Source organism: Periophthalmus magnuspinnatus, chromosome 9 (assembly GCF_009829125.3).
Source record: "Periophthalmus magnuspinnatus isolate fPerMag1 chromosome 9, fPerMag1.2.pri, whole genome shotgun sequence".
NCBI classification, from domain to species: Eukaryota; Metazoa; Chordata; class Actinopteri; order Gobiiformes; family Gobiidae; genus Periophthalmus; species Periophthalmus magnuspinnatus.
This window is the reverse complement of record NC_047134.1, coordinates 4,272,040-4,341,913: the sequence shown is the minus strand read 5'-3', so window position 1 is coordinate 4,341,913 and position 69,874 is coordinate 4,272,040. Positions and strand designations below refer to the sequence as shown.

General features: G+C 41.1%; 3 protein-coding genes and 1 long non-coding RNA gene across 4 annotated transcripts in view; 2 read left to right on the top strand and 2 right to left on the bottom strand.

The window, feature by feature from the left end:
• ppiaa (peptidylprolyl isomerase Aa (cyclophilin A)) overlaps window positions 1-5,799 on the top strand; it is a 5,912-nt gene extending 113 nt beyond the window's left edge. The window contains exons 1-4 of the mRNA XM_033972879.2: window positions 1-78; window positions 3,221-3,340; window positions 3,852-4,024; window positions 5,483-5,799. The exon at window positions 1-78 is cut by the window's left edge and continues 113 nt beyond it. Coding sequence (XP_033828770.1) covers window positions 10-78; window positions 3,221-3,340; window positions 3,852-4,024; window positions 5,483-5,615 — 495 coding nt within the window. The 5' untranslated portion in view covers window positions 1-9 and the 3' untranslated portion in view covers window positions 5,616-5,799. The remainder of the gene's footprint in view (window positions 79-3,220; window positions 3,341-3,851; window positions 4,025-5,482) is intronic.
• A 3,905-nt stretch (window positions 5,800-9,704) lies between these two features.
• lrrc2 (leucine rich repeat containing 2) lies at window positions 9,705-22,581 on the bottom strand. The gene is made up of 10 exons (XM_055224132.1): window positions 22,496-22,581; window positions 21,042-21,183; window positions 18,781-18,914; window positions 18,570-18,658; window positions 17,551-17,707; window positions 16,931-17,064; window positions 15,389-15,534; window positions 14,138-14,290; window positions 12,363-12,529; window positions 9,705-12,157 (listed from the first exon to the last, which is right to left on the bottom strand). The coding sequence occupies exons 2-10, from the start codon at window positions 21,176-21,178 to the stop codon at window positions 12,108-12,110; spliced, it is 1,167 nt and encodes a 388-aa protein (XP_055080107.1). The 5' UTR covers window positions 21,179-21,183; window positions 22,496-22,581; the 3' UTR covers window positions 9,705-12,107.
• Window positions 22,582-23,880: 1,299 nt separating this feature from the next.
• Window positions 23,881-35,641, bottom strand: LOC117376747 (class I histocompatibility antigen, F10 alpha chain-like). The gene is made up of 11 exons (XM_033973280.2): window positions 35,325-35,641; window positions 32,464-32,727; window positions 32,061-32,336; window positions 31,128-31,427; window positions 30,100-30,207; window positions 29,249-29,302; window positions 28,690-28,743; window positions 27,222-27,275; window positions 26,578-26,631; window positions 25,984-26,037; window positions 23,881-24,820 (listed from the first exon to the last, which is right to left on the bottom strand). The coding sequence occupies exons 1-11, from the start codon at window positions 35,383-35,385 to the stop codon at window positions 24,741-24,743; spliced, it is 1,359 nt and encodes a 452-aa protein (XP_033829171.1). The 5' UTR covers window positions 35,386-35,641; the 3' UTR covers window positions 23,881-24,740.
• A 22,160-nt stretch (window positions 35,642-57,801) lies between these two features.
• LOC117376640 (uncharacterized) lies at window positions 57,802-61,884 on the top strand. The gene is made up of 5 exons (XR_004541781.2): window positions 57,802-57,870; window positions 58,905-58,932; window positions 60,336-60,383; window positions 60,971-61,006; window positions 61,747-61,884. It is a non-coding gene; the product is annotated as an uncharacterized LOC117376640 (long non-coding RNA).
• The last annotated feature ends 7,990 nt before the right edge of the window (window positions 61,885-69,874 follow it).

Genomic DNA, 69,874 nt, shown 5'->3' with positions numbered 1-69,874 from the left:
CCAGCAGAAATGAGCCTCCCGAGAGTTTTCTTCGACGTGTCCGCCGATGGCGCGCCAATCGGCCGCGTGGTGATGGAGGTAAGCCCGGCTCTTTCATTCAAACGCGCTGCTTCTCCGTGCGCTGCGCGGACAATGCGGTAAACCCGTCCAAACGCGGGCTAATCCCGCGGCTCGTGCTCGCACCGGGGCGCTGGGTCTGCGGCGCGGTTGTAGAGGGCTCCAGACACGGGGGAGAGTCTTTAAAGTCGGCCTGGATGTGAGTTTTGTGCCGCTGCTTGACCGAATAGCGGCACGTGCTCACCCCTCCACGCCACACTGTTAAATAACGAGCCATTACATCATCGACTTGAACCAGAGCAAACCCCAGGCCTTCCCATTCAATCTGTGACTATTCTGGTTTATTTCTACACTGGGACAGGCCTGTTGCTCCCATCTCCAGCCTCACGCCTCCTGTGGTGTCCTCTGCGGTATCATCACGCATTCGCCCCGGGTTATCAACTCTTGGCCTGTTTCTATTTATTAATGTAAAATGTGCGTTATTTGTGCCTCTCGTGCCCTTTTAAACTGTCCTCCTGTGACAGTGTTGGCACAGCCCAGATTTGGCAGCTCGAGGCCTGGTCCATTGATTTGTAAAGTTAATAATTAAATCATGACTTAGTATAATCCGACTGCCTCCATTTTAAACAAAAGTATTTCAGGATTATTGGGGTAACGTGTACTTGAATGTGGCCTGGATTAGTCGCTCCTTGTTCTAGATTTGAAGGCTTAGTTTTAAGTCTCTGCTGGTGCAAATCTCATTCATTCTCAAGTATTAAAACTTTTGTGTTTTCAATGTCTGGAAAAGGCTTTGAACATGATGTGCTGTGCCTCTTGTTCGCGTATTCGTTGCATTTCCTTGTATTTTTTTAAATTTCCTTATGCGCTATTGAAATGCACTTATCTTGCAGTTTATCCAGCTTTAGATGCAGTTTTTTTTTTTTTTGTAGTTTTGCACTATAGTCGCTAACTTTCCGCCCTACTGTCTGCGGCTCTTTGTTCTCGCTTAAACTCGATCTGCGCTGTCTTTTGCCCCTTTTCCCGGTGAAATCTGCGCAAACCCGGTGTTTTATAGCCTCGTTTTGCGCTCTGGAGCGGGTTAAAACGCCCCCCGCGCCCCCGTGTGTCATTTCTGGAAGGTTCCCCGCGTCCAGAGCTGCGGTTCGGGCAGAGGGACCGGGGGAGGAGGCGGAGGATGGAGGAGGGGCGGGGGTCTCCGTGAGGCATGCGGATGTAGAGTGTCATTCCCCGGCCGCCATTTGAGGCACCACCGGAGCATGAGAACTACCGTTATTCCGCACCCAAAACTCATCATTACACACTTTAAACTCTTATTAAAGCTGGGTCTTCACTCTGTACACGCTGTGGTTGGGTAAAATGACACAATTATGCTAAAAGTGTGAGCGGAATTTCCCCAGACGAACACTGCGGTATCGGACACGGCGCGATCACGTGACTCGCGCTAACGGCTAAACTGCTAGCTTGTTTTAACGTGTCAAAAGCCGGTCTTCTGGATTTAAAATGTCGGTTATTTCGACGCAGACGCTGTAAACTGTTGAAAATTTAATACCTCTAGTTTAATTTTCGTGTTTTAAAGTAAGTTTAAGAGGGAGGGGTCCTGCCATTTTGTGCCGTTGGTCTGACGCGCTGCAGCCACAACACGGAGCAGGTGGAAACGACAATAAAACCACAAATGCTGATAAGAGACATTTTGCGAACAGAATTTTTCTTCCCCCATTTGCACAGCCACTGCAAATATTACTCAATTTTAAGAAGTACAGATATCGGAGTAAATATTCAAAAGTATTATTTTACCACATGAATAAGTCTAATGGAGCAAAAGTACCTGTTTAAAATATACTTTATCTGTGCGAAATACTTTGCATCTTGGGAAAAAAACACCAAAATTTTTACTCTGAGATCTAATGATTCTTAAAATGTAGACTTGTTGAAGAGAATTTTTTTTTTTTTTGGCTGGCTATTTTTAGTTGTACATTTTTGTCAGGTTTCAGTAGGTCTCAATCAATAATTCCTTGCTTTTTAGGCCTGTTCACTACATTTGGGAAGGAATCTACATTCTACTACACTTTTGAAGTAAACTGGATATAGTACCAGTTTGGGGTGTCATTTTAAAAGTACAGTACTTTTTACTTGCATTCCACCACTGAATATTTGTTTTGGTGCACTGTGAAACGTCTAGAGGGACTGCCGCTTGTCTCATTGGAGAAGTTTCTGCTCATCCTGGAATTTTTAGGGGGAGATTTCTACCATGTTACAATGTTCCCTCATAAAAATCACATATCATTCATGTTTGAGTATTTGGCAATCTTTCTTAGTGCGCCACTCAAACCCTCCTTACGGTTAGGCTTGTGGGTGGAGCATTACACAGAACCTTACAACTATGTTCCCCCGTGCTCCAAGCCACAATACTCCATAAATGTACAAAACTGTACACAACAGCTTTACAAACCTGATGAGTTGTGCAGTAGTTTTGTTGGTGTGATGCATGCAAATCTTTGAAGAGTTGAGCAAAATGCATTTTGCTCAACTCTTCAAAAAGATTTGATTTTTACTTCACTGGGTCCTTTTTTAATTTTTTAAGACTAGCTTCATTTCTCACCCATTGTCAGCAGTTGTGTCTGCACATCATCTGCTCCTTTTTACTTTGTTGTAACTAACCCTTGGTAAACCAGACACTGGACAAATGAATAATTGAACTGCAGGGAATCGCCATCGTATAAAATGTACATGTTTAAAGTTTCATGTCTCCCATCACATTAATGCACTTTAGCTTTGACATGTTTTATACAGTAGCTCTAGCCTTAAGGCAAAGACGTCACTGAAATGCTTCTTCTGAATAGTTGTCTGCTGTGCCCTGAGGGTGGAGTAATTGCAGTTTGTTCTTGGCACAGGTTTGGCCAAGAACAAACCCCTTTGTTGCCTGCCACATGTGGTTTGGCCTCAGTTCAGTTTCTCGCGGTGCACCTGCCAAGCTAACATCAGTGAGCTCACAAGTTCAAACTTGACTTTCTAACAGACTGAACAGTCATGTGAAGTTCAGAGTTCTATTGTGGCTTCAAGTATAAAGTTCTAGTTATTTTAAAATGTTCCGTAGGGCATTTATTTTGGCAGTACCTCCATTGGTTGTAAAATTGTAATTCACTGAGTTTTCTTCATGTTCCAGCTCCGCACTGATGTGGTTCCGAAGACAGCTGAGAACTTCCGGGCTCTGTGCACTGGAGAGAAGGGCTTCGGATACAAGGGCTGCATCTTCCACCGCGTCATCTCTGACTTCATGTGCCAGGTACCACCACCAGGGAGCGCACTCACTGAAACAGGCTGTATGGGTTTTCTGACATGCTGTGACTGATTAGATTTCCAGTACATGTGTAAGGACTGTTTAATTTCACTTGGAACAATCTTCTGATCACACCTCTATAAACATGGTATCAATGGTGTACAAGGTTTTTCTGTAAAAATTTGTGTAGAATGACAAAAGCAGCAAGTTGAATTAAATGTCATCTGCAATTGCGTGTCAACACGAATGGTAGTGTTGTGTGGCCTTTTTGGCTTCCAAATCATCGCTTTGGGGTTCAGAGGGTCGGAGTTTGAGAGTAAACCTTTTTATTAAAGATTGTCTTAGATCAGAACTAGGTAACTTTCAGGGATCTCTCCCTGCAGCTCTGTTATGAGAATCATGAGGGAGCAACACTCATTTAGAAATGAGGCAGTACAACTTGTCTTGCATTTTTACATGAGCCAGGCTTGATGATAAATGTTATTTCTGCTTTAATGTGTTAACTTTTTGTTTTTAGGGTGGAGACTTCACAAACCACAACGGAACCGGAGGAAAGTCCATCTATGGAAACAAGTTTCAGGACGAGAACTTCCAGCTGAAGCACACAGGCCCCGGAATCCTGTCCATGGCCAACGCTGGCCCCAACACCAACGGCTCCCAGTTCTTCATCTGCACCGTCAAGACCGCCTGGTACGAGCACACCTGCTGCACAAAGTTGATATCCTTATTCTGACAAACTAAAGGAATGACTAAATCATGAGGAAGGTTTTTTTTTTTTTTTACTTTTGCAGCATGAAAACAAGTGGAGACTAGAGCAAAGTTCCAGAGGTTTATGGTGTAGTTTAAGCCTTGGATTGAAGAGTCAGATTAGGTCGTGCAGTGATACGAATGTGCTGATAACTCTACAGCAGGGCTGTCCAAACTATGGCTTAGGGGCCAAATGTGGCCCTCAGACCAATTTTTGTTGGCCCTCAGGAGCCCTGCTGAATTGGCCCAAATGCTGATGGGCAGTACTTTTTTTTTTTTTTTTTTTTTTTTCAGCAGTTCTACCTCTATAAATCAATACCGTCTTACTGCGTTGTGCTGCAGAACTCAAGACTTGCCATAGTGACCACTGATGTGTGGCCCTTTGCTTAACATTTTAACGTTTTAATACGTGACCTTTGGAAAGTTTGGACTCCCTAGCTCTACTGTGTTTTCAGATGCTATACCTCATTATAGTAGTTGGCTTAACTGTTAAAAAGTCAGCCATGTTCTGTTTGCATCCAATTATAATTCCAATTATATTTTAAAGTACTAGTTTTATAAGGCAAACGGCAGGTAAATTCGATTAGGCTCTGAAGACATTGTTTATACAGTCCAAGCAGTTTGACTTGTGATTTTAGTCCAGCTGCTCTATAGTTTATTTCTAAAGGATAAAATCAGTTGCCTTTTGTAAACCAGTTTGGGTCAATGTCCTTCAAGCCTCTTTTAAACCTTAAATACCAAGATTTTAAAATCAGCACTCATTTGTAAGGGGCTATAATGAAAAGTATTTTTATACCTGTAGTGTCTGGTTTTAGCCTAGAGCTGGGAAGATCAGAATGCTTAACGTCTGAAGTTCTGGACACTCAAACGTCACCTGTCCATCAACCAGTGGAGCCCTGAGTTTAGCTTTAGTCCCATTGATACTCAACAGTGACATCATGCTGGGGGTGTTCCACATTTATCTGCATTGTGATTTCATTGTAACAGCTGAGCATTCCACACATTGGCAAACTTTGTCATATGTTTAAGATCAACTGAAACCTTGAAGAGTTTTAAAATGTATTTTGCAATTTTCAGGAGCCTGAGATCAGAGCGTTCATGATCCTGTTTAAGAGTTTGATTTTCAACGTAAATGACTACCTGAAAGCTGTTGGCTAATGCTAGCTTGTGACTAATGTTATTTGAGAGGGACTTGTTCAACAGCACAAAACAACTCACCTGTTGGAGTTAAGTCAGTTCTTTTTAAGGTCAGATTGTTACTCAAGTTTAAGTAGACTTTAATCTGAGTGTTTAGTTTCAGAGCAGGGCCTACAGCTAGCATCACAACCCAGGGAATGTTGATGTCAGCTGCAAAGTATCAATTGAGCATTCATGTTTCATAATCTGCTGTGCCCTCTGCAGGCTGGACGGGAAGCACGTGGTGTTCGGCTCGGTGGTGGAAGGCATGGATGTGGTGAAGACAATGGAATCATATGGCTCTTCGTCCGGAAAAACCTCAAAGAAGCTGGTGATCGCAGACTGCGGTCAGCTCTGAACAAGCACTTAGCCGCCTGTCCGTCACCCTGACCCTGCATTCCTATTGGACGCCCCTGCCCTGAGCCTGCCCCTTTTTATATTCTACGACCATGATACATTCGTGACGCCTCGTTCGGTTCGTTCTGTTGAGTCCAACGGTTTTTGTTTGAGTCAAATTAAATAAAGAAGCGTTGCCTTGACCCCGTGTGTGGACAGTCACTTTTCTGTTTTAGTTTAAGATATTTTAAATGGGATGGTGCCAGAAGTAAAACTAGCCTCAGATTTCATGTTGAACTGTTATGTGACAAAAGTACAATGACCGTTTCTGGGTTTTTACAGTTCCCTGATAAGTATTATACAGGCCATTAGAACTGAAAGTCTCACTTGAGTATTTTCATGAACCTAAGACTGGAGCTCTTGCATGGCATGCTTTAATTTCTTTGGTATTTGGGCTGATTGGGACCTGATGAGTGTAAATCTTTTTACATTGAGAAATTATATCCATATGAGGACATTCATTCCAGTTTTTAATGATTTTGACATGACAAAATAAAATCATTTGAATAATTTGCAAAAACTAAAGTGCCTGAGCACAGCAACATTTTTTGAGTGTAAAAACAAAATGAGAAACAATTGTGCCTCTTGGAACAATGTGTCATTTGAAATACTGAAGGGTGCAGGAAGACATGGCTTTAACAAAGTCCATCTTGAATCTCAACTAATGTAACAGTATACTCCTGTCACCTTTAAGTGACAGTTTGACCTCATGTGGACACCAGGAGGAGAGGAAGAAAATTCTATTGTGGCCTGGACAGCCCAAAATATGTTGTCCACATATGTAGACGTCAGGTCCTAAGAGGCTAAGTTACTTTCTGAACACAAAAGGGTACTTTTACAAAACAAATGGCAGAGCTCCTTTGGGAGTTGCACAACATTGAGCTGATAAGGGCAGCAACTACAGCTTTAGGGTGTGTTCGGGGTGTATCTGGATGCCAATGAGTGCATAAAATTACATTTACTATAACAGGACATGATGGATCAGATTTGAATCGCTAGAGGCGATGTAACTCCTAAATGGTTTGGGGGTGGAGAGCTGCAGGTTGGAGCCCCCTGTTCTGTAATGTCCCATGTGTCTTGTTTTCGTCTGTCTGTCTCATTCTCATTCATTTGAACAGTTCAGGCACTCGCACTCATAAGGTACTTTCTGTGCGTCAGTCACGTGCCCCATGTGGACATCTCTCTACAGTTCACTGGACCCGACACCAGGAGGCGCTGTTTCATCTACGTCGGTAAAGGGTCACCCAAATGAGTCTTGGATGTAAAGTTTAACATTTTATCCTCTCGAGACCGGAGCTTTTGTCTGGTGTGCATTTTACATTTGTTATTGCTATTTGTGATAAGTAGGACCTAATAAGTATAATATCTAAACTGATTTTGTACAGGAAGTAGTTCATGCAGAAAAAAACAAAAACAAAACATGTCCTTGTATGAGGACAGTGGGTCTATCAAAACCTTTAAAAACATTCTTTGCTCTTTGAGGCCAGAAGGTCCTAATTCATTTAAATTCAAAATTTCAGCTTTATACAATAAGTAGTTCTCTCAAAAATCAATGTCCTCATACGAATACAGTGGGTCGACCTTATTATATGACACAAATAGACTCCATTGGTCAAAAAAAGTATATAACAGTTTATTTGAAAATGTAAACACCAATACATGGGTTTTTTCAAGGCTACCATCTCCAGGAGATGAGCATTGCTTGTTTGAATCTGTCCTTTATCACTGCACCAGAAAGACATATATCATTCAGCATATGGTCAACAGCAGATATGGTGGTAAAGTGATCACAGTACACTTCTGTGCCAGTAGTGAGGGTTTCAGACAGACGTTTGATGACCAGTGTTCCTAGACCCAATCCATTTGAGTCCTGAACCTTCGAAACCAGTGTCCTTGAACCTTGATAGACTTTGAAGTCTGGCACGAGTCCATCCACAGATGCCAGCACAAAGTTCTTCATTCCCACTGGATTTGGCTTTAGTGTTACGTATTGTCAGAATGGACAGGACCCAGTAAACGGGATTATCTGCTCATTCTGGATGAGCTGGAAGGCGGCAGTCGGTAAGTATGTGGTCCATATAAGGCTTCACCTTCCAGAATTTGTCGATTTTCGTCTTGTCTTCTGAAACATCATCATCGATGACTACTTTCAGATGCCTTACCTGTTTGAAGAAGCAATCACGTGACATTGTGTCACTAATGGCAGGGATCCATAGGCCATTGGCCCAATACATCCTTGTTTGTGGATAAGGCACGCAAGACATCAAGATTTCTGCTCGAAAAAAGTGATACATCTCATCAAATGTTTTTTGTTTGTGTTTTGAGAGATCTCCCACTGTTAGCCAGGGACATGGCATTTGTGCAGTCAGCAATGAGTTTTATCAGCTCTGAGTCAATGCATTGCTCCATATAATCCGATGGCTGCCAACGTGTTTGCTCATCGTTCAAGTCATCATCATTTCCAACCTGAAATTGGACTAAGTTTGGGCTAAATGGAGCAGACCTCCAGTACGCTCCATGTCCAGCATTCCTGAATTCTGATCTGGGCTCTATGTCCATGCTCATCCTCATCCAGTTCTAAAAATGAAAACATAATAGATTTTATTATAATGCACTCAACATTTTGAAACCAACAAAGCTAGAGTAAAAAAACAGACTATCCCAGAGTTTGTGTGTGTGTTTGTTTGTGAATGTACATGCTTATGTGTGAGGGCCCGTATGCTGGTGAGACAGGGACAGTGTGGGAGCAGAAGCTGACTAACAGGTATGAGATGGTGATACACTTTTATAAAACCAGAGTAATACATATTTTTATTTCTGATGAGAAACACTAGTACTGGCTCACCATCATTCTCAACATGCTGTTGTTTATGGCCACGTCTGTGCAATTGTGGATGATGTGGCTGACTCTCATTCACAGAGTCGCTATCTTCAGCTGCATCAGGTGGTGTGTATTCTTCATCTGAATCATCTCCTGATGAATCAGGTGGTGAAGAATCAGGTTGCTCATTCATAAGATCAACATCTTGTGAAATGACTTCATCCAAAGCAGGATCATAATCTTCCCATCTTAAAATAACTATTTACAACTGTAAACTCATCTAAATCTTCCAAAGTTTAATTAACTACACGATAGAATCAATAGCTGTACATAGTCCCGTGTCTTCACTTTTACTGATGTCCTAGCCTGCTACTGCTACTCAAATGTGTCAAATTTTAAACCTCATATAAAGCTAGACATTATTGTACATAAATACATTGGTTCCATTCATACAATTTGGATAGAATATTTACCTGGGTCATTTTTATTTTGCTGATATTGCCACATTTTTTTTCCTACTGACATTGGTGTAATTCTGTGATATGACCACAGGATGACGTGGGCAGTGTCTCTAAATGTGGCCAACAGGTCAAAGATTTAAAATATTGAGTATCAGTGTGCCAAGAGGCAAAAATATAATGTCCTCCTGTGAGGTCGCAGGGTCTCAGGAGGTTAATTAAACTTTTATCAAATGTATATATTTAACCTCCTGAGACCTGGTGTCCTCATCTGTGGACAACACATTTTGGGTTGTTTAGGCCACAGTGCAAATGTTTAGAAGAACAGCAACAAGAACATGTTCAATTTTGAATATTTCTAAGAGTTTAGAATATTTATTTTTTTATTTAATTATTTTTATTTAATTATTTTATTTTTATTTGTTTTTATTATTATTTTTATTTTATTTTGATTTATTTATTTATTTATTTTTATTATTTTATTTGATTAAAGCTCGGGTCTCAGGAGGTTAAAGTGCAAATCTTAAAGAGGTTTGTGAAGTTGCTGTGTACAGTTTTGTATCATGTTGTGTATTTATGGAGAATTAGGCGCATGGGTGATGTAGGGTTGCAGGAGGAGCCTTGTCCAGAATCTTACTGCTAACTGTAAGGAGGGTTTGAATAGGTCATTTAGTCAGTTCCACCTTTTATATAGAACTATATCAAATGTAGGCTGTTGCAGTAAAACGGGCTTGGTTCATTCAAAAGTAGATGCAATTCATCAAGCTTGAGATTTGCATCAGTAGTTTTATTTCCAAACATTAGAGAAACATTTAAATCTGACTAAAAATATCACAAAAGCTTTGGTCTTACACAGCGCTTCAAACTTCCACAAAACACACACACTCCCAAAGCCTTCAGTCACTTTCACTTTCACTTTCAAACAGCTCATTTTACAATCAACAAAAACCTTCTAAAACATTCAGTACATAAAGGGAACTGTAGAACAAGAAAAAAGTTATTGCCAATGGAACACGAATATGAAAAGTGATTTTTGCTTTAGTTGTAAAGGATTTTAATGGTGTTTGGTCATATTTAAGATTCACAAGACTTTTTTTTTTTTTTTTTTTAAAGTCTGAGTTGAGCCAGGGCCAAGTCACCAATTTGTGTTCGGCATGTTTTGGAAGAGGAGGAATTCCCAACACTGCTCTAGAGCATAGACTCCTTATATAAATGGTCATAGCTAACCTGCTAGCCGCTGTGTTCCAAGCAGGAAGTGAACGTGACCATCAACTCTGACTCCAAATCACTTTACATTGAAAAACTATGGCCCATCTCTCTGTAAATGCTGCTGTCAGGCTCGTCATTTTGGTCTTAAAATGTTTGTATTATCCCGCTTTACATCCTGAGGTTTTTATTTCACTATTGTGTCTGTAAATCAAGATATGAACATTAATAACAGACAAATTAGGCGCCTTCTTTGCCCGAGGTTGCTCCTGCTAGCATTAGCAACAGGTTTGATTGACAGTGTTAAGCGCCCGCTCCCTGCTAAACCAACGGTACAGGAAGGGGCGTTACCTTCAACAGCCTCACCTCTGATTCGCTCTTTGGTTGCTATAATACTCGTGTTCGGAATTCCAAATGTGGAACTAGGCTCCAAATTGGCCCCTATAACCGCTAGCCTCGATGAGCTTCATTTGACTGGAGCCGTACGCTGTGGGTGACGTCACACTCACTTCATCCACTTCTTTATACACTCTGTTTAGAGTCACATTTTACAATTCCTATGAAAAAAAAAACTAATTTTCAATTATTCTCGATTACTGAGCCCAGGACCACCAGTGGAATCTGTCTTTCACTTTCATTCTCTTTGTTTCATTGTTTCATCGTTTCATGTTCCTGTGTGTGAGCAGCTTTATCCAATCACATTTTATTAATGAGAAAGTTCAGTTCATGCGACCGGAACAGATTAAAGGGGCCATATTACTCTGTTTTCTGAGCTGTGTTATAATGTAGGTTCCTCATCACAAACAGACCCGGAGTTGTGTTTTGTTTCATTCACACATGTTTAACACACAAACCCTGCAGATTTAGGCTGAGTTCTTCTCTCAAACAGAAAACACTAATTTTCAGTCATCCCTAAAAAACACCTCAAAATCCAACCAGATATTCGCCACCGTTCGAGTCTAGTTCTACCAGAGTTCTGGTTCATCAAAACATACACACACATTCATTCTAAAACTGGAATGAAAATAAAAGCTCAAACTACAGAATCTGCTCAGACGCTCAGTTCAAACCAAAAAAATATGAACCATATATACATAATATTTAACCTTCTGAGTACAAGACCAGGACTATAACAGGACTAAAGCAGGTCTATAACAGGACCAAACCAGGTCTATAACTGATCTAAACCAGGTCTAAACCAGGTCTAAACCAGGTCTAAACCAGGTCTAAACCAGGTCTAAACCAGGTCTAAACCAGGTCTAAAATAGGACTTAACCGCTGCTAGAGAAGTTCTGGACAAAGGCTAACCCAAAGGAGAAAAATGTTGGAACTCTAAATTAAAGCCACAGTATTTAACACGTTTCCATGGAAATAGAAAGATAAAATCATCCTGCTGAAAATTAACCATGGAGACAGATGCGTTTTATGCCACACTGTGGGATATTACAGCCAAAGGAACAACATTTCCATGGAAATGAGCAGGAGGAGGCCATCCTTCAGGCCAGGTCAGGTTTGTGGAGATGCAAGCCCGCCCACAGTCAGGACACATGTTTTTCATGCAATAAACATTAAACAACCAAATTAAAAAAATTAAAAAAAAAGAAACGCTTTAGTTTTTTTGTCTAAAAAGTTCCATACTGTGGCTTTAAGATAACACTAGAGCTGAAGGGGAGTCTGCGTATCAGTCATGCGCCTACCACAGTCTGAGAAATGCTGGTCTAATCTAGGGTTCAAATGCAGGAGCAAACAACAACGAAAACTCCAAAAACCCTTCTCCATTCACTCCCCCTCTCCTCTTCTCTTCCTCTCTTCTGTCTCTCCTCCTCTTCCTCCTCTCTTTGTCTCTTCTGTTGCTCTTCCTTCTCTCCTCCTCCTCCTTTCCTCTCTCCATGCTCTTTCTACTCCTATCGTCTTCTTCTCCTCATCCTCCTCTCCTATCTCCGTGCTCCTCTTCTTCCTCTTCTCTTCCTCAGAGCTGACAGGAGATGGAGATCTTGGTGGTGGAGTACGGTACAGATTCTGTAGAGGACCAAAAAGGATTAAGTCACTCCTCAGAGCCACCCTGGGACAGCCTGACACAGGTGTGGTTGTAGTAAGTATTTGTAGTATTTACAGTGTAGAATTCGTAGTACCTCTGGGTGCGAGCGTGCTGACGTAGGCTTGTCTGCAGTAGTACTTGCAGTAGTATTTGTAATATTTGTAGTATTTGTAAAATTCATAGTACCTCTGTGTGCGAGCGTGCTGACATAGGCCTGGAGGAACTCTTTCTCTGAGCTGTCTCTCTGATCCTCTGCACCTCTCCAGGTCCTCCTCTGCTCCTCTCTCCTCCTCTGCTCCTCCTCCCTCTTCTGTCTCTGCTGCAGCGTCGGAGACTCGTACAAACGAATGAATCTGAAAAGAAAAAAACAGGGTCTAAACTGAGTCTAAACCAGGACTGAAACAGGACTGAACTAGATCTAAACCAGGTCTAAACCAGAACTAAACCTAAATGATACCAAACATATACCGTAAATTTCGGATTATAAGCCGCTACTTTTTTTCCACGCTTTGAACCCTGCGGCTTGTACAGCAGTGCGGCTTATTTATGGATTTTTTCCTGGATAACGGCCCCTGGGTTTTATTTTCACGGACAAGCCTTCTACACGTGGCAGATAAATATGGCAAAAACAACTTAAGTGCATTAAAAAAATACAACTCACCAAACCGCTGCATCAGAGGGAGCCCTGCGCTGATTATGTGATTATGTCTACTCTGCTCCGCAGTTTCTTTCAAAAACTCTAAAGGCGTATTGTTTAATCCCAGGTGCTTATTCTCCATGTGCCAAAGCAGTTTTGAAGGTTTCATTGCCTTATTTGCTTTTCCCGTATGTTACGTAGAGCGGACTGTGCGCGTGAGTCACCTGCAGCGACAAACCCAGATTTTAAGTAGGCATTGTCTGTTAAATTTATCTTTCTTTTTCTTGGAGGTGTAGTCTCCTCTTCTGGCTCCTCAGTTGTCCTTTCCCCCTTTGTTAAAAGCTCTCCAAAGACTTTTGTTTTGGCTCATTTTCACTCGCTTGTGGCTCTACTTTTGTGCGTCGTGTCTGATGTGTTATACGTGATACGTCACCGCGGAGACAAGAGCAGATAATATACTTGCTACTACATCAAATAGATTTCTGTGGCGATTTCCAGCAGGATTTTCATGATACATCTATGGACGAGCTTATTAGTGTGTCATTAGGGACGGGCGAAAGTTGCTCCTGACCCCTGTGCGCACAGCGTCTGAAAATCAGGGCTTTTTACGCAGGACTGTGAGCTGTGTCAGTGTCTGTGAGACGTGAGCGGTGTTTGTTTTGAACATTGTTCCGCGAGTGTGACGCTTATTTTGAGCAACGAAAAATAAGAAAATATAATTTTATTTTAAGATCATAATAATCTTCCAATTTAAACTACAACAAAAAAGAGCTAACACAAATAAAATACACTTCAGCCACGCAGAGCCGCAGTATGAGGCTGAAAGAGGCGCATACGGCTCCGGAGCAGCGGGTTGCCGACTCCTGAAATAGAGCCACTGCACGTGAGCTCGACATCAATGAATCCAACTTGGTCAATGTAAAAGACGACAAAAGTTTTCAGAGGAAATAAAAGCAGATTTTCCGTTTTGGTGCAGTTTTATTTTGTAAACCTGCAGATGTGTTCATCCCGTGTTGATGTCGTGTTGGTTCCAATTTTCAGGCAAAGTTAAAAAAAAGCGTGTCAGTGCAGCGTCTTTCTGTGTAAATATCTCATGTTACAATATGAAAACCTGCGGCTTTTATTCAGGTGCGGCTTATATATGTACAAAATTGATTTTCTCTTCAAATTTAGCTGGTGCGGCTTTTAATCAGGTGCGCTCTGTAGTCCGAAATTTACGGTATGTAGAAAATATTAAGATAAATCCGCATCTCATGGGTACTGCAGAGACTCATAGGGATGCAGTAGTAGTAGTATTAGTAAGTAGTAGTAATATTTGCAGTACTTGATCTCGGGGCTACTGCAGAGCCTCGTGGGGATGCAGTTGAGCTCGTCTCCACTCACGATGACCATTTTCAAGGCGCTGATCAGGGCCAGGCTCTGGGGCAGGTACGACAGGTGGTTCTTATGGAGGAACAGAGACTCCAGGTTCTGTAGGCTGCAAAAACAAGTACAACAGCAGAACAGTCAGACAGGAGCAGAGAGACAGGAGTAAAAACAAGCACAACAGCAGAACAGTCAGACAGGAGCAGAGAGACAGGAGCAAAACAAGCACAACACCAGAACAATTAGACAGGAGCAGAGAGGCAGAAGCAAAAACAAGGACAACACCAGAACAGTCAGACAGGAGCAGAGAGGCAGAAGCAGAAACAAGCAGAACAGTCAAACAGGAGCAGAGAGACAAAAGCAGTGAGACAGGAGTAGAGAGACAGGAGCAAAAACAAGCACAACATCAGAACAGTCAGACAGGAGCAGAGAGACAGCCCCAGAGAGACAGGGGCAAAAACAAGCACAACACCAGAACAGTCAGACAGGACCCGGTCAAAACACAGCATTGGTCTAAACCCAGTCTAATCCGGTCTAAACCCAGTCTTAGTATGAACGTGGTCTTGGTCTAAACCAGACATGCGCAAACTATGGCCCGGGGGCCACACATGGCCCTTTGGGCTTATTAATCCGGACCACTGAATTTGACCAAATTATATTAAAATAGGTAAGGGTAAACCTTGTTCAATTTACCTTTCCCCTGTAATGCCAACGTTTCCCCAAAAGATAGCACACTTCAGCTAAATCAACCTTCTTCACATGTATTACTCTCTTATTCTCTTATGAGCCCTTTTGCAAAAATGAGCTTATCAAAGAAAAGGAAAGTAGATAGTGAGTGCCAAGTGTTTAATACGGAGTGGACAAGAAAATCACTGAAGTCCGATCAAAGACTGTATGGCTAATATGCCAAAAAACTGTTGTGGTTTTCAAAGAGTACAATATCAGCTGTCACTTTGGTACGAAGCATGCCAACTACGCTAGCAAGCAGTCAACACAGGAACGAGCAGCTACGTCTCAGAGGTTCGCAGCCAATTTACAGATTCAATTAATGCATTTGGAAAACAATTTGTGCAATGATCCTTGCATATTCATGTTTTGCTACATGTTACAGGCCATGTTTTATATATATATATATATATATCCTGGCCCATTGTGGCCCATGTGTCAAAAAGTTTGCCCACCCCTGGTCTAAACCCAGTCTTGCTCTCACCGGTCCATGTCCTGGGGCAGATCTTTGAGCTGGTTGTTGCTCAGATCCAGAGTCTTGAGTGAGTCCATCCTTAGGACACAGATGGGGAGAGACACCAAGCAGTTCTCAGAGATGTCCAGCAGGTGGAGCTGCTTCAGGGAGCTCAGCTGGAACCATAGACTGTATATATAATGAACATAGCTAACCTGCTAGCCGCCATGTTCTACATAGGGAGTGATCATGGGGTGCACTTCCGTCTCCATCAAGAAATTTTGCTATTGTGTCCGTAAATTAAGATATGAACATTAATAACAGACAAATCAGCTGCCTTCTTTCCACGAGGTTGCTCCCGCTAGCTTTATAACTGGTTTGATTGACAGTGTTGCTAAACACCTGCCCCCGGTTAGTGGTGATGGTGGGAAGGGGTGTTACCTTCCACAGCTCCACTCCAGATTCCACTCCAAATTCACCCCTATAACTACTAGCCTCGATAAGCTTCTTTTGACTGGAGCTTAATGCTGTGGGCGACACACTCACTTAGTCCACTTCTTTATACAGACTATGTCTTGAACACACACAACCCATGTGACAATGACAATGTTATGTTACTTAGCAACCATATGATTAGACAAATACAAATACATGACAACAGCTTTATTTAGTTAAATCATAGCCTTATAAAGAAGTGGACTAAGTGAGTGTGACATCACCCATAGCGTTTGGCTCCAGTCAAATGACTGCAAGCAGTTTTAGGGGCCAATTTGGAGCCCAGTTCCATATTTGTAATTCCGACTCTGAGTATCATAGCAACCAAAGAGCCAGTCCGGGGCAAGGTTGTTGAAAGTAAAGCCACTTCTTGCCCACACCTCTGGTTTAGCAGGGAACTGCCACTTAGCGACGCTGTAAATCAAACCTGTTGCTAATGCTAGAAGGAGCAACCTCGGGGAAAGAAGGTGCCTGATTTGTCTGTTATTGATGTTCATATCTTGATTTATGGACGCAATAGTGAAATAAAAACACCAGGATCATGTAGAGAGGGTTAATACGAACATTTAGAACCAAAATAATGAGTCTGACAGCAGCAGTTACAGAGAAAGGGGACACAGTTTTTCAATAGAAAGCAACTTGGAGCCAGAGTTAATGGTGTTGGAAGCACAGCCCATGCTCACTTCCTATTTGGAACGCGGTGGCTAGCAGGTTTAGCTATGTCTATTTATATATACAGTCTTTTAGATGGAGGTTTTAAATGTCATAAAATGCCTTCCTTGTGTGTAAACTGTGTCTGCCTTTTGGCTGGAATTTCTGTGTTGATGACAGAGGCAGAGGGATTCTGTTTTACATCAGCGCTCCTTCCTGTATTTTTGAACTTTTTTTTCCCCACTTGACTGATGTAAATTATGATAAATATTTAGCACAGGGACTATCCACCAAACAAAGTCACAATTAGAAAAACATGAAACCTCTCACTTATTTGTATATTGGCCTTTAAACTTTGCCTGATCCTAATCTTTCTGTGTCTGTAATACACAAGGGACAGGATGGATGGGAGGGCATCTGACTCACTTCGAAGGGCAGCTCGCACAGTCGGTTCCCGGCCAACTCGAGTTTCAGCAGCTCCTCACAGTCTCCCAGCTCCAGAGGCACCTTCATCAGACGATTGTAGCTCAAGTTCAGCTCCTTCAGTGACGTCAGCTTTCCTTCAGAGAGAGAGAGAGAGTCACCATGAGGACCGCTGACCCGCTACCAACCTGCCACTGACCATGTGGAACAGCACAGAGCTGCACAGACCCACAACCGACCCTGTGGAACACCACTGACTCCAGGGAACAGCACTGACCCACCACCGACCCACCGCCGACCCACAACCCACCACCAACTCACCACTGACCCCACGGAACAGCACTGACCCACCACCTATCCAGCACTGACCCTGCGAAACAGCACCAACCCACCTCCTACCCACCACCTACACACCTCCTACCCACCACCTACCCACCACTGACTCCGAGGAATAGCATCTGGAGGTTCTTTGACATGAGGCCTGTCCTTGTATGCGTATGCTCTATCTGCAAGTTTAGGCTGTGAGATTGTAGTACCTTTTTTAAACTATAAGAGGCAGGATATACAGTCTATATATGAGTTAAAATAGAAAAATAAATGTTGATCTGTGTGTTTTCACTCACCAATCTCGGGCGGGACTTCGCAGACCTGGTTCTTGGACAGGTCCAGGACGGTAAGTCTGGAAAACTGATCCAAGAACTCAGGAAGTCTCTGGATCCGAGTGTGGGTCACATACCATTCTGTCAGATAGGTCATCCACTGCAGCTCCTTAGGGAAAGACTGAAGAGAAAAACCAGGTCAGGACCAGGACGGAACCAGGACTGAACCAGGACTAAACCAGGACAGAACCCGGACTAAACCAGGACTGAACCAGGTCTGAACCCAGACTAAACCAGGACTAAACCAGGACAGAACCAGGACTAAACCAGGACTAAACCAGGACTGAACCAGGACTAAACCAGGACTGAACCAGGTCTGAACCCGGACTAAACCAGGACTGAACCAGGACTAAACCAGGAGTGAACCAGGTCTGAACCAGGACTGAACCAGGATTGAACCAGGTCTGAACCCGGACTGTGAATAAAATTATGCTTATCATTAATAAACTGTATGCTTATATTTTGAGTACGAAACCAACCACTGGTGCGATGAAAAAAAAAAAAAGTGCTGTTGTTGTTTAAAATGCTGAGTTAAGTCATGTGTTGAAATCATGTGTCTTAATGATGTGTTAAATAAGTGTCATGTGTTAAAGAAATGTATGTCACGTGTATAGAGAATGTGTTATTAGTCCAAATAAAAGACCGCTGTGAAAAGGGGAAAGTCGAAGAAAGGCACTGAGGAGGCAAAGATTTGAAGCTCTTCATCTGTGCGCTCTCTCTCCTCTGATCAGAGCAGAAAAAGTCTAACACTTGTCTTGGCTCTTTTTGGTAAACAGTGCATTGAGAAAAGAGTTTTCTTGACACGGACTAAACCAGGACTGAACAAGGACTGGACCAGGACTGAACCAGGACTAAAACAGGTACTGAACCAGGACTGAATCAGGACTAAACCAGGACCAGGACTAAACCAGGACTGGGCCAGAACTGAACCAGGACTGAACCAGAGTTAAACCAGAACTAAATAAAGGTCTAAAGTCCCTCACCATCCACTTGTCTCCTTCCAATCTGAAGACCAGGTTTTCAGGATCTGCTTTAGTCTGAGGAAAGTTCTGACCTTCTGGACCTCCTCCATCTGAAACAACACAACAACTTTTACTCTGATGAGACATGGTCACCATCACATCCAAACCAGGAGTAAACCTAAACTACAATGTGCTGATGTGCTGTGAATGGGATAGGTTGCGGGGGCAGTACCTGTATGGGGCAGGTTGTGGGGTAGGTTGCTGAGCTGGTTGCCGTTGGATCTCTCCAGATACTGGTGTAGCGCGTTCTTTTCATCTCTCTTCAGAGTTTTACAGTAGATCCTGTACTGCCATTGCTGATCAATCCTGGACAGAAGCAGCACGAGCAGAACATTAGCCTCCTCAAACTCTCCATCTCCTCCTCCTCTTTCCTCCTAATCCCACTCCTCTTCTCTTCCTCTTCTCTTTTCCTCCTCTCATCTGCCTCCCCTCTTCTCACCATTCTTCCTCCTCTTCTCTCCTCCTCTTCCTCCTTGAAATTTTGCTGTATTTTGTACAATGACAAGTCCAATTTAAATATCTCCTCCTCTTTTTCTCTCCCTTCTCCATTTTTCTGTCCTGAGAATATTGATGTCCAAAGTTCTTCTGCGATTTGCATGAGGTGACTAAACCTGGACTAAACCAGAACTAAACCAGGACTAAAACAGAACTAAACCAGGACTAAAACAGAGCTAAACCAGGACTAAAATGGGATTAAAACTGGACTAAAACAGAACTAAACTAGGGCCATACCAGAACTAAAGCAAAACGGGACTAAATCAGGACTAAAACAGGACTAAACCAGCACCAAACCAGGACTAAACCAGGTCTAAACCAGGTCTAAACCAGGTCTAAACCAGGTCTAAACCAGGTCTAAACCAGGTCGAATCCAAAACTAAATCACAACTAATCCAGGTCAAACCCAGGACTAAACCAGTACTAAACCAGGTCTAATCCAAAACTAAATCACAACTAATCCAGGTCAAATCCAGGACTAAACCAGGTCTAAACCAGGTCTAAACCAGGTCTAAACCAGGTCGAATCCAAAACTAAATCACAACTAATCCAGGTCAAACCCAGGACTAAACCAGTACTAAACCAGGTCTAATCCAAAACTAAATCACAACTAATCCAGGTCAAATCCAGGACTAAACCAGGACTAAACTAGGTCTAAACCAGGTCTAATCCAAAACTAAATCACAACTAATCCAGGTCAAACCCAGGACTAAGCCAGGTTTAAACCAGGTCTAATCCAAAACTAAATCACAACTAATCCAGGTCAAACCCAGGACTAAACCAGGTCTAAACCGGGTCTAATCCAAAACTAAATCACAACTAATCCAGGACTAAACTAGGTCTAAACCAGGTCTAGTCCAAAACTAAATCACAACTAATCCAGGTCAAACCCAGGACTAAACCAGGTCTAAACCAGGTTTTAGGGCTGGTTTCAGGTCTGTCTGAATGCGTGACTCTGTGGTGGCAGGAGCACATGGGGTAGTAAACATTACTCATATCTCCATAAATACTTGATGAGTGCAGTACTGAGCGCAGTACTCTGAGCAGACGCAGTATTTTTAGAACAGATCGAGTTTCTCACAGGTTGTACTGTGTCTGAGTGCCACTGTGGACAGAAACATGTCTCGAAATGTGTGACTACAGCTGAAGTACGCCTGCATGTTTTTATTGTATTTTTAACATACTGTAATAGTTTATTAACTATTACTCTCCACATTTGACCCATCATTCAGTGTCTCTGGGTTAAACCTGTCAGGAGCATCGGGACCAGATCTCGGTCTAGTCTTGGTCAGGACTACCTTAGCTGAAGGAAACCCACACAGACAGAGAGAACATGCAAACTTCACACAGACACAGGCAGAACATGCAAACTCCAGAGAGAAAAGGCTTGAGGGTCAAACCAGGGACTTTTTTGCTGTGAGGCGAAAGTGCAAACTACTCAGCTTCAATGAAGAGAGCAGAGCGCCCCCACCAGGCCTGACATATATCCCTCACTGACCCGGATTTTGGCTCAGACCTGGTCCACTGCTCCTGATGGTTTAACCCAGAAACACTGAAGGATGAGTTAAATGCACAGGACACATATTCCTACCTTAACCTTCTCTTCCCCTCTCTCTTCTCTTTCCATCCATCTCGTTTCTCTCTCTCCTCTTCCTTTCTCTCTCTCTTTTAATGTGCAGTAATGTATCCTACCTGGAGAGGGCGCTCTGCTCTCTCTCCTCTCGCGATCTCTTCTCTATCTCCTTTCTCTCCCTCTCTTCACCCTCTTTCTCTTGCCCTCCTCTCTCTTTTTAGCTGCAGTAGTGCATCCTACCTGGAGAGGGCGCTCTGCTCTCTCTCCTCTCGCGATCTCTTCTCTTTCCATCTCCTTTCTCTCCCTCTCTTCACCCTCTTTCTCTTGCTCTCCTCTCTCTTTTTAGCTGCAGTAGTGCGTCCTACCTGGCGAGGGCGCTCTGCTCTCTCCTCTCCCTCTCTTTCTTCTCCCTCAGTTTCTGTTTCTTCGCTCGCCGCTCCCACAGGCCTCTGATGGCGGACAGGTCGTACACCGGGACATCCAGACGCCGCTCCACGCCCATGGCTCCTGCAACATGAGACTAAAGCTGCACTGTGGGACTTTTCCAGTTTTGGTCGAGCACCTGCCTCCATGGAGATGATACTGCTGGAATGCTCCACAGTAGGGCATTAAAGAGGGAGTGTGCAGCAAAATCGATTTTTGGAGCTTTCTCCCTTTTTTTTTTTTAAACTCTGTTTGCTCATCAAAAACACGCTTGAATTTAAATGTCGTCCATGCATGTTTGAGTAATCTAGTGATCTCTCCTGGGCCCTATTCAAATCCTCCTTATGGTTAGCAGTATGAGCCGCCCACAAGCCTATGTCATTCATGCTCTCACACGACAATTCTCCATAAATATACTCCATAAATATACAAAAACATGATACAAACCTGTACACAGTGAAGTGCTCTGAAGGGGCAGTGACTTAGCACAGAAAGCAAAGGGAGGGGGACTCAGAGCATCAACAATGAAAGTGAAACTTATTAATGTTAATATGTTGTTTTGAGCAAGTATAACATTTTCAAAACAATAAAAGGAAACATGGTGATCTACATATGTTATATGTTACAGTTAATGCCACATAGAAATAAAATACTCCCTCTTTAAACTAGTCTAACATCATGGAGAGCAGCTGGTGATGCTGCCTTGGCCAAGTTACTGGTCAGATCTGTGGAGACGACCCCGCTCACAGTAAGAATACATGTTTTCAAGTCATTTTCTAGCAATAAAAACACCTGACTTTGAAATAATGCCAGATAGATATGTCTAAAGTCTTAAAATTGTGAAAAACACCACATATTCACTGTCTTAAATACTTCAGTACTTACAGTAGTATCTATAAATAGTTATGTGACCATCAGCAGCTCCACAAACATTAAACAAAATTTTTCGACTGATCCAAAAATATACAACTAAACACTGACCTTGTTTAATGAACAAAAATGTTGGTTTTCAGATTGTACAATGTGATGATGTCATACTGCCAGATGTGGGCAGGACAAAGGTTTTCATATAGATTACATTGAACGCTACCATGAAATATCCAAAAGGTAAATTCAAAAATGTCAAACCTGATTTGTGACTAGTCTCAAGAACTCACAAATCTGTAGTTTAACTAAATATAGTTTATCTGTCCCCATGTGTTTTAAATATTACTGGTCTGTAGAATGTAGTGATGTCATCTGAAACACAGCCATATTGTCATTAGTGTGATGAGGCTAGATTATAGCAGTAATTGCACTGTTAGGCTAGTAGTGGTAATAGTAGTACTAACAGTAGCTAGCAGTCCTTGTGGTAGTAGTATTTCGTAGAATTTCGCAGTATTAGTACTTGTCTTACCTGGGTCATTCCTGTTGTTGACGACTGTGACTCTGGTCTATTTAAATCTGCTCCATGTGTCCTGATCACATGACCTCCTCCCTCACTTTACTCCCCCCACAGAGGCAAGGTTTAGTCCTGGTTTAGATCTGGTGTAGACCTAGTTTAGACCTGGCTTTGTCTTAGTTCAAATCCTGGTTTAATCCTGGTTTAGGGTAAGGTCCACTTTGTTATCCCCGTCCTTCAGTGAGTTAAACCTGTCAGGAGCAGTGGGACCCATCTCCAGATCTTGGTCTAGTCTTGGTCAGGACTATCTTAGGTGGAGCATTTGACCCATTGTTCATGTTTTGGGTTGATGGGGGAAACCGGAGGAAGCCCACCCAGACACAAGGAGAACATGTAAACTCCACACAGAAAGGCTGGGAGTTGAACCCAGAACGTTTTAGCTGTGATGTGAAAGTGCTAGTCTCTCATCCACTCTCCCTCCTCTGTACCATATATTCACTGTCCTCCTCTGTACCATAATCTCTTTGCATGAATCTGTTTCCATAAATAAACTTGTGATTATGACTCAGACCCAAATATAAAGTACACATTTCTCTTTGTATATTGATACTCTGCAGTGACATCATGCTGGGGGGGTTCTACATGTATCTCTATGGTGGACTGTTCAGTAGTTACCATGGAGATAAAAAAAGCACACATTAGCAAACACTGCCAAAAAGTTTTAAAATTATCAAGAAAAAATCCAATTGATTTAAAGGGCACATTTTCAGTAGCCTGTGATTAATGAGTTCATGGTCCTGTTTAGGAATTTGATTTTACACAAAAAGGTGAAAGTAACTGAAAAACTGTTGGCTAATGCTAGCTAGCTAGCTAGCTTGTGACTAATGCCATTTGTGAGGGACTTGTTTAACAGCATAAATCAGATCACCTGTTGCAGTTCACATAAGTCAGTTCTTTAAGGTCAGACTGTGTTAAAATAAAGCTCAGAACGTTAGACAGAGAGATGCCTCCAGCTAGCATCATCACACACTGAGGGAATGTTAATGACATCAGCTGCAAAGTATCAATGAAAAAATAAAAATAAAAAATGACCATAATTAATTCAGACAGCTTTGGTGTGATGTTAATAGCAACGTCAGCTCCCATGAGACACCACAGTTTTCTAACGCAGAAGTCAGTGAACTTGCTTTTCTTTAATTATAACATAATGATCCATGAGTGTCAGATTATAACTATAGAGACACCGGCACAATAGGACTGATTTAACACATTCTTTCGTCTAGAACCAACAGTTTATTATATTATTATTATTATTATTATTATTATTATTATTATTGACTATAACTGCAATGTACAGCCAAAAGTTTGGACACTTTTTCATTTTTATTTCTTCTTTATTTCCATGATTATTTACACTGTGGATTCTCACTGAACGACATATGTATGTAGTGAACAGAAATAAACTGAATAAATCACAACTTGTTTTAGATTAAAAATTAAATAAACAATAAATGTCCTTCACCCTTTGACCCTGGTTTACTCTTTTGTCATTTTTTGACCCTGAGGCTCAGCTGTGAAGTGAAAACCACTTCAGGGACTTCATCATGAAGTTCACTGAGAGAAGGACAAGAGTTTGAGCTCCACAAAGCAAAGGGAGGACACTCTGAACACACTCAGGAACAAGATAAAATATAAAACATATTTAGTAAAGTTATTTTACTTTTTTCTTCATATATTTGATGTGTTCTGTATGAGTTTAAAATGTGTAAAATAGTAAACATAAAGAAACAAAACACAGAATGAGAGGTGAGTCCGAACCTCTGACTGCTCGTGTTTAATACATCAGTCTGACTGATTCTATCTACTCCAAATCCAGTCTCCAGAGACACAAACTCTACTCAAAGTGTATATGCAGAACTCACACCACAAGATGGCACTTTTGCACAATTTTAAAAACAGGTTTAGGATTTCTCTGTGTCTGATGTAAAATGTAGAAACCCTTTAAACTTTACCAACGATTTATTTCACAGTTGCTCAATTAAACAGAAAAACATGGAACCGTAATGAAGCAGTTAACAAATATCACCCTCATAAAAAGTCTGTACACATCAGAGAATAAACCATATAAAAATAACACATTTGTGGAGCAGTTCTGAGTCAGGATCCAGATACAAGCAGAAAGTTCATGTTCCACACAGATAAAATGTCAGGCTGTTCAGGAATCAAACCCTCAACACAAAATATTTACAAGGTTTGAAAGTTAATTTGTGTTACTCATCCTCATACCGCTCTGTTCATTAGAAGATGAAGTCTGGGTAGCCTCTGATCTCACCAAACGCTCTGTGAACGAGACAAAAGTGTTGTATATGTCAGAACAAGAAATGACGTAGGCACAGGAAGCAGAGGAGGAACAGGACGCAGAGGAGGAACAGGACGCAGAGGAGGCACAGGATGCAGAGGAGGCGCAGGACGTAGAGGAGGAACAGGACGCAGAGGAGGCACAGGACGCAGAGGAGGCACAGGACGCAGAGGAGGCACAGGACGCAGAGATGGCACAGGACGCAGAGGAGGCGCAGGATGCTGAGGAGGAGCACGCATAGCAGACAAAAAGGAGGAGCAGGACACAAAAGAGTGAGAGGATGAAGAGGATTCAGAAGAGTCAGAGGAGGCGCCAGAGGCAGAGGAAACAGAAAGCGGAAGAGTCAGACGAGGAGCAGGGGGCAGAGGAGGCACAGGACGCAGAGGAGTCAGAGGAGGCGCAGGACACAGAGGTGGCACAGGATGCAGATGAGGAGAAGACACACAGCAGACAAAAAGCAGAAGAGTCAGAAGAGGAACAGGGCGCATAGGAGGAACAGGACGCAGAGGAGGAGGATTCAAAGGAGGCACAGGATGGAGAGGAGGAACAGGACAGAGAGGGGGCGCAGGACACAGAGGAGAAGCAGGATGCAGAGGAGTCAGGACACACAGGATGCAAAAGAGTCAGAGGAGGCACCGGAGGCAGAGGAGGAAAAAACGCAAAGGAGATAGAAAGCAGAGGAGACAGAGGAGGAGCAGAGGAGGCACAGGATGGAGAAGAGGAACAGGACGCAGAGGAGGAACAGGACGCAAAGTTGGCACAGGAGGGGGGGGGGCGCAGGACACAGAAGAGAAGTAGGATGCAGAGGAGTCAGGACACATAATAGTCTTAGGACGCACAGGATGCAGAAGAGTCAGAGGAGGCACCGGAGGCACCAGAGGCACCGGAGGCAGAGGAGGAAAAGACGCAAAGGAGACAGAAAGCAGAGGAGACAGAGGAGGAGCAGGACACAGGAGAAACAGGATGAAGAGGAGGCACATAAACCATAAAAAATGTTTTGTGGAGCAGTTCTGAGCCAGGATTCAGATACAAGCAGAAAGTGCAAGTTTCACAAAGATAAAACCTCAGGCTGTTCAGGAATCAAACCCTTAACACAAAATATTTACAGGATTTGAAAGTTAATTTGTGTTACTCGTCCTCATACCTCTCTGTTCATTAGAAGATGAAGTCTGGGTAGACTCTGATCTCACCAAACGCTCTGTGAACGAGACAAAAGTGTTGTATATGTCATATGTATATGTCAACAAGAAATGACGTAGGCACAGGACGCAGAGGAGGAACAAGATGCAGAGGAGGAACAGGATGCAGAGGAGGTGCAGGATGAGGAGGCGCAGGACGTAGAGGAGGAACAGAGGATGCACAGGATGGAAAGGGGGCGCAGGACGCAGAGGAGGCACAGGACGCAGAGGAGGCACAGGATGGAGAGGGGGCGCAGGACACAGAGGAGAAGCAGGATGCAGAGGAGTCAGGACACATAAGAGTCTTAGGACGCACAGGATGCAGAAGAGTCAGAGGAGGCACCGGAGGCAGAGGAGGAAAAGATGCTGAGGAGACAGAAAGCAGAGGAGACAGAGGAGGAGCAGGACACAGGAGAAACAGGATGAAGAGGAGGCACATAAACCATAAAAAAATTGTGCAAGTTTCACACAGATAAAACCTCAGGCTGTTCAGGAATCAAACCCTTAACACAAAATATTTACAAGATTTGAAAGTTAATTTGTGTTAGTCATCCTCATACCTCTCTGTTCATTAGAAGATGAAGTCTGGGTAGACTCTGATCTCACCAAACGCTCTGTGAATGAGGCAAAAGTGTTGTATATGTCAGAACAAGAAATGACGTAGGCACAGGAAGCAGAGGAGGAACAGGATGCAGAGGAGGCGCAGGACATAGAGGAGGAACAGAGGATGCACAGGATGGAAAGGGGGCACAGGACGCAGAGGGGCAGCAGGACACAGAGGAGAAGCAGGACGTGGAAGAGGAGCAGGATACAGAGTAGTCCGAATGATGAAGAGTCAGAAGATGCAGAGGATTCAGAGAACACAGGAGTTAGAGGACGCACAGGAGGCAGAAGTCAGATGATGCGCCAGATGCAGAGGAGAAAAAGATGCAAAGCAGACAGAAAGCAGAGGAGACAGAGGAGGAGCAGGACACAGAGGAAAAACAGGATGAAGAGGAGGCACATAAACCATAAAAAAATGTTTTGTGGAGCAGTTCTGAACCATATAAAAATATTGTTTTTGTAGAGGCCTGAGCCAGGATCCAAATACAAGCTGAAAGTGCAAGTTCCACACAGATAAAACCTCAGGCTGTTCAAGAATCAAACCCTCAACACAAAATATTTACAAGATTTGAAAGTTAATTTGTGTTACTCGTCCTCATACCTCTCTGTTCATTAGAAGACGAAGTCTGGGTAGCCTCTGATCTCACCAAACACTCTGAACGAGACAAAAGTGTTGTATATGTCAGAACAAGAAATGACGTAAGCAAAGGACGAAGAGCAGGCTGGAAAGGGGGCAGGACACAGAGGAGAAGCAGGACACACAAGAGGAGCAGGACACAGAGTAGTCAGGATGCTGAAGAGTTAGAGGATGCAGAGGATTCAGAGAACACAGGAGTTAGAGGACGCACAGGAAGCAGAAGACTCAAAGGAGTCGCCAAAGTCAGTGGAGGCACTGGAGGCAGAGATAGATAGATAGATAATACTTTATTGTCAGATCAGAGATCTGAAATTTGTCTTGCACATAAAAACAGTGGCTCCGTTGCTACACATTAACATCACAACACATGCGACACAGACACTAAACAAACATTAATTCAAGTGACATACATTTACTCACTTTCTAGCACTTTGATAGCTATGGATTAAGCTCCTTGTTTATTTTAAGGATTGACTGATAAACAAAAGAATGCTTCAGCCTAACCTTATTAAATCATGGAACACTGAACCGTCGCCCAGATGGAAGCATTGCATATTCACAGTTCAAAACATGGTTAGAGTCAGAAATGATGTTTCTTTCCAGCCGTATTGTGTTATTGTGATAGGCAGCCTCATACTGACCTTCTAATGGCTGACCCACAGTCTTGGAGCAGATCTTGATCAGGTGTTTAAGTCCAGACTTTACTGATGTGGACAAGCATCTGTACCACACAGCATTACAGTACTGCAGCACACTGAGGATAACAGCAGTATAGAACAGTAGGAGGATCTGACAAGTGGCTCCAAAAGATCGTAGGCGACGGAGAAAATACAGTCTTTGTTTAGTTTTTTTTTACAGATGTAGTCTATATGATGTTTTCATGATAAGGTGGCATCAATCATAACACCAAGATATTTGTACGATTCTACCTGTTTGATAATTTCGTTGTTGATAATGGTGGGATTTGCAACTGTCAGTTTTGGGCTAAACACAGGAGGAGGCGCAAGACGCAGAGGAGGAAAGGACGTAAAGGAGACAGAAAGCAGAAGAGTCAGAAGAGGAGCAGGACGCAGAGGAGGCAAAGGACACAGAAGAGTCAGAGGATGCAGAGGATTCAGAAAACACAGGAGACAAAGGACGCACAGGAGGCAGAAGTCAAATGAGGTGCCAGATGCAGAGGAGAAAAAGATGCAAAGCAGACAGAAAGCAGAGGAGACAGAGGAGGAGCAGGACACAGAGGAGAAACAGGATGAAGAGGAGGCACATAAACCATAAAAAAAATGTTTTGTGGAGCAGATCTGAGCCAGGATTCAGATACAAGCAGAAAGTGCAAGTTCCACACAGATAAAACCTCAGGCTGTTCAAGAATCAAAACCTCAACACAAAATATTTACAAGATTTCAAAGTGAATTTGTGTTACTCGTCCTCATACCTCTCTGTTCATTAGAAGACGAAGTCTGGGTAGCCTCTGATCTCACCAAACGCTCTGTGAACGAGACAAAAGTGTTGCATATTTCAGAACAAGAAATGATGTAGGCACAGGACGCAGAGGAGGCACAGGATGCAGAAGAGTCAGAGGAGGCACCAAAGTCAATGGAGGCGCTGGAGGCAGAGGAGGAAAGGATGTAAAGGAGACAGTAGGCAGAAGAGTCAGAAGAGGAGCAGGATGCAGAGGAGTCAGAGGATGCAGAGGAGTCAGAGAACACAGGAGTCAAAGGATGCACAGGAGGCAGAAGTCAGATGAGGCACCAGATGCAGAGGAGGAAAAGACGCAAAGCAGACTGAGGAGGAGCAGGACACAGAGGAGACAGAGGAGGCACATAAACTATATAAAAATATTGTTCTTGTGGAGCAGGTCTGATCCAGGATCCAGATACAAGCAGAAAGTGCATGTTTCACACAGATAAATCCTCAGGCTGTTCAAGAATCAAACCCTCAACAGAAAATATTTACAAAATTTCAAAGTTAATTTGTGTTACTCGTCCTCATACCTCTCTGTTCATTAGAAGACAAAGTCTGGGTAGCCTCTGATCTCACCAAACACTCTGTGAACAAGACAAAAGTGACGTATATGTCAGAACAAGAAATGACGTAGGCACAGGATGCAGAGGAGTCACAGGACGCAGAGGAGTCACAGGACGCAGAGGAGTCACAGGACGCAGAGGAGTCACAGGACGCAGAGGAGTCACAGGACGCAGAGGAGTCGCAGGACGCAGAGGAGTCGCAGGACGCAGAGGAGGAACATAATGCCGAAGAGGCAGAGGAGGCGCTGGATTAAACGGCTCTTTCGTGGATATAAATGTTTAAAAATGCTTTTTCTAGGCTGTAAACTGTAGCATGTTCTTTTATGTTTCTGCCTGTAAACATTTTCTTATATCACACTTTTATTGGAGCCAAACTGTTTGACTTCATTTCAGTCGTTCAAAGGATTTTAAAAACACACAAACACAAAGGGAGAAATGGTGGGCCTGGACTTTCTGAAAAGGTGAATTCAAAATGAGATTTGGTGGAATAAAGAGACTGTTGTGATCAGACCAAAAGCCACACAGACTTTAGGTCATGAAACTTTCAGATGGAGACATTTTGTCATCGCACATTGAAATGTTACAGCTCAGGAGGGTTTCATCCACAAACATGGACTTTATGATGAAAAGGGACATGTTTTATTTGACTTGTAGCAGCTGAGCTGGAGCAGAATGTGAAGTTTTCCCCACATTTGTAAAGTGTTTAACGTCATATGAACAGAACAGCAACGGAAATGTGTTCACTGACCCTCATCTGACCAGAAGGAACCATGTGTCATTGTGCACAGAGCAAAGGAATCAAGCAAGAAATGTGTTACCTTTAGATCTCCTGCGCGAGATGAAGACGACCAGGACAATCACAGCGAAGGAAGAAACAGTGAGCAGCACCATAAGGACGGTGATAATGAGAGCTGTGTTGTTCTTCTCTGTGACAGACACAGGTACAACAGGTGAGTCACGCTACAATCACACTGAGGACTGGACTGAACTGTTCTCCTGGTTTATTAAAATATGTGAGTTTCAGATTAATTGTAACAATGTGAAAAGTGCTTCAAACATACAGAAAATAAATAAAACATTATCATAAAAGATGAACTCAACTCATACTTAAGTTTAATGAAGAGTCTCTTATTACACTTGACAAAAATGTTTGAATGGACTTGCACCTGCCCACGGTCCACAAGGGCCTCCACACATGGGACTGTACACTTCTTTCTGTTAAACCTCGTTTGCTCAGACTGCATTTTCAGTGAAAGGAGCAAACCTTTGCCTCCTCATCCAATGACTGTGTGTAGAGTGTGTGTGTGTGTGTGTGTGTCGGTGTCGGTGTGTGTGTGTGTGTCTGTGTGCATGTGTGTGTGTGCGCGCGCGTCTCTGTGTTTGTGTATGTGTGTCTGCGTGTATATATTTCTGTATTTATATTTCTTTCTCTGGTTGTTTAATCTCTAACACTGTGAAACTTGTGTCAGATTCTTCATGTTAATCCGTTTGTTGTGTCTCTTAAAGACGACTCAGTCCTGACACTGTCCTCCTCACCTCTGTAAATCTGCTTTTAAAAAACAAGCTGAAACTTTGACGCTGAGAGTTCACAGGAGGCCCAATGAGTTCACATGGATACTAAAATATAGACTTTTAAATGGACTTTTGAGTCTGACTTGTTCTTAGATGATAAAGACTCGGCTCAAAGTTTATTTTAATGAGTCAGACTCAAAAGAGGCTGGACTAAACCCTGCTCTGTGAATAAGTGGCGTCAGTTGGGGCAGTTTGGACTAGTCTTCCGGTTTCTAGTTCAGTTTTAGTTTCTTTGTTCAACGACAGCCCAAAATTGTCCAAACTCAGGTCTCACCATTGATCCTTATCTTACTCCGGTCCAGTCTGGTCACATACTTATTTTTGTCCCCAGACAGCTGGAACACACAGTGGTACCTGTCCCAGTCCTTAGAGGGGACAGAGGACGGGTCCAGGGACACACTGGTCTGGAAGGTCTCATCTTCATTGGGCAGGATCTCTCCAGGGTCCACGTCCTCCAGCAGCTCTTCCCCGTCTTTGGTCCAGAACAGCCTGGCTCTGCTGGGGTAGAAGCCTGTGGCGTGACACGTGACTGGGGCTGAGGAGGACTTCTGCAGCAGGGACACCAGGGGGAGCTCTGCACACAACAGTTTATTACAGACAACACAGTAGACTTATGTTTAAAATAAGGCATCGGATAAAATAATTTATTAAATTTAACTTCACAATAACCAGCAACAGGGCAAACCAGAGTTGGTGCTGAGTTGCCGTGGTAACAAGCACACAGGTAAAATCCTGGTCAGGAGTTCGACCAGACTAACTGTCCAGATCATTTTAGCTTTGTCTCCAAGAACGTCTAAAGAAACAGTTTCATGAATGGCTTCAGCACTTGTGCTCAAACAGCTGTGGTCAAAGTCTGTCTGATACAGTTTAAAAATGTCTTTTGAATTGTGTGTCCTCTGACATTTCTAATGATCAGTGCTCCCACACACAAAGATGTCACTTTTTTAAATACAATTTGAATATAATGATCAAAAGTACTCTAAGCCTCTGGGGCACGCCAAAATGCACCAAAGAACTGGGAATGTTGTTTGTTACAAAGTTTCTTCAGAAAAAACTTAGAAAACATTCAAAGTTTGGACAAAGACACATATCAGCCTCATTTATCCTGGTCTCCTCAAAATGTACATGCGCTCCAGCCCTGCTTCAAGTCCTTTTCTCCATGATTTTTTTTTTTTAATAGAAAATCAAAATTGAATATGTCTGTTACCTGTCCTCTTCAGAGCGCTCCCTCCGTTCCGCACGTGTTTCTTCAGATACTTGACACAGTCTCCAGTGATATAGTTTTTCTGTCTGGCAGCCTCTCCCATCCTCTCCCATTTCAGTTTGGTGATAAAAGCCTCATCTTTTGGAGCCACAAATGTCTCAGTGTCAAAATCCAATGAAATAAAATCTTCTCCGTCAAAAGCGTGTTGATAATATCCTGTGATGTCACCAGTCTCATCATCCCAGTCACAGCCCGTCATAAACTGAACAAAATGAACACCTGAAATAATGACAAGACGCTTTTTAAATAATTTTAAACTTATTAATACAGTTGAATATTATAAATTAGAGTTGAGTTGTTGGTTTTATTTTCTGTGAAAAAAGTAGAAATTGAGAGTGACACAAACCTTCAGTCACGTTGAGGCGTCGTTTCACAGTTTTTATTTGGGATTTTCCCACCTGCTCGTTCCCCAAAGCGAGCTGTCTATTCCTCTCCCAGAACTGAGGGTCCTCCTCTGTGATTTTCTTCATCCACTCCTGTTTGGGGACGTATTTCCTGGTGACACTGTCAAAGTGAGTGATCTGAAGGTCGTCCAAATATCCAACAGAAACAAACTCTGGGAAGTTTGGGACTTGAGACGAAGTGTGAAAATATCTCAAAGTGTGAACCTCTGTGGAGAAAGAAGTGATTTCAGATCACAACAAGGAAATGAATTAGAAAATATACTTCCTGCACCAGCATCATTATTAAGATACATAAACAGAATTAACCTCCATATGCTTTTCTTAAATTTTTTTTATTATTAATTTATTTAATGCAAAACATACATACATACATACTGACCATACATATACAATAGTGACAAGTGGTGATAAGATGCACCAAGACGTAGTTTGTGAAAGTAACAGCTATTTATGATTGTATGTGACAAGTCTATGTTGTGTGTGTTTTTTGTGTGTGTGTGTGTGTGGGTGGGGGTGTGTGTGTGTGTGTGTGTGAGGAGAGTGTTAGTACTAGTCATTCATAAGTGAGAAAGGAACGTATAGAGAATATAGATGGAAAGAAAGAAAAGAAGAAAGGAAAACATGATAATAATGATAATAATAATATACAATAATAATAATAATAATAATATATTCCTAACAATAATAGTAATAATAATACTAAAAGTGAATTAGGTGTTGTGATCGGCCAGTTGTTAAGCTCAGCCTTTGCCCGAGCCTGAGGAGGCAGCTGCCCGAGCAGGTGCACCATCCCCCTCTGACCAGGTCAGGAGCGGGTCTGTTCTCTGCTTGGGGACGTATTTCAGATGTGGCTTGTGGCCTTCTCCAACAATTCAACTTAGCCGAATTGTTATTTTGTTGTGTTTGTTTATCATCATCATCATCATCACTATTATTATTATTTTGTTTTTTTGAAAATCAGAAAAACAACAATATTAATAAACAAAATATTAATGGTGAAAATGGATAATAATAATAATAATAATAATAATAATAATAATAATAATAAACAACCATAATATATTAACTATAGTTAATAGTTAATTATAAAGAAATGAAGAGTCATCTAAGTCATAAAAACATACAAAAAAGAGCAATTTTTAACACAGAAAACATGAGAAAAAGTAATAATAATATTTATAATAATAGCAGTTATATTAAGTGAACAAGAATCTGTAGGTAAGCAAGTTTAGTTGTTTTGTAAAAAGTGTAAGAGGATATATCCGTTGGGGGGGGTTGATTAGTATTGTTCTCTTGGCTATGGTTAGTGCTACAAGGGCAGTTTAGTTTCAGTTGGGATGTGTCTCCTAGTAGATAGACTGAGGGGAGTGAGGGATGCAGCAGTCCAAAAGCATAGAGAATGATTCTGTCACCTGTCTCCAAAACTGGAAGACAGGTGAGCAGAACCATAAGGCATGGATGTAGATGTCAATGGGGTTTTGTGTGCAGATGGTGCATTTGTCTGTGTTTGAGCTGAATTTGGCCATTTTCTGTCTAGTAAGATGTGTTCCATGTAGTATTTTGTATTGTATGAGGTGTAGGTTTGTATTGTCAGACATATTAAAGGTGTCATTGCAGATTTGGGTCCAGAAGTTGGCATCAGGGGCAATTCCCCATGTCTTTTTCACATTTTTTATGTGGTATTGCCCTAGTTTTGTCTGACTGTAAGATAATTCTGTTGTTATTAGCTGTTAGTTTTTTTGTTGATTTAATATTTATTATTTTTGAGATGTGTGGGGGGAGATTAATATTTTTTATATTATAAACTCTTTGGATGATGGATTTGAGTTGGTGGTATTCTAGGTATTGTGTCTCCCTGATGCTGAACCTCTGGACCAACTGTGGGAAAGAAACCCCTGAAAATATATGCTGTAGATGTGTGATCCCTTTCTCTTCCGAGCGTCAGTATATGCGTTTCTTGTCTTCTAAGAGGTCTGTATTTTTCCAGATAGATGTGAAGTCAGATGGTGCTATGGTGCACTTAGTAATTTTATGAAATTTCCACCAGACTGACAGAGCAGAAGATATTGTTAAATTTAAAGCGTGGGTGATGTTTGATTGTGGGAGGTCAGATATTGGGATGCCATCACAAATTGCCTGTGATTTAAGTTTTTGTAGCATGGATAGTTTTATTCTGGGAGGTTTATTTTGCCAATAGAATTTTTATATTATAGAGTTGAGGGATTGGAACCAGTTTGAAGTTGGAGGGGTTGGGGGTCAGGAGATAATTTATTTTAGGGAGATTTGACATTTTAACTGTTGCAATTCGACCAAAGAGGGATAACGGAAGATTCATCCAAAGTTGGAGGCTATTTCCATATGCTCTTCTAATTACAGACACGTCACTGTAACTGTTTTGTAATTGCACTTTTAGTATTTTTTATTCATAGGCCCTACTACATACTCTTACTACTCCTACAATTTTTTGTCCAGTTGACAGATTTAACTTTTAACATTTAAGATAGTTTTTACTGTGGATCAGACCTGGATGACTGAGGGATTACACAGATTTACTTACATGGGCTACACATCTGGAACCAGTGCTTGTACTTGTAGTTGAGTATAATTGTGGTCATGTAGCTATATTTTTACTCGAGTACATTATTTCAGTAGTCTTTAAGACATTTGTGTTTCCTCACGTGAACTCAAAGCAGTGACCTGAGCTGAAGTGGTTTCCTCTTATTATCAAATGGCCGCCAGGACCAGAACTAAAGTGAAACATAAAAACACTTGTAATTGAAAAGGATAAAAACTCTTTACTCACTGGCTGCGGCTCCGTCCATCACCAGGAGCTGAATTGCGCACTGCACGATATTAAGTCCCATGACATTTCTGCTCTGTCCAAGTCGTGGAAGAACATGTCAAACTCCTCTGAAAATGTCGACGGCGAAGTGAACTAGAAGACTAGAAAGACAAGTAAAAAGACAAAACATTCAATAATAAGACCTCACGTTTAAATAAAGTCAGTGGACACGCAAAAACGTCAGGGTCACGATATTTTTAGTCAAAGTGCGAAATGAAATGTTATTTTGTGTAAACTTTAGCAAAATCACTTTGCTTGCTTAAACACCGCCCCCTACTGCGGGGGCGGTGTTTAAGCAAGTTGCAAGTTCTGAAGGAGGTCGTGCATGAACGACCTCCTTCAGAACTTTGGTAAAACTATTTTTAACCTCATAAAGTGGATCCACCATGTTGTCTCAGACCAGTTCATTTTGTTGTACTTCAGTCACGTTTTCAGTTTTATATCTCAGTATTATAGTAAATCTGTACTTGTGCTTGAGTATAATTCTAATAAAGGATTTGTAATTAGTTTCTTTAAAATCATGAGGCAGGGCAAGTGTATTTGTACAGGACAATTTGTACACAAAGTCATTCAAAGTGCTTTACAGAATAAGAAAGACTTTAAAATCACAATACAACAAATCAAAACATAAATAATCATCATAAAATGAACATTAAAACAGAAGAGTGCAGAATAAAAACCTTTCAGTCATATGCAGAGCTAAACAGAACTGTTTTGAGCCTGGATTTAAACATTGTCAAAGTAGAGGCCTGTCTCACATCTTCAGGAAGAATGTTCCAGGTTTTAGCTGCAGAAAACTGAAACACTGATTCCCCATGTTTAGTTTCGGTTTAGTCCTGCTTTAGTCCTGCTTGAGTCCTGGTTTGGTCCTGGTTTAGTCCTGGTTTAGTTCTGGTTTAGTCCTGGTTTAGTCCTCCTCATGTGAGATGGTTCATGAGGCTCATGTGGGAGATGTTCTTTGGTGCTGGTCCATGGAGAGACTTGTTCACACAGAGCTGCTGTAAAGTCTATTCTCTGAGCCACAGGAGCCAGAGACCTGAGCACAGGACACATGTGTGAAGTACTTCCTGGTTCTAGTCCAGACCCGAGCAGCAGTGTTCTGGATGTACTGTTCTGTCTTAAGGCTGTTCACTGTCCTCCTCTGTACCATAATCTCTTTGCATGAATCTGTTTCCATAAATAAACTTGTGATTATGACTCAGACACAAATATAAAGTACACATTTCTCTTTGTATGTTGGTACTCTGTAGTGACATCATGCTGGGGGGGGGTTCTACATGTATCTCTATGGTGGACTGTTCAGTAGTTACCAAACACAGCCAAAAAAGTTTTATAATAGTCTGAAAACTCAAGAATAAATCCAAAAGTGATTTAAAGCACATTTGCAGGAGCCTGTGATCAATCTGAGTTCATTGTCCTGTTTAGGAATTTGATTTTATTTGCCATTGGGTAACATTATCAGAAAACATGGCATTAATTTTCACTGCTACGCTGATGACACTCAGCTGTACTTATCAATGAAACCAAATCAGACTGATCAAATAGATAAACTCAGTGCCTGTGTGAAGGACATCAAAACCTGGATGACCTTGAATTACCTGCTCTTAAATCCTGAAAAAACAGAGGTCATTGTCGTTGGTCCCAAAGGTCAAAGAGATTCTCTGTCAGACCAGATATTCTCACTCGACAATGTGAATATAGCTTCTAGCCCTACTGTAAAAAATCTTGGAGTCCTATTTGATCAAAATCTCTCATTCACAGCCCATATAAACCTAGCTTGTAAAACCGCATACTTTCACCTGCGAAATATAACTAAAATTAGAAATATTTTACCTAAAAACGATGCTGAAAAACTCATCCATGCATTTGTTACTTCCAGACTTGATTACTGTAATTCCCTGCTTGCCGCCTGCCCCAAAAGTACTATAAGGAGCCTCCAGTTGGTCCAAAATGCAGCGGCCAGAGTCCTAACAGGAACTAAAAGAAGAGACCACATCAGTCCTGTACTAAAATATCTGCACTGGCTTCCTGTCGAGCTTAGAATCAAATTCAAAGTCCTCCTCCTGACATACAAAGCCCTAAACGGTATGGCCCCATCCTATCTGCAAGATGCTATTGTCCCGTACCAGCCAAACAGAGCACTTCGCTCTCAGAATGCAGGACTATTAGTGGTTCCTAGAGTGTCCAAAAGTACAGTGGGAGGGAGAGCATTCAGTTACCAAGCTCCTGTGCTATGGAATCAACTCCCTGCTGATGTTAAACAGGCCCCCACAGTCTCTGTATTTAAGACCAGGCTTAAAACCTTCCTCTTCGGTATAGCGTATGACCAGGTTACTTAGTGAGGGAGTTAGGGTTATTAAAACCCGGGATAAGATAAGCTGCAGTAGGAGTAACTAGCTGGGGGAAGTATGGCAACCTGAGCACTATCCTCTACTTTGTCCTATTTTCTCATCAGCAATGCTATTCACATGTTGTCCCCTGTCCCACTCCCCCTGTGGAGTGTATCTCTTTCAGATGCCCCGATGACAGTTGGACCTCCTCCTTGCCTGGCTCTCCTCCTCCTCGCCCGGCTCTCCTCCTCCTCGTCTGGTCTCCTGGCCGATTTCTTATGTTGTCTGATTTTTCCTGTTGTGTCTGATTTTTCCTGTTGTGTCTGATTTTTCTTGTTGTGTCTGATTCTTCCTGTTGTTTTGTTTTTTGTGTCTTGGCGGCACGGTGACTGAGTGCCATCACTCATGTCTCACAGCAAGAAGGTTGGTTCGATCCCCGGGTCACCAGGCCTTTCTGTGTGGAGTTTTTCATGTTTCTCCCCGTGTCTGGATGGGTTTCCTCCGGGTACTCCGGTTTCCCCCATCAACCAAAACATGAACGCCCTTCGAGACAACTGTTGTTGTGATTTTGGGCGTTACAAAAATAAATGAATTGAATTGAATTGAATTGAATTTTACACAAAAAGGTGTAACTGTTGGCTAATGCTAATGCTAATGCTAGCTAGCTTGTGACTGTAATATTATTTGAGAGAGACTTGTTTAACAGCGCAAATACTCTCACCTGTTGCAGTTCAGATAAGTCAGTTCTTTAAGGTCAGACTGTGTTAAAATAAAGCTCAGATTAAAGTCTAACAGAAATTTAGACAGAGATGCTTCCAGTTAGCATCATCACACCCCGAGGGAATGTTGATACAATGTCGTTGCAAAGTAATAAAAAAAATCAAAATAAAAAATAACGATAATTAATGGTGAAAAGTGAAAATAAAATGTTTTTAATAATTACCACGGCTCTTACTTCTTCTTCTTCTAATTATTTCCGGCAGGCTGTACGCAACCAGAGCGTAATGCTGCCACCTCCAGGTTGGATCAGTTCACACTAGTTGTAATTAAATTTTATGGTAGAGCCCGGTAGAGAGCAGGAAACTTATTATTGCCTTATCGATTAAGTACGAAACTTTCGATTCAGAAAAAATAGTAGCTATTGAAAATGTTTTTAGTCCTAACTCTGTCAATTTAATGAACAGGCTTCTTCTTTCTCTTGCATGAACCTGGCAAAATAAAAGCACATGTTTAACCATCTCTGGCTGCCCACAACTACACATTCCACTAGGATGTTTCTTAATAACTTTAAGGCACTCTGCCAGCCCACAATGCCCCAGCCTGAGTCTTGTTATAATTACTTGGTCTTTGCGGTTACCCATTAGTGAGAGCCTTTTGTTCCTTATGGAGGGTTGACAGCTAAAATAGTGCCTACCCCTTGGGTCACTTTCCCACTCATGCTGCCACATATGATCCCCAATGCTTTTGAATATGCTAATGCACTCTTGCTTACCCAAAGGAACATTAACATCTATTGCTTCCCTACTAAGAGCTTCTTTGGCTAACTTATCTGCCATCTCATTGCCAAGAATGCAGGTACCCATATAAAGCTTACTTCCATCCCTTCTGACTGTATCTGTTGTAGAGAGGACAGTACCTCTAACACCAGGTCTGGACGGGCTCCTTTCGTGAGTTCTTTCATTATGGCTTGGAGTGCTGCTGCTGAATCTGAATATATATGAACAGCCCTAGGTTTGTTCTCCTCAATCCATATCAGAGCCCACCAAATGGCGAGAAGCTCAGCCAAAAAAATAGAAAGATAATCACTCACTCGACAGCTATAACTGTACTCAGTTTTCATGACATATACTCCAAATCCTGCCTGCTTAGAGCCTGGGTCTTTTGACCCATCTGTGAAGACATGAACTATATTCTCTTTGTTTTCAGCAATAAACTCACTTACTTGTCTGCTTGTTATACACTTATCCATTCCTAAGAAATACAGTTGGACTTCAGGTTCAGGCATCCTCCAAAAAAGGAAGAGATGGCCAGACTACACCTATAACATTGTTTACCAGAGCTTCCTTTTTAACAACTCCTTTGATAAGATACAGAAAATTGCACTTATCCTCTCTCTTTTCAAACTCCCAATAGACATTTTGCAACTGAGTCATGCTTAAGCCCTGCCAATCTAGCCCAGTACTGAAGACCCACTTTTTGTCTTCTAATATACAATGGAGACTCCCCAGTCTCAACCAAAAGTGCCAGAATAGGAGTAGTCCTAAAAGCTCCGCTACAGATTCTCAGGGCTCTAGTCTGGGCTTTATCAAGTTTTTGGAGATTTGTTTTGGCTGCTGCCCCATAAACAAAACAGCCATAATCTAAAGTAGATCTAATCATTGCTCTATATATCATGAGCATTGTGGATCTGTCTGCTCCCCAGTCGCTACCTGCCAGACTCCGGAGTAAATTATTTATCTTTTCACACTTACGCACTGTTTTTTCAATATGCTTATTCCATGTTAATTTTTCATCCATCCACATCCCTAAAAATTTAAACACTTTCACTCTTTCTAACAGACTACCATACATACTCACAGACCGCACCACTTTTGCCTTCTTCAACCCAAAGATCATGAAATTACTCTTTGCCACTGATATTTTAAACCCCCACTTGTTGGCCCATTGCACTATATGATCTAAAGCCTCCTGGGTACAATTCATTAAATATTCCCTGCCTCCAGATGGCACCATCGTCCGCAAACAAGGACCTGCCAAATCTAGGGTCAACTTTCTGAAAAATATCATTTACCATAACATTAAATAGAACTGGACTGATTACAGAACCCTGAGGAGTACCATTCATTATGTTGGCAACTTCAGAAAGGTCCCCTTTTATTCTAACTTGAATTGACCTATTGCTTAAAAAGTCTTTAATCCACAGAAACATCCTGCCCCAAATACCCGCATTATACAGCTTTATCAGTAAACCCTCTCTCCACATACTATCGTAGGTCTTTTCCATATCCAGAAACACTGATACTACTGCCTCCTTATTTATTATAGCGCGCCGTATGTCCTGATCAAGTACTCCTATGGAATCCTTTGTGTTTCTACCTACTCTAAAACCATTTTGATAATTTGCAAAAAAAACCCACCAACTTCTAAAGTATAGACAAGTCTATTTGTTACCATTCTCTCCATCACCTTATACATCACCGACGTTAAAGCTATGGGTCTGTAAGATGAAGGAGAGGAGGGATCCTTACCGGGCTTAACTATTGGTATTACAATGGCATGCTTCCAGTTCTTTGGTAATGTCCCCGTCTCCCAGATGTAATTAAAAAGTACCAAGACCTCCTCCAGTACCTCTTCATCCAAATGCTGTAAAAGTGTATAGGACACTCTATCTTGGCCCAGTGAGGTGTTAGCTCCAGCTTGAATGGCCTCTCGCAGCTCCTTAAATGAGAAGAACTTGTTTATAGAACTCTCCGGGTCTGGCCTACCTGTTAATTTCCATCCTTCTTCCCGCAAGACTTCCTCTTTCAATTTGAGACTTTCTAAGCTTAAAGAATGCGAATTATGCACACCCTGGAAAGCTTTCGCGCACATATCTGCTTTTTCTTTGTTAGACACAACCTCTCTGCTCACGTCCTTTAACACTGAGATTTCTGAGTTAACAACCTTACCTGACATTTTATGGATCCTTGACCAAATCTGTTTAACTGGCATTTTGGGCCTAAGCGTACCACAAAACCCCCTCCAACTCTTCTTTTTTTCTGCCTTAATTACTTTTCTTGCCACTGCACGGCACTTTTTGTATTCAATTACATTTTCCTGAGTAGGATATTTTCTTTTCTCTTTTTAACTGCCTCACTGCACTCTCTGTTCCACCAGGGGACAATAACTCGATTTTTAGGGCTTTTCCTGCATGGGATTGTCTCCAGAGCTACATTAATGATCATTGCTATTAAGGACTCACTCATTTGATCAATGGACCCTTCACTGTTCACTTCATCCAATCTCTTTAACGTGCCCTCCCTAAACTTATCCCAATCAGCCTGGGAAAAATCAAAGCGTGCCACTCTTTCTCCATTATCTATTACTAGAGCTTTTTGCAACCTGGTGACCACTGGATAATGGTCACTACCAATTGTATCTTTCCACACTTTCCATTCTCCTACTCTAGCCAATGCCGGGGAAGCAAAGGTCAGATCAAGACAAGACGTTTTATTCACGTTACAATCAATACGTGTAGGACTACCATAATTTAAAATAACAAGATTTTCTCTATCTAAACATTCCTCCAAAACTATCCCATTTGAGTCCCTATCTTGACTCCCCCAGAGAAGATTATGAGCGTTAAAATCACCCGCCCACACTGTTAAAGTCCCTGTTTTACTGGAAACCTCCTCAAGTTCCTCTAGTACTAATGTCTCACACGGGTTATAACCATTAATAATATGCATTTTCCCCTCGGTTGTCCATACCTCTATCATCAAACATTCAAAAGTTACTTCACACTCACATTGTTTCTACTGAATCCCTGTTTTTATAAAAATTGCACACCCACCCCCAGCTCTATCTACTCGGTCCTTACGAAGGCACTTATATCCTGGAATGGGGAAATCAAGACATGGTTTCAACCACGTCTCCTGAACACATAATATGTCTGGCTTGACGTCAAAATCTCTAACAACTTTCTTAAACACTTGCCCATTAGCAATTAAACTTCTTGCATTCCACTGCAGAATACAAACCATAAGAAGGAGACTAAACATCATCAATATTGTCCTCATCATCCCAATCTTCTATGTCACACCCTTCTTCTTCCTCCTGTTCCCTTCACTCCTGCCCTCTCTCACCTGAGTTTTCTTTGCTTGTTGCCTGGCTCCATACCTCGCTCCCTGGCTCGCTCTCGAGCTGGCTCACATGCTGGTCCACACGCTGGTTCGCTCCCACCTGGATAGCTCTCATTAAGTCATACAGCGTCTGGGGAGAGTAATTTTTTAGCCCCAAGAATCTGGCAGCCGCTTCACACACCGATTTAATGATATCAGACCTTGATTTTTTTGTCTCGGGCGCCATACATTACATCAACAATAAACGCTAATAGTGCCTCTTTATTTACAAGAATATCTTGGCTGTTAGGATTAACACTGCTGCCCCCTGCTGGCTCCACTCGAGATGCACTTGCTGCGCCTTGGATGCCAGATTTTCCCTCAACTCTTTTTAAAGCTTCAGCATATGAAATTCTCTGCTGATTTCTGACCTCCTGCACTTGTTTAGCTTTCACATATTGGCGACACTCTCTAGAAGAAGCCATGTGGTTTTCCCCACAATTACAACACATAGGCCTCTCAACTTCACATGCCACTAGATCATGATCCCCTCCACATTTAGCGCATCGCCTCCCTCCATTACAAGAAGCTGCCATGTGCCCAAAACGCTGACATTTGAAGCATCGCAAGGGTGGTCTCTGGTACGCCTTTACCTGAAATGACAGGCATCCTATAAAAACTCTATCAGGCAACACTTTGCCTAGGAAAGATATCAAAACTGGGGCATTGGGGTTCCCACCCACACGAACGTTAAACCTTTAAACACTGTCCACACTTCCACCCTTTACATTATTCTGTATTTCCTTCTCAGTTACTTCTGCACACACTCCATAGATTACTCCTTTGATAACCTCCTTACTTTCAAATACTGTAGCATCAACTTTGTGTCCTGCAATCTTTGTTATTTTCCTCACTTTCCCACTTTGATCCTTATCTTTACAGGTAACCAGCAGTGCCCGCCTTGATAAGACTCGGGCATCCAGCCCATCACCATATTTTTTAAGAGATTCAACAACCTTAATCGGATTTACACCTCTAAAGCCTCCCCCAATTTGACCCTTTAGCTTGAAAATAACTTTAAAATCCTCTGTAGCTTTTACAATTTTCATTGACCGATCAGAGTCTTTTTCAAGTGAGGTATCTGCTTTTTCCCTTTTTCCAGCCATTCTGCCTCCCCTTTCCCAAGAAAGAGTGGCCATCCAACCTTCCTCCACCCAGCACCTACTGGTATTTGAGTTTATCCAAGCTCAAGAAACTATTAATGTAACTGCCACTTTTTAGTTTTCATATGTTTTATATTATTTAGGTGTAATTTTGTGGAGTGTCACTAGAGGGCGCAGTTTAAGGTCTGTGGACACGTGAAGCAATGCTAGTTGCGCAGAAAAAGCGATCTCAGCTAAATGAGAAAAGTGGCATGATTAAAAGCAGACGATTGGGTTGCAGTTTCAGAATACATTTAAGAAGAAAGAAGATATCTCAGTTAATCCCTCTCGGTATACAGCCAACGAGGTTAGTTTGTCTTCCGCATTTTATTTTCAAAGGGTAATTGTCGAATGTCTTTATTGTTCATGAAGTTAATTATTGTTCTGTCTATGTGTTTCTTTAGTTTTCACGAGTGTATTTATTTGGACTCATGTGCAAGATGGATGTCAATAAATTCGTCAGTAGAGGAAACCACTTGTGTCTGTAGTACCTGGAGGAATTACAATTAAAGCCGACGCGATTAACCAACTACCCAAACAAATTCAAATTTCCCGCTATAGAGACACGGGCACAATATTTAATTTGGTTCTAGATGAAAGAATTTAACTCATTCTTTCATCTAGAACCAAGTTTATTATAATTCACTATAACTGCAATAGCAAACAACGAAGTTAAATCTGTCAACTGGACAAATCTTGTAGGAGTGAAGACGTTTCACTGCTCATCCAAGCCGCTTCTTCAGTTCTGGTCAGATTGCTGGTGGCCACTGCCTTACATCTATCTGAAGGGAGGGGCTAACTACACTGAAACTGTAAACAGCTATTGTCTCCGGTTTCAGCTGAAACTACCCTATTCAGCCCTTAACGACCCTGCTATTGTTCTCATTGTTCTGGGTCATTGTTCTGGCTCTTTCCTAACAAAAATAGCTTCTTTAACTCCTCTCTCAACTGTGAGAGAGGAGTTAAAGAAGCTATTTTTGTTAGGAAAGAGAATCCTTCCTTAAACAGAAATGGGAGCCTGAGACATAATCTCTCCCCCATCTACAACTCCATCCTCAGACCCAGAACAATGAGAACAATAGCAGGTCGTTAAGGGCTAATGTTCGTCTCAGCTGTTTACAGTTTCAGGGTAGTTAGCCCCTCCCCTCAGATAGGTTTAAAAGCATTTCATTTTTGTTTCTTCTGTTTCCATGATTATTTACACTGTGGATTCTCACTGAAGTGAGAATCACTTCAGTGAGAAGTGATTCTCATGACACATCTGAATGTAGAGAACAGAAATAGACTCAACTTGTTTGAGATGAAAAAAGATTTCATAAAAATGAATGTCCTTCACCCTTTGACCCTGGTTTACTCTTTTGTTATTTCTTGACCCTGAGGCTCAGCTGTGAAGTGAAAACCGTTTCAGGGACTTCATCATGAAGCTCATTGAGAGAAGGACAAGAGTTTGAGCTCCACAAAGCAAAGGGAGGACACTCTGAGCACTTTAAGATGAAATATAAAATGTGTAAAGTAGTAAAAATAAAGTAACAAAACAGAATGAGAGGTTAGTCCAAACCTGTGACTGCTCGTGTTTAATACATCAGTCTGATTCTATCTACTCACATTCCAGTCTCCAGAGACACAAACTCTACTCAAAGTGCATATGCAGAACTCATACCACAAGATGACGCCTTTGCCCAATTTTAAAAACAGATTTAGGTTTAAAAATGTAGAAACACTTTAAACTTTACCAACGATTTATTTCACAGGTAATCAGTTAAACAGAAAAACATGTAACAGAAAAACATGTCACAGTAAAAGAGCAGTTAACAAATATCACCCTCATGAAAAGTCTGTAAAAACAAAACAAAAAAAACATAAATAAAGCATATAAAAATAAAACTTTTGTGGAGCAGGATTCAGATACAAGAAAAAAGTACAAGTTCCACACAGATAAAACCTCAGGGTGTTCAGCCTTAACTCAAAATATTTACAATATAATTTAAAATGGACACTGAATGGCATCATTCACCCCATCAGAAGGAATCATGAGGAAATTCTCTGGTTTATATTCACACGTGTTACGTTCCTGCTCATTCAAAGACAGCTCCTGGTGATGCTCTGGTCTCTCAACCAGAGCACAACCTGTGAACAAGACAAATGTGTTGTATATGTCAGAACAAGAAATGTGTTAGTTTGTTCTGACATTTGTGCCACTATAAAAACACAAACAGCAGTACATTTATTATCACTTTGTATATTAGTGTGGAACCTTCTGGACTGGGACACACTGACAGAGATGTGGCTGCCCTTCTGAGCCACTGCCCTCTCCAAACACACAGTTACACAAACGCATTCACACACACACACAAGGAGGGAAGTGTAGTGGCACGTTCACATAAAACACTCAGATGGCGTATAGCGCCCCCTGATGGACGCTTGAAAATTCACAGACAGTGAACATGTGGTCCACTCTGTGGTCACTACAGCGTCGCACTGAAGCAGATTCAGTTTTGTTTTTACGGAGCAGAGACGTGCTCCCTGCTGCAGATAATCATCACCTCTAATGTTCTCCTCAAATCAGTAGAGCTCAAATCTAAATCATTTATGCTACAGATTTAAACAGGTGTGAAACACAGACTCTAACTGTAAATTAAGTTATATTCATTTATAAATGGAAAAAAATGAATAAGACAACCAAATGTATATTTAAAAGTCTTTGTCATCTGAGTTTTGTAGGTTAAATATTTTTCTATATATTTGGAAAACCTGGAATAAAAGATAAAGTTTATGGACCTGATGGAATTAAATGAAAGTGTACAGGACGCAGAGGAGGCACAGGACGCAGAGGAGGCACAGAATGTAGAGGAGGCACAGGACGCAGAGGAGGCACAGGACGCAGAGGAGGCACAGGACGCAGAGGAGGCATAGGTTGCAGAGGAGGCACAGGATGCAGAGGAGGCACAGGACGCAGAGGAGGCACAGGACGCAGAGGAGGCACAGGACGCAGAGGAGGCACAGGACGCAGAGGAGGCACAGGACGCAGAGGAGGCACAGGACGCAGAGGAGGCAAGGACGCAGAGGAGGACCAGGACGCAGAGGAGGACCAGGACGCAGAGGAGGGACAGGACGCAGAGGAGGCACAGGACGCAGAGGAGGACCAGGACACAGAGGAGGGACAGGACACAAAGGAGGGACAGGACGCAGAGGAGGGGCAGACGCAGAGGAGGGGCAGACGCAGAGGAGGCACAGGACGCAGAGGAGGCACAGGACGCAAAGGAGGGGCAGACGCAAAGGAGGCACAGGATGCAGAGGAGGCACAGGACGCAGAGGAGGAGCGGACGCAGAGGAGGAGCAGACACAGAGGAGGCACAGGACGCAGAGGAGTCAGAGGACCCACAGGATACTAAAGAGTCAGAGGAGGCGCAGGACGCACAGCAGACAAAAAACAGAAGAGGAACAGGACGCAGAGGAGGAACAGGATGCAGAGGAGGCACAGGATGCAGAGGAGGAAAAGACGCAAAGGAGACAGAAAGCAAAATAGTCACTATAAACTGTATAAAAATATTGTTCTTGTGGAGCAGGTCTGATCCAGGATCCAGATACAAGCAGAAAGTGCAAGTTCCACACAGATAAAACCTCAGGCTGTTCAGGAATCAAACCCTCAACACAAAATATTTACAAGATTTGAAAATGTATTTGTATTATTCGTCCTAATACCTTTCATCTCAATAAAAGACGACGTCAGTGGAGTGTCTGATCTCTCTGAACTCTCGCCACCATCTGTGAAATGTCTTAAGCCACAGAGGATGCAGAGGAGGAATATCCACAAACATGGACTTTATGATGAAAAGGGACATGTTTTATTTGACTTGTAGCAGCTGAGCTGGAGCAGAATTTGTAAAATGTTTAACCTCATATGAACAGAACTGGAGCAGAAATGTGTTCATTGACCCTCATCTGACCAGAAGGAACCATGTGTCATTGTGCACAGAGCAAAGGAATCAAGCAAGAAATGTTGTGTTACCTTTAGATCTCCTGCGCGAGATGAAGACGATCACAGTGAAGAGACAAACAGTGAGCAGCACCATAAGGACGGTGATAATGAGAGCTGTGTTGTTCTTCTCTGTGACAGACACAGGTACAACAGGTGAGTCACGCTACAATCACACTGAGGACTGGACTGAACTGTTCTCCTGGTTTATTAAAATATGTGAGTTTCAGATTAATTGTGACAATGTGAAAAGTGCTTCAAACATACAGAAAACAAAACATCATAAAAGATGAACTCAACTCATACTTAAGTTTAATGAAGAGTCTCTTATTACACCTGACAAAAATGTTTGAATGGACTTGCACCTGCCCACGGTCCACAAGGGCCTCCACACATGGGACTGTACACTTCTTTCTGTTAAACCTCGTTTGCTCAGACTGCATTTTCAGTGAAAGGAGCAAACCTTTGCCTGCTCATCCAATGACTGTGTGTAAAGAGTGTGTGTGTGTGTGTGTGTGTGTGGGGGTGTGTGTGTGTATGTGTGTCTGCGTGTATATATTTCTGTATTTATATTTCTTTCTCTGGTTGTTTAATCTCTAACACTGTGAAACTTGTGTCAGATTCTTCATGTTAATCTGTTTGTTGTGTCTCTTAAAGACGACTCAGTCCTGACACTGTCGTCCTCACCTCTGTAAATCTGCTTTTAAAAAACAAGCTGAAACTTTGACGCTCTGGGAGTTCACAGGAGGCCCACTGAGTTCACATGGATACTAAAATATAGACTTTTAAATGGACTTTTGAGTCTGACTTGTTCTTAGATGATAAAGACTCGACAAACCTTATTTTAATGAGTCAGACTAAAAAGAGGCTGGACTAAACCCTGCTCTGTGAATAAGTGACGTCAGGTGGGACAGTTTGGACAAGTCATTAGGTTCATAGTTTAGTTTTAGTTTCTTTGTTCAACCGCAGCCCAAAATTGTCCAAACTCAGGTCTCACCATTGATCCTTATCTTACTCCGGTCCAGTCTGGTCACATACTTATTTTTGTCCCCAGACAGCTGGAACACACAGTGGTACCTGTCCCAGTCCTTAGAGGGGACAGAGGACGGGTCCAGGGACACACTGGTCTGGAAGGTCTCATCTTCATTGGGCAGGATCTCTCCAGGGTCCACGTCCTCCAGCAGCTCTTCCCCGTCTTTGGTCCAGAACAGCCTGGCTCTGCTGGGGTAGAAGCCTGTGGCGTGACACGTGACTGGGGCTGAGGAGGACTTCTGCAGCAGGGACACCAGAGGGAGCTCTGCACACAACAGTTTATTACAGACAACACAGGAGACTTACGTTTAAAATAAGGCAAAAATAATTTATTAAATTTAACTTCACAATAACCATCAATGGGGCAAACCAGAGTTGGTGCTGAGTTGCCGTGGTAACAAGCACAGGTAAAATCCTGGTCAGGAGTTTGACCAGACTAACTGTCCAGATCATTTTAGCTTTGTCTCCAAGAACGTCTAAAGAAACAGTTTCATGAATGGCTTCAGCACTTGTGCTCAAACAGCTGTGGTCAAAGTCTGTCTGATACAGTTTAAAAATGTCTTTTGAATCGCGTGTCCTCTGACATTTCTAATGACCAGTGCTCCCACACACAAAGACGTCACATTTTTAAATACAATTTGAACATAATTATCAAGAGTACTCTAAGCCTCTGGGGCACCCTGTAACGTAGGCTGGCCTTTAGCAGTAGGAGGTGGGACAGAAGACAGCAGCACGGGTGTGGTTTATGGCACACCCCAAAATGCACCAAAGAACTGGGAATGTGGTTTGTTACATTCAATGTTTCTGGGGAAAAAACTTGAAAAAACATTCAAAGTTTGGACAAAGACACATATCAGCCTCATTTATCCTGGTCTCCCCAAAATGTACATGCGCTCCAGCCCTGCCTCAAGTCCTGGACACTGCTCCTGCCTGACCAGTGACTAGCACAGACACAGGTGCTGTTTTGGAGCTAGACTCAGTGCAGTGTCCTGTTCTTACACTCTCACATATTGGATTGAAATTCCAGAGCAAATACTTTATTGAAACTTGGCAGAGAATTCCTTGGCGTCATTCTGAAAAGTCACTCAGACTCATATTCTGTTTTGTTTCTTTTGCCTGGTCACTCATCTGTCCCATTGTAATTAAACAGGAGCCGGTGCTGACCCCTCTGTGGACTCTTGTGTTTGTGTCTGAATCACTTTGTATGTCTCAAGTAATCCTGTATTGTCCTGCATCTGAGGCTCAGAAAACAAGTTTTCACCCACCCCCCATCTCTGTCCATGGCTATGTTCTTACTGATATTAGACTTTTCTCCATGAAACTGTTTTTTTAATAGAAAATCAAAATTGAATATGTCTGTTACCTGTCCTCTTCAGAGCGCTCTCTCCGTTCCGCAGATGTTTCTTCAGATACTTGACACAGTCTTCAGTGATGTAGTTTTTCTCTCTGGCAGCCTCTCCATTCCTCTCCCAATTCAGTTTGGTGATAAAAGCCTCATCTTTTGGAGCCACAAATGTCTCAGTGTCAAAATCCAATGAAATAAAATCTTCTCCGTCAAAAGCGTGTTGATAATATCCTGTGATGTCACCAGTCTCATCGTCCCAGTCACAGCCCGTCATAAACTGAACAAAATGAACACCTGAAATAATGACAAGACACTTTTTAAATCATTTTAAACTTATTAATACTGTTGAATATTATAAATTAGAGTTGAGTTGTTAGTTCTATTTTCTGTGAAAAAAGTAGAAATTGAGAGTGACACAAACCTTCAGTCACGTTGAGGCGTTGTTTCACAGTTTTTATTTGGGATTTTCCCACCTGCTCGTTCCCCAAAGCGAGCTGTCTATTCCTCTCCCAGAACTGAGGGTCCTCCTCTGTGATTTTCTTCACCCACTCCTGTTTGGGGACGTATTCCCTGTTGACACTGTCAAAGTGAGTGATCTGAAGGTCATCCACATATCCAGCAGAAACAAACTGTGGGAAGTTTGGGACTTGAGACGAAGAAATGTGAAAATATCTCAAAGTGTGAACCTCTGCGGGGAGAGAAGTAATTTCAGATCACAACAAGAAAATGAATTAGAAAATATACCTCCTGCACCAGCATCACTATTAAGATACATAAACAGAATTAACCTCCATATGCTTTTCTTAAATTTTAAAAAATTTATTAATTTATTTAATGCAAAACATACATACATACATAGTGACCATACATATACAATAGTGAAAAGTGGCGATAAGACACACAAGATGCACAAGACATAACACGGTTTGTGAAAATAACAGCTATTTACAATTGTATGTGACAAGTCTGTGTTGTGTGTGTGTGTGTGTGTGTGGGGGGGGGGGGGGTGTGGGTGTGTGTGTGTGTGTGCGGGGGTGTGTGGGGGTGTGTGTGTGTGTGACATTACCGTGATTTTGGAGGGGGGTCAGGTGAAAATGGGAGAGGAGAGTGTTAGTACTAGTCATTAATAATTGAGAAAAGAAGGTATAGAGAATATAGATGGAAAGAAAGAAATTTAAAAATAATAGAAAAAAATATATATATACAATAACAGCAACAACAATAATAATACATTCATAACAATAATAGTAATAATAATACTAAAAGTGAATTAGGTGTTGTGATCAGCCGTTGCCCGACCCTGAGGAGGCAGCTGCCCGAGCAGGTGCACCATCCCCTCCTTCGGAGTAACCCTCTGACCTGGTCAGGAGCGGGTCTGTTCTCTGCTGGGGGATGTATTTCAAATCTGGCTTGTGGCCTTCTCCATCAATTCAGCGTAGCCTGATTGTTATTTTGTTGTTTGTTTGTTTGTTTTTTATTATTATTATTATTATTATTTATTTATTTTTTATTTATTTATTTTTTTTTGGGGGGGGGGGGATCAGAAAAACAACAATAATAATAATAATAGAAAGTAAGTGTCAACCTGGTATGTGTTTGATAAACTGATCATACTGAGAGCAGCGGTTAAAACTGCTTGAAATAATAATGATGGCGAAAGTCTAAACCATAATATATTAACTATAGTTAAAAGTTAATTATGCAGAAATGAAGAGTCATCTAAGTCATAAAAACATACAAAAAAGAGCCACTTTTAACACAGAAAAACATGAGAAAAAGTAATAATAGTAGTTATAAAAATAGCAGTTATAATAAAGTGAACAAGAATCTGTAGTTAAGTGAGTTTAGTTGTTTTGTAAAAAGTGTTGTTCTATGGAGATGTGTTCTAGAATTAGATTTTTCCATTGGTTGAAGGTACTTTTGTCTTTCTATTTCCAGTTGATAAGTATTGTTTTATTAGCTATAGTTAGTGCTAAGGAGCAGTACTAGGAGCAGTTTAGTTGTAGTTAGGTCTAGGCCAACATGGGATGTGTCTCCTAGTAGACAGACTGAGGGGAGTGAGGGATGCAGCAGACCAAGAGGATGAAGTTGGAGGGGTTGGGGTCATGGAGAGGAGATAATTTATTTTAGGGAGAACTGACATTTTAACTGTTGCAATTAGGCCAAAGAGGGATAACGGAAGATTCATCCAAAGTTGGAGGCTATTTCCATATGCTCTTCCAATTACAGACATGTCACTGTAACTGTTTCGTAATTGCACTTTTAGTATTTTTCATTCATAGGCCCTACTTTATACTCTTACTTAAATAGTAAAAGCCAAAGTTAAATCTGTCAACTGGACAAACAGTGGACAGATTTAACTTTGTTTTTTACTATGAATCAGATCTGGATGATTGAGAGATTACACAGATGTACTTACATGGGCTACACATTTGGAACCAGTGCTTGTACTTGTAGTTAAGTATAATTGTGGTCATGTAGCTGTATTTTTACTCGAGTATATTATTTCAGTAGTCTTTCAGACATGTGTGTTTCCTCATGTGAACTCAAAGCAGTGACCTGAGCTGATGTGGTTTCCTCTTATGATGAAACGGCCACCAGGACCAAAACTAAAGTGAAACAAAACGACATCATGGGATCATTCATCAGAAAACTGACACAAACAGTGCCCCGGGATTTCCTCTAAAACTGCAGAATTATTCTAAAGGTCAAAATAACAATAACAGGCCATATCACCGAGAGTGAATTCATTACAAAACAGGATCGACCTGAATGACGCGTCTGCGCTCTCAAAACTACTGCATACAATGAACAGGATAAAAACTCTTTACTCACTGGCTGCGGCTCCGTCCATCAAAAGTAGCAGAATTGCGCACTGCACGATATTAAGTCCCATGACATTTCTGCTCTGTCCCAGTCGTGGAGGGACATGTCAAACTCCTCTGAAAATGGCGATGGTGAAAAGAAATGCCCAACCCGGAGACTAGAAAGTGAAAGTAAAAAGACAAAACGTTCAATAATATGACCTCACGTTTAAATAAAGTCAGTGGACACGCAAAAACGTCAGGGACACGGTATTTTTAGTCAAAGGGCGAAATTTGCTGTTATTTTGTGTGAACTTTAACTGTGTTAGTCATCTAAAGCAGTTTTACACATTGCTAAACACTGCCCCCTATTGGTCATGTGTAACCGGGTCATATATGTGTATAATTAATGTATAATTACACAAAATGCTGCTTTTGTTTATCACAGTTTTTTTCATAGCTGGTGTTTAATTGTATGTGCAGCCTTGGTCCTCCAGCCGCTTCTTCTGTGTTTTACTTTCTTCTTCGTGTGTCCTCCTCGCTCCTGGTATAAATTCAGGGTTTGACTCCCGCATCTTTCCTTTGAGAGGCCTCAAAGTGTCCTCTTTCTTTCTTTCTTTCTTTCTTTCTTTCTTTCTTTCTTTCTTTCTTTCTTTATTTATTTATTTATTTATTTATTTATTTATTTATTTATTTATTTATTTATTTATTTATTTATTTATTTATTTATTTATTTATTTATTTATTTATTTATTTATTTATTTATTTATTTATTTATTTATTTATTTATTTGATAAGGACAATGCGCATTAATGAACATCAGTATAGAACAGAACTTAGTTTTCATCCGTAGTCCCTAGGCAGGCAAATACATAAAAAAAATACAACATGCAATACAAGCAGCACAAACAAAAGTCTAGTGGTCACTTGACTGGTTTGTTTTCAGCAATAGTTTCAGTTGTGTTTTAAAGCTGATCAGTGTAGGGCTCTCCTTTATATGCAGAGGACGACTGTTCCAGATGTTGATGGTCCTCACAGAGTGAGTGTTCTGTCCAAAGGCGGTTCTTCTGCGGGGTGTTATATCTTCCCTTACTTCTCAGGTAAGATAATGAAGAGAAGGAATCTTGGAACAACGGAATTTATTACCTCGTGTGGCAGGCATGAATACACACAGAGCACTCGGTGTAACAGCGCATTAATACATACAATGTTGTGCGTTTAGTAATACGTAACTACAATTACCAGAGAGGGTCAAAATATATAACATGGGGGACCTCACAGAGAGAGTGTTCTGTCCAAAGGCGGATCTTCTCTGGATGAGGCCCTGGTTTTCGGACCACTTGAAGTCTTGCGTTTGAAAAAGACAGACATGGGGGGGTGGGGCCATGTAGCACTTTGTAAATGAAGCATGCATACTTAAAGTTTATATCATTTTCAAAATTTTAAAAATTGTACTTGTTTAAAATATTACATACATGAAATGAATTAGGTTTTTGGTCAAAAACTTTAAGAGAGTTTTTAAACAGTGATTCAATTATTTTCAAATTGGTAACAGTGGTGAGAGACCAACTTGTGATTCAATATTCAATATGGGATAAAAATCACTGAATGAAGAAACATTCTGATTTGTGAATGCGGCCTGATTTGTTTAAAATTTTTAAGGTTATTTTTAACACTATTGGCAAGTTTTTTAATATGATTTTTGAAAGACAAAGTGGAATCAAGTGTCACACCAAGATACTTGAATTCTGTGACCAACTGCAATTCTTCTCCTCTCAAGAATACTGTGGAGCTTTTTATCTCTTTTGATTGCTTTGAGAACATCAAACAGACGATTTTTTTGTTTGTTTGTTGTTTTTTTTTTTGGGGGGGGGGGGGGGGTTGCCATAGCTGAGGTCAGAGTGGAAGCTGACTCTTGTAATTATCTTTACTTGTTTACTTCTGTGGTTATATTTTATTTGTATTTAAGTTCATATTGAGCTCCTGTGTTGTTTCGTTGTTTTTGTTGTTGTGTGGTGTGGGCTGGATCGACATGCAAGCAGCACATGATCATAAAGTTTTTGTACTTTTATGGAACAGATTAAAGGTGTCTCCAAAAGTTCCCGCGGTGTCTTGTGGCTCCTTAGCACCTTGCAACACAACGCAGAAGTCCACCGGTCACACTCGTACTGCATTAGTTGAACTTGTTTATCCAACATCAGCCGACACCTTCATGAGCATCGCTCCCTCCTCTCCCTCCCTCCTCTTCCTCCCACCTATTCCTCCCTCCACTTCCTCCCTCTTCTTCCCCTCCTCTTCCTCTCCACCTCCTTTCACTCCCTCTTCTCCTCTTCCTCCTCTTCTTCCCTTCTCTTCCTCTTCTTCCCTCCTCTTCCTCTTATTTATTTATTTTATTTATTTATTTATTTTAATTAGGACAGTGCATATTAATCAACATGTCAACAAACAGCATCAATGTAAATATGCCGGAATTAGCACAATAGCTACTTTACACCCGTTGTCCTAAGGCAGGTCAAGAACAGGAAATTTAAAGATACACAGACAAACCAAAAGTGCACATAGACATGACAACAAGTGAACCACAATAGACCATATTCCGAGTTTAAGATGTCCCAGGAAAACAAAACAAAAAAAAATAAATAATAATAATAATAATAATAATAAAATCTACATGTGTGAGCATGTTTGATTATTTTTCAACCAGTGTTTCAGAGTGTTCTTGAAGGTTGAAAAGGAGCCACAGTTCCTGACATGAGCAGGTAATGTGTTCCATGACTGTGATCCTCTGACAGATGTCACCATTTGGCCAAACCTGGTCCTGCGTCTCTGTACGGTACAGTCTCCTCTGGTCAATGCTCTGGTATTAACTCGGTCAGTCGTTTTTTTACTTATAAAATCCATTAATGGTGGAGGAGCAAGTCCATTTAAAACTTTAAAAATAAGGCAAGCATCCATAAATACCTGATAACTTTCAAGATCCAGAATGTTATACTTACTTAAGATATTACAATAGTGATACTGTAGAGGCTTTTTATCCAGTGTTTTCAATGTTTCCAGTGTCTTCTTCCCTCCTCTCCCTCCTCTACCTCTCCTCATCCTCCCTCCTCTTCCTCTTCTCCCTCCTCTTCTTCCTCTCTTTAGTTTATATCACAGATGTGAGTCAGGCCCTGTTGGTGTGACACAGACACATGTCAGGTATGATCTTTTCAATTATTTGTTTTAATTATTATTATATAAATGTCACTGTTATTATGACAAAATGCAAAACACGTGGGAATATTATAACATAACAAATAGAATGCCAGGGGGGAGGCATACAGAAAAAAGAAAAGCTTTAACAGCTCCACCTTTGTAAATCGTGGATGTGTAGGTTTGTACTTGCTTAATTAAAACAGGAAAAAACAAAGATGTACAAAGAAATTTACTTTGGGGAATATTAAATTTGCCAAATACAGGCTTTCGGGATCTTAAACTCATCTGTTACGTTAAAAGATCTAAAAAGAAGCCTTCGAAACCGTTAATCACAGTTTGCTTTTATCAAAAATGACATCATTCAATATCGCCCCTGAGGCAATTTGTTGGTTTGCCTCTTACCTTCAGGATAGGAAACAGTGTGTTAAAGTGGCCGAAAATAAATCTTCATTCGCAAATATTCGCATGGGCATACCTCAGGGCTCCATATTGGGACCATTGCTGTTTAGTCTTTTCATAAATGACTTGCCTTTGATCTGCCCAGGTGTCTGCTGCCAACTTTATGCGGATGACGCAGTTTTTTATGCACCCGCCAAGACACCAGAGCAGGCTGCGGATGTTTTGTCCGCATGCATGGCTGAGGTTAGTCTGTGGCTAACTCAAAATAAGCTGACTCTAAATTATGTGTTTTTCTATTAAAAAAATAAATGTAGACCAAAGATTTCAAATAAATTTGCAAAATGATAAAATACAAGTAGTTAACGATTTTAAATATCTTGGGTTGGTCCTAGACCCCCAACTAAAATTAGATAAGCATGTTAAGAGTATAGCCAAAACAATACAAAGAAATCTAAATTGTTTTAAATTGATAAGGCAATATATTCCAAATCAGGCAGCCCTGCTGTACATGCATGGTATGATTTTTTCTCATATCTCCTACTGCATGACCGCATGGGCCCAGGCAGCTCCCTCAGCCACAAAGGGCATTGGTTCTTTGTACAACCAAGCAATCAAAATTATGGATCGAAAGCCAATCCGTTTTCATCATTGTCACATCCTTAAAAAATATAATCTATTAAGTTTTGAAAGTTTTACTTGTTTATGTTTTCTTAAATTATGTTTTAAGTGTATTCATAACTTGGCCCCAGAACCACTCAGTACATTTATACAAAGACTAAACAGCACCAGAGTGACAAGAGGCACCATAAACAAGAACTGTAAAATCCCACAATGCAGAACCTCTTTTGGACAGTCTGCCTTTTCATATCAGAGCTGCAAACTGTGGAACTCACTGCCCACTGAAATAAAAAAAAACATTTCTGAGTTGAAAATGTTCACCTCTAGGGTTAAGAACTGGCTGAAAATGAGTCAAAACTGTACCCACTTGTAAATAGGTAGTATGACAGTTGGTGAGTGAGAGAACGTGTGAGTGCTGAATGTATTTTTGGGCACTGATGTATCTATTTTAAGGGGCAGGTGTTTTAATATATTTTGCATATTAGTGAATTGTGGAGAAGCCCAACCGGGGACGGGAGTTGAGAATTAGCTCTGGCTATAAACTCTATATGCATCACATCAGCTGCAATGTTCATGTTGTAACTATGTCAGATTGCATTGTCCCTGTCGAATAAATATATAAATAAATAAATAAATAAATAAAGAGCTACGCACGTACGTGAAGGGTGACGTCAGAGCCACAGACGCAGCGACGCTGTCCATAAACACAGCGTGACCACGTGACCTGCAGCTTTTAACTTTCGATTTCTCCGGAGCAGAAGACTTTGTGGCGCAGCGGAGATAAACCTGGTGAGTAAATACAATTATTACACAGCCAGACACGAAACAACGAAAAAAACTAAATAACTGTAACGTAACCAGTCAGAATGTTGTGGATCAGTTACAACGATCTAGACTTTTTCAAAACTCCTGGTCAGAGTCTGCGGGGATCCACGGCAGTGTTGTGTTGACTCCTTTTCACAAACCTAACTGTTCAGGCTTATTTATACAGACCATTTAAAAGTAAAAAAAAACAACAACCCTGTACATAGAACAGAACAATAACGCACGTGTGTGTCCTGTGAGCTGTTAAATACCAGGGAGAAGGGGCTGTTTTTCAGTTTAGTCTGAAACTGTTACAGACTGAGAGGATCTGAGCTGCAGTAAGTCACAGACCCACAGAGAGTACAGATACTTCTGGTGAAAAGAGTACTGCAAATATGTACTCGAGTCAAAGTACAGTTACATGGCAAAAAATGCTCGATTACAAGTTTAAATTTGTAAGTAAAAGTAAAAAGTACATATGAGAAATACTACTCGGAGTGCTAGTTATAGATTTTTTGCAGCGTTTTAGCTCAGTGTTTTATATTTCGCTGAATTTAGTCACTTCAGACAATAAACTGCATCTTCTCTGAGCTCTGGTAAAAACATGAACTGCAGTGAATAAACAGAACGAAACACTTAAGTCGTTAGTTTGCATCTGTAATGAGTGAGACAAGTTATTAATTCAAACTTGTATGGCTTAAATCTGATCAAATTGCCAAAAAATAACCAAAGATTTCCCAGTTGTACAGAGAAAAAGTAACACGAGGAATATTGACCTCACAGATAAAGAGTTCCCTCTTTCATTTATAGAACGATAAGTGGATGTAATGGACTTTCTTGTTAGACTTATGACCAAATCTCTCAAAACTATTCCATATCTCTGTGTATTTGATCCAAACTGCACTCACAGGATGACACCAACAGGGGGAGCTCATGCAAAAATCACTATTTATGAGTTTGTGTTTTTATTTCACTTTTGACTGATATTTTTGTTTGTTTCTGGTGTTTTTCTCTCTCAGATTCGTGCAGACGTCATGCTGTCCCTCTGTGAGTAACTTCAGATGTGGAGGAGGTCGAAGGTCAAAGTCCAAATGAAATGAACAGATAAAGAAATAAAACGGAGGGGATTAAACCGGTGTAGAAGCAGGAGATACTTGTTTTAAAAGACATTTCATATTTTTAGAAATGCACAGCTGAGAAAGTAAATGTTGGTTTATGTAGAGCCAAATAAAAATATAGGAAAACTAAATGTTATTAAGATAGATAGATAGATAGTCCCTGTTAGTCCTGGTTTGAGTCCAGTTTTGTTCTGCTGGTAGATATAATTTGGTCCAGTTATAGTCCTGGTTTAATCCTGGTTTAGTTCTTGTTTAGACCTGGTTTAGTCCTGGTTTAGTCCTGGTTCAGTCCTGGTGTAGTCCTTGTTCAGTCCTAGTTTAGTCCTAGTTTAGTCCTGGTTCAGTCCTGGTCTACTTCTGGTTTACTTCTCGTTTAGTCCTGGTTTAGTCCTGGTTCAGCCCTAGTTTAGTCCTGGTTCAGGGTTTAGTCCTGGCTTGGACCTGGTTTAGTCCTGGTTCTGTCCTGGGTTAGTCCAGTAATAGTCCTGGTTCAGTCCTGATTAAGTCCTGGTTAAGTCCTTGTTAAATCCTGGTTTAGACCAGGTTAAGTTCTGCTAGTATACCTGATTTGGTCCAGTTATAGTCCTGGTTTAGTCCTGGCTTAGTCCTGGTTTAGTCCTGGTTCAGAGTTTTGTCCTGGTTTTGTCCTGGTTTAGTCCTGGTTTAGTCCTGGTTTAGTCCTGGTGTAGTCCTGGCATAGTCCTGGTTTAGTCCTGGTTCAGGGTTTAATCCTGGTTCAGTCCTGGTTCAGTACTGGTTTAGTCCTGGTCTGGTCCAGGATTAGTTCTGAATACAGTCCCAATTTTGATGTGGTCTGTGTGCAAGTGTGAACGCACCCACAGATTGCCTGACCACTACCTGCTCGTCTCCATGGAGATGGTGTGCCATTGCCTGAAATGTTCCACAGTATGGCATTAACAGATCCGTTTTGCACTTGTCAGATTTAACATGTGTTTGTCATATTCAAACACATTGATCCAGAGCATTATTACTGTGAACAGGACTATACTTCGCCCGGTAGCGTTACCTGCGTCTCTCCATCTACATAGATAAGGTAATGCCATACTGTGGGACATTCCTGACAAAGTAATAACATCTCCATGGAGACAAGCAGGTGACGGACCCTTCCCCAGAAAAGTTAAGTAGTGCATCTTTAATCCTGAAGGAAGTAACATTTCCATTCAACAAATCTCATACCTCAATTTCAAAATGCACAAAAATGTAACACAATTTCAGTAGCACTTTGGGCTTATTTTACCTTAAATATTCCATATTTTTTCCTATATTTTTGTGTAAAGTGTCATGTGGCAACCTTTGTTGTTGTTTTCAAAGGTTTCAAGAACGAACCTCCAAAGGTTTTCAGAAAGGGCAAACCCATCGGTGAGTGACGCGTCACAGTCGGTCTATGGGAGGTCCACTGTTTGTGACAGAAACATTTAAAGAGAACAGGCCTAAAGTTCAGCCTCTTCTCTGTCACTTTAAATAAACTAAAGTCAAACTGATTTTTTTCACACCAGCTTCAGAAAATGGAGCCATTATTGAAGCCCAAAGATGTGATGAAAACAGTGAATCTCCCATAGATAGTAAAAGCCAAAAGTACAATCTATCAACTTTGACAGATTTAACTCTGGATCAGACCTGAACGACTGACGGACTACACAGACACTCTCCCAGGCCCCGCCCCCGTCTGAAACAATTACATCATCAAACTCTAGAAAGTCAACACAGTAGTCGTTGCTTTTTAAAACAGACTAAATTCACATTTCTTCCTCCAAAGTGTCGCGTCTGCTCCAAACCACATGTTTTACTAACTGAGGGTTGGCTGTGGCCCTCTGAAGCTGATCTCTGACTGTTACACAGGACTTATTCAGAAGCTGACCTCTGACTGTTATACAGGACTGAAACTCCATTAAAACTTCAATATTAATCAAACGTCACATTACATTTTTTTTTTTTTATGTCAACAGATGATGAAATGAACAATGAAACAGAGCGTCCGGACTGTGAGTACAAACACTGCTTCAACTCCTGAAACGTTCAGGCTTAAAGCGGGGGTATTCTGCAAAATCGATTTTTTTTTTTTACCTTTCTCCCACATTCTAACGCTGTTCTCTCATCAAAAACAAGAAGAGGTTTTAGATGTTGTCCATGCATGTTTAAGTAATCTAGAGATCTCTTCCTCGTCCTATTCAAACCATCCTTAGTACGATCCTGTACGAGGCTCCGCCCACAAGCTTACATCACTCATGCTCCCACATGACAATTGTTCATAAATATACAAAGACATGATACAAAACTGTACACAACAACTTGACAAACCTGATGTGATATGCAGTAGTGTCATTAGTGGGATGCAGCTGATTGTGTTGTGACAGTGCTCTGAAGGGCGAGGGACTTAGCACAGAGAGTAAAGGGAGGGGAGAGGCATCAAAAACGAAAGTGAAACTTATTAAACATGTCAATACGTTGTTTTGGGTGAATATAACATTTTCAAAACAAAACATAGTGATCTAAATATGGTAAGTGTTAGAGTTAATGCCTTATAGAAGTCAAATACCCCCTCTTTAAAACCCCATAGAAGTCAAATATGCTGCGGAACATTTCATCTGCTAATTTGACTGAAGCACAAACATTTATTACATTATTGTTCATGATAAGTCTCACCTCTCCATATATCTGACCTGTAACCTTCACAGTGTCTCCGTTTACCAAAAGCACTGATTGAGTCTTCTCTCATTCACAGTCTGAAGATGGAAATGAAGCTCATCTCCATGGAAACAGTCCAAAAAGTGTTAAAGTGTTGTTTCAGATGTTTGGATCGCTCTATTTTACTCCCGTTCTACTAAAATGTGACAAAATGAAATAAAAATGACACAAACTGTCTCTGTTTTCTTTCTTGTATTTGTGCAAAGGAGCAAATACTCAAGTACATTTGTCCACGTACAAAATACATTTAAGTAACACCACTGTGCTTTTCACACCCCACACTTTTACTCCTACTTCAGTCATGTTTTTACTGAACAAACAGTGCTCTTACTTGAATAATATTTAGTACAGTCTAATAGTACTCTTACTCGAGTATATATACTGAACAGTGTAACAGTACTTGAGTAACATTTAGTACAGTGTAACAGTACCCTTACTCAAGTGTTATATTGTACAGTCTAACAGTACTCTTACTCAAGTGTTATATTGTACAGTGTAACAGTACTTTTACTCATGTACTGACTCATGACTGGTCACCCTGGTTAAGCAAAATATGTGTCAGCAATTGGAGCAAGAGACAACAAGGATGCTTGTCACAGCCTGATAAGACTGTACAACATGCCAAGAGGCCTGCCTGGCCTGTGCACCTACGAAGAGGCGCTAAGTCTAAACCATGGTTGCCTCCCACTATAGTATGCGTATAAAAACTCATTGTAAAAGTGTAAACATTCAGTCTCTGCCTGGGAATGTCAGTTGCACAGATTACGTGTACAAGTATTGTTCCTCACTGGTTGGTGAAGTAAATTCTTATTTGAATTTCATCTCTGGGTCAAGGTTAATCATTGTCTTAGCAGAAACTAATGAACACGAGAGGAAAAGGCTGAATTCCTCAACAATAGCAGACAGATCTAAAAAGACATGGAAAAAAAGACAAATGATCAGACAGAGCAACATCCACTACATTGACATTTGAAATATTTACTCCTTTTGTAATGAGTAGGTCCAGAGTGTGTCCTCTGTTGTGGGTGGGCTCGCTGACATGCTGAGTCAGACCAAAGGTTTCAAGGACAGAACTGAGCTCTTTAGTGTCCTGAGACAGCAAAGGCCCTGTGTGTCCTAGCTCTTGTTGATAACAGCTCTGGGGGAAGGCAGGGAAGGACGAGCAGGGGGCATTTTGGGGGAGGGACCAGGTGAGGTCCGAGGAGGCGGAGCAGGGGGGAGTTTGGGTGAGGGACCAGGTGAGGTCCGAGGAGGCGGAGCAGGGGGGAGTTTGGGTGAGGGACCAGGTGAGGTCCGAGGAGGCGGGGCAGGGGGGAGTTTGGGTGAAAGACAAGGGGGGAAAGGTGAGTATGGGGAAGAGTTCAGTATAGTTGATGCCAGAACTCTTGATCGCGCTGTATTAGGCGTGTTGGGGAGCCATCTTAATTCCTGATCTGATGAGGCTTTCTTAACAGTACTCTTATTTGAGCAGAATAGTGTACCGTGTAACAGTACTCTTCCTCAAGTAGTATACTGTACAGAAGGGGTGTCAAACACATTTTCACCGAGGGCCACATCAGCAAAATGGCTCCCCTCAATGGGCCAGATGTAAAATATAACAACTTTTTTAACTTGTTAATGAACTGTTTCTGTATTTATTACTTATCCAAGATACAAATATTGCAGATGCGTTTGCCAAGATGTAAAAATACAGCTCTATAACTGCGTATCTCCTGAAAAAATGACATTTTAAGACCATCATACTTTTTAATTTTGTCCTGTCGAAGATGTGGAGGCCAGATTTGGCCAAAACAAGCCGACATTTTAGTCTTATCCATAAAATCTTTGACATAAGAATGGCCCAGTCTGAGAAACACCATCAAAAGAAGTCAGACTTTTCAGACAAGAGAAACTAAACCGGTCCCACTTTGCACAATTGCAATGTTCAGTTTGTCTTGTTTAAATGCTGCTAGTTACTAACATAAAGATATTTAACTAAAGACTTACCTTTCTGGAAGGCATCTGGATTTCTCACATTTTTTAGCTTTATTGTGACAAAAAAGTGACTTCGTTTTCAAAGAACATACAATAGAAAGGGTACATGGCATTTGGAGGTGTAAACTTGGCGTTTGGGGGTGTAACGCCTCTGTATATATATATATATATATATATATATATATATATATATATATATATATATATATATATATATATATATATATATATATATATATATATTTGTTTGTTTGTTTGTTTGTTTATTATTTAATGAAGGGACAATGCATAATAATGAACAGAGGCATGAGGAACGAATCCCACACCTGTAAATATGCAGGATTATAGCCAGTGCTAATTTTCATCCTTTGTCCCTGCTAGAAAAAAAAAAAAAGAAACAAACCACCCAGCCACACCACAGCTTATAAAAACAATACGTACAAAATACAAACCCTCTTTCATATCTTAAAACTCCATAGACCATCCATAGACCACTGCCCTCAGATCACCAGATCTCACAAACTTACAGTACATACATTCACAATACAGTCCACTCATACACCACATCTACCTATAATCACAGCCTACACCCCAATAAGCTAAACATTATACATTCATGAAAAAATACATTTCAATACTATACAACTTACATTACAATTCTATATACAGTACATGTACAACAATGTCTTGTGCAGACAAAAACACAGCATTACCACTAAAATCCATTCAAGTTAGTGATTATGTGGACAAGTTTGACTGTCTAACAGCCATGACTTGAGTTGTTCTGAAAATGAGCTGAGAGTGGGCAGCTCACGTATTGTTACTGGGATAGTATTCCAAGTTTGTGAAGCTCGAAAAGAGAAAACATTCTGTCCAAAAGTGCTTTTTCTAGATGGAATCATACAGTCACCTCTGGAACCTGCTCTTGTAGATCTAATTTGACGTTTTTTGACAAACTCTTGCAGAACTGTAGGAGCCAACCCGTGCAGAATCTTATACACAAGTGTGCAGTCTGCCAGTTTGATCATATTGTCATAACCTAATATGTTATGTTGTTTTAGAATTAAACAGTGATGATATGACTTTGGTTTTTTGTCTAAAATTTTTAGGGCCTGTTTATAAACCATTTCAACAGGTTTCAGAGAGGTCTTACATGCTGAAGTCCAGCTTGTCATACAGTACATCATATGAGGGACAATCATTGCATTAAAGTATAGTTTAGAAGCATTCAGTGTTAAATTAGCTCTAATGTCTAAAATTTGACAGATTAAATTTCATTTTATTAACTATTTTTTTAACATGCTGTTTGAAGTTAAGTTTTGAGTCAATCATTACTCCAAGATATTTAAATTCATTAACTGTTTCAATTATTGTTCCATTTATCAATACAGGAGGATTATCATCATAAACGGCATTCTTAGAAAAAAACATACAAACCGTTTTAGATACATTCAATACTAGCTGTGACCTCTGTAACCATTCTGAAACCTTGTTCATGGCAGATGATAGTTCCTGAGCTGCAAGAGTTTTATTTTTTGCATGAACATAAATAATTGCATCATCTGCATATAACTGACACTGTACATTGGATGGACAACTGTGTGGAAAGTCATTAATGTAAAGGCAAAATAATAACGGAGATAGAGCTGAGCCTTGAGGAAGGCCAAGCTGGTTTTTACAGGTTGCAGATGCTGAGTTATTCACTCTAACAAATTGTCTTCTGTGTGTTAAATATGATTTCATCCATTGCACAGTGCTTGAGGATAGGTTAAAATAAGATAATTTATCCAGCAGAATTTGACAATTGACCGTATCGAACGCTTTCTTGAGGTCTAGGAACACTGCTCCAATAACGCCTCCTCTGTCAATGTTCAGTTTTAATTTTTCCAAAAGAAAGCATATGGCTGTTTCTGTAGAGTAGTGTTTTCTGAAACCAAATTGCATTTCATGTAGATTAGACGAGCTATAGTTTAAATGTCTTGTAAGTTGTTCTGTTACACACTTTTCCAGTATTTTGGATACTGTGGGCAGGATGCTTATGGGTCTGTAGTTACTTGTTTCAGTAGGGTCTCCAGATTTGAAGATAGGTGTAATTGCTGATATCTTCCAAAAATCTGGGAAAGTACTTGAATTTATTGATTCATTTATAATACGGGTAATAGGCGATACGAGAAAGTATTTATGAGTTTTAATAAACATTGTACTCAGTCCAAATGCATCATTGGCTTTTGAATTTTTTAGGCCACAGATTATCCTTTCGATCTGTACATGTGATACAGGGTTCAGTTCAAATGCTGGTTTGTTGATGATGTCAGGCATTTTAATAGGGCTATCTGCGCAAGGAGTTCCCTCTGGTGTCAGGTTCTTAACAGAGTTCAAGAAATATGTGTTGAAAGCATTTGCCATTGTTGATGGGTCACTGGACAGTTCGTTGTTTACTTTTATTTCACTGATGTTATTTGATGCGAAGTGTCCAGTGAGTTTCCTTATGTGTGTCCATACTTCTTTTATATTACATTTGGCATTTTTTATAGCGTTAATAAAGAAATTTGCCTTGGCATATCTGATTTCAGCAGTAACTTTATTTCTAAATGAGGTAAAAATGTGTCTATCTATAGTTAATTTGGTTTTCATGAATGTCTTAAGTGCGCGATCGCGCTGTTTCATTAGTGCCCAAATTCCTTCGTTTAACCAAGGAAGATGTTTTTTCTGGGGTCTAACTTTAATTTTTCTCTGAAATGCATGCATTGTCTCTTGAATTACATTAGTAAATACTTTACAGTTTTCGTCTAAATGGTCATGTGATAAGTGCTCATCCCTATTTATTTCACTCATTGCTTTTTCTAAATTGTTCATTTCACTTTTGGGAATTTTTAGCTGTTCTGCTGGTTTAATAAAAGGACGAACATTTCTCTTTTTTGATAATTTTCTTGCCAAAAGAATTAGATTATGGTGTGACAGCCCAGTGATCATGTTATAGGTTTTATAAATTCTGTTCTGTTTATTAGAAAATGCTAAATCAATACATGTTTCAGTAGTTTTACTTATCCTAGTTGGCCCTTGTATAAGTTGAGTTAGGTCATGACTATTTGCAATAGATTTGAGCTTTTTGCAGTTTGCTTTATCAAGCCAATTTATGTTAAAATCGCCAAGTAAAATTATTTCCCTTTTCCAGTTGCACTCTTTAAGAATAGCTTCTAATTCCTTTTTTTTGTGATCAAATTTTTTTTATTGTTTACATAATAACAGCAAAAACACAATACCCCCCCCCCCCCAAAAAAAAACAAACAAAACAAAAACAAAAACAAAACAAAACAAAGCAAAAACAAAAAAACAAAACATCCCGAGCTCATGGTGATATCCTACCCCCCCTCCCTGGGCTCCATATGTACAAGATAAAAAACAAAACAAAACAATATGTATATGCATGCACATTATATATGTATTCCTATACCCCTATACATTACTATACTTATATTTACATATACACTTACACACACACACACACATATATATATATATATATATATATATATATATATATATATATATATATATATATATATATATATATATATATATATATATATATATATATATATATATATATATATATATATATATATATATATATATATATATATATATATATACATACATACATACATACACACAGACTTGATTATTTAAGATTATTTAAGATTATCCAGCTCCAATAAGGTTTTACTCCATAATGAGATAGTTTTTGTTTTGGCTCCAACCCTGCCAGTAAAATCTTTTTGTGAAAAAAGGACCAATTTGATAACATCGAAAAATCATTAATCAAAAAGATAAGTGGGGTAAAACAAAAATCTTTGTTTAACATTTTAACTAAATAGGAATGTACAGTTTTCCAAAATATATTGACGTCTTTACAATCCCAAAACATGTGGATAAAAGTACCAATCACATTCTCTGAACATTTATCACAATATGGAGAAGAAGTGAGCTTCATCAGGTATCGCTTTTTAGGGGTTAAATAAGTTCTATGTAAAAAGTTGAAATGTAGTACCTGATGGTTTGGATTTTTTGATGAGTAAGTAACTGTATTCCATATTCTTTTCCAGTTGTCATTCTCCATTGCTGCATCCAAATCCTTACTCCACACGTTTTCAATTTTCAATGGTTTATAATTTGCAATCAATAATAAATTATATATTTGTGTAACAAAGCTCTTTTTTCTATTTAATATATGGTGTAATTTGTGTGTGGTAAGGGGTTCAGTCCATGGAACCCCATAGGCTCATGGAGGATCTCAACTGCAGGTACACAAAAAAAGAAGATGCTGGCAGGTTAAAGACGGCACGTAGATCACTAAAAGGGAAAAGCCCAGAATCACCAAACATGTCTCCTAATACATGAATCCCTTTCTCTTCCCATTGTGAAAAAGCAAATGGTTTGGCCCCAGATAGTAATGAATAGTTGTGGAAAAGTGGACTGTTCTTATGCCATTTTTGTATGCTTTTAGATTCTTTTTCCACGTATCTCCAGACTGCTAATAAATTAGTAATTATTGGGCCAAAACGAGTCTTTGCTCGTTTAAGTGGGATAGCAGAGTAAATTAGGTCCTTTAATCTATGAGGGTGAACTAGATTTTCTTCTATGCATTTCCATGCAGTGTCACTCGTTGGGCAGAACCATGAAGACAGTGGACGTAAAACAAAAGACCAGTAATAGTATTTGAAATTGGGCACTGAAAGGCCTCCTGAAGATTTGTGCTGCTGTAACGTAGCTAAAGAGACACGTGGTCGGTTTCCTTTCCATAAATATTTTGAAATCAGAGAGTGAAGCCTTTCAAAATACCTGGGCGGTGGAGAGAGGGGAAGCATTGCAAAATAAAAAAGTATACGTGGTAATATATCTGTTTTAATAATAGAAATTTGAGTTTGCAAAGTAGTAGGGAAATTATCCCATCGTTTTTATTATTTTAAATCACCGGAGTGCTTCTTCGAAAAGCCTCAGGTAGGAAGACAGTCGTACAACTACACTTTCAATCTTTCCTCTTATTTTCAGGACTACATTGTCAGTTTTAGAGTAATGCACTCAGTTCTGCATTGATAATTTCACATTGAAATGTTTATAAAGCCTTTTGGTATTTTATTTTTATAAAAAAAAAAAATACAGCAGTTGTCAATATCAATAATCCATCCATTCATTTTCTTCCGCTTATCCAGGGCCGGGTCGCGGGGGCAGCAGTCTAAGCAGGGACTCCCAGACTTCCCCACCCCGGACACGTCCTCCAGCTCCTCCGGTGGGACCCCAAGGCGTTCCCAGGCCAGCCGAGAGACATAGTCCCTCCAGCGTGTCCTGGGGTCTTCCCCAGGGCCTCCTCCCGGTGGGGCATGCCCAAAACACCTCCCTAGGGAGGCGTCCAGGAGGCATCCTGAGCAGATGCCCGAGCCACCTCAACTGGTTCCTCTCAACGTGTAGGAGCAGCGGCTCTACTCCGAGCTCCTCCCGTGTGACCGAGCTCCTCACCCTATCCGTAAGGGTGCGCCCGGCCACTCTGCGGAGGAAGCCCATTTCAGCCGCTTGTATCCGCGACCTTGTCCTTTCGGTCATTACCCAGAGCTCATGACCATAGGTGAGGGTAGGAACGTAGATTGACCGGTAAATCGAGAGCTTTGCCTTTGGGCTCAGCTCCTCCTTCACCACAACGGACCGATACAGCGACCGCATCACTGCAGACGCTGCACCGATCCGCCTGTCAATCTCCCGCTCCATCCTTCCCTCACTCGTGAACAAGACCCCAAGATACTTGAACTCCTCCACTTGGGGCAGAGACTCACCACCCACCCGGAGAGAGCAAACCACCTTTTCCGGTCGAGAACCATGGCCTCGGATTTGGAGGAGCTGATTCTCATCCCAGCCACTTCACACTCGGCTTCTTCGAGCCAGGACCTGCAACAGGCACTGGGGCGGTTTGCAGCCATCAGGACAACATCATCTGCAAACAGTAGATGAAATCCTGTGGTTCCCAAACCAGACCCCCTCCTGCCCCTGGCTGCGCCTAGAAATTCTGTCCATAAATATAATGAACAGAACCGGTGACAAAGGGCAGCCCTGGCAGAGTCCAACATGCACCGGGAACAGGTCTGACTTACTGCCGGCAATGCGAACACAGCTCCTGCTCCGGTCATACAGGGACCGGA

What these genes read in the sequence shown, in the direction of transcription:
- lrrc2 (XM_055224132.1), bottom strand. Translation starts at nt 21,178, where the DNA reads ATGGGCGTGGAGCGGCGTCTGGATGTCCCGGTGTACGACCTGTCCGCC. An exon ending in TGCAGTAGCCCCGAGATCAA is followed by an intron (nt 12,530 to 14,137) that starts GTACTGCAAATA and finishes TTTTCTTTTCAG; the next exon opens with ATTCATTCGTTTGTACGAGT. An exon ending in CAGCACGCTCGCACACAGAG is followed by an intron (nt 12,158 to 12,362) that starts GTACTATGAATT and finishes GGTCCTCTACAG; the next exon opens with AATCTGTACCGTACTCCACC.
- LOC117376747 (XM_033973280.2), bottom strand. Translation starts at nt 35,385, where the DNA reads ATGGGACTTAATATCGTGCAGTGCGCAATTCAGCTCCTGGTGATGGAC. An exon ending in GATGGACGGAGCCGCAGCCA is followed by an intron (nt 32,728 to 35,324) that starts GTGAGTAAAGAG and finishes CTTTCTCCACAG; the next exon opens with AGGTTCACACTTTGAGATAT. An exon ending in GTCTTCTAATGAACAGAGAG is followed by an intron (nt 27,276 to 28,689) that starts GTATGAGGACGA and finishes TGTCTCGTTCAG; the next exon opens with AGTGTTTGGTGAGATCAGAG.